Consider the following 72,089-nt stretch of genomic DNA (forward strand, 5'->3'; position numbering starts at 1 on the left):
TTTGATAAGGTCCCCCATGGTCGGCTTATGATGAAAGTGAGGAGGTGTGGGATAGAGGGAAAGTTGGCCGATTGGATAGGTAACTGGCTGTCTGACCGAAGACAGAGGGTGGTGGTCGATGGAAAATTTTCGGATTGGAGGCAGGTTGCTAGCGGTGTGCCGCAGGGATCAGTGCTTGGTCCTCTGCTCTTTGTGATTTTTATTAATGACTTAGAGGAGGGGGCTGAAGGGTGGATCAGTAAATTTGCTGATGACACCAAGATTGGTGGAGTAGTGGATGAGGTGGAGGGCTGTTGTAGGCTGCAAAGAGACATAGATAGGATGCAAAGCTGGGCTGAAAAATGGCAAATGGAGTTTAACCCTGATAAATGTCAGGTGATTCATTTTGGTAGGACAAATTTAAATGTGGATTACAGGGTCAAAGGTAGGGTTCTGAAGACTGTGGAGGAACAGAGAGATCTTGGGGTCCATATCCACAGATCTCTAAAGGTTGCCAGTCAAGTGGATAGAGCTGTGAAGAAGGCCTATAGTGTGTTAGCTTTTATTAACAGGGGGTTGGAGTTTAAGAGCCATGGGGTTATGCTGCAACTGTACAGGACCTTGGTGAGACCACATTTGGAATATTGTGTGCAGTTCTGGTCACCTCACTATAAGAAGGATGTGGAAGCGCTGGAAAGAGTGCAGAGGAGATTTACCAGGATGCTGCCTGGTTTGGAGGGTAGGTCATATGAGGAAAGGTTGAGGGAGCTAGGGCTGTTCTCTCTGGAGCGGAGGAGGCTGAGGGGAGACTTAATAGAGGTGTATAAAATGATGAAGGGGATAGATCGAGTGAACGTTCAAAGACTATTTCCTCGGGTGGATGGAGCTATTACAAGGGGGCATAACTATAGGGTTCGTGGTGGGAGATACAGGACGGATATCAGAGGTAGGTTCTTTACGCAGAGAGTGGTTGGGGTGTGGAATGGACTGCCTGCAGTGATAGTGGAGTCAGACACTTTAGAAACATTTAAGCGGTTATTGGATAGGCACATGGAGCACACCAGGATGATAGGGAGTGGGATAGCTTGATCTTGGTTTCAGATAAAGCTCGGCACAACATCGTGGGCCGAAGGGCCTGTTCTGTGCTGTACTGTTCTATGTTCTATGTTCTAGAACTTGCAAACTCCACACAGTCGCCCGAGGCCGGAATTGAATCCAGGTCCCTGGCGCTGAGGCAGCAGTGCTAACCACTGTGCCACCCATTTTATATGTAACCTTTCATTTTAAAGTGCCCGAGAAAGTGAGACACAACTTTATTTATGTACTGTTAACAAAACTCAGATTAATTAATATTGTCACCCATCATTCTTGCCCAGTATATTCCCAGAGGATGATCCTGATTGCACCACTGTTACTGTGGGGTCGAAGAAGAAAGTTTTGGTATGAAATATACACTGGATGCATTTCCATTTTCTGCTACTCTGCCAGGTAAACTGATCTCAGTCCCATCATCCCTGAGCTTCCACAGCAGACTCCTTTGATTTGAGCGGCATTACCCATCGTGAGAAAAATTGGGATTTAAGGGATTAAATGCTGCGCAAAATTGAAGGAAATACAACTGTGGCAGCCAATTCATCATTGGAGCTTCATCATTGAATCTTTTGGCATTCATTTATTTTAAATACAAATTGCTAGCAATCAAAATCCGACACAATATTCTCTGGAAGGCAGTAAAGTGCTTATTTTTACATAAGTTACCTGCATCATTATAACTTTAAATTCAGCTCTGTATTTTTCTGATTTCCTGTCTTCTTTAACATTCCACTGTCCATTTATCTTGCAGAGGACTGCTTTTTCTTATTCAAATCCTGTCAAGAGTATCAAGCGTGTAATTTACAGAAGTATTTGCACTACCTGAGTTTGTTTATAGTAAAGCTCTTTGGAAGGTTTTATGCTACATTGTGTGATAGCCAACGGAAATTTGGATTCCATTGTTTGCATGGGTATTACAGGCTCGCTAGAGTTTCTATGGGATTGGAAGCTTTCCTCTAAAGTTCTTACAAAGATGGTGAGGATGTCTGTTACTTCCATAAGTATCACAGGCTGTCGTCCATAGTTACCAAGGATAACACATTTGGGGCTGTAGGCTGTCCTCAGTAACACCCAAACACAATGCAGGCTGTTTATAATTAGCGTGAACCCTACAAGCTCCAATAGTTTCATTGAAGACACTTTTCACGGAAAATCCAAAGAATACAAATAGCATCTTGCAGTAGTAATTGGTCGCTTCTTGAGTTTTTGAACTAACTTGTCAAACTGTTCATACAATTGTTATGCTACAGAGTGCGTGTAATTGTGTTTTGAGATACAAGTAGAAGTTGTAATCTGTAGCTAATGCATCAAGCTTTGGTACAATGGCTTATTCTGTGTTTTACAAGCCATGATATAATCACAAATAAAGTTTTCACATTAACTCCTATTTTTATTTGTGCAGAATGCCAGTTTCCAATTTGTAATATTTAAGAATTTCCACATATGGCTATCTACTTCTTGCCTTGTAGATAATTAGACAACCTTTCTCCTCTTTAAGCCAACTAGGTCTTCTAACGATCATCATTACTTTCAGAGTCTGCTTGGGTGAAATGCCATGACTCAGGTCATTGTTTATGTAACTACACTGATTGCAGGGATTAGCTGCAACATACTGAAAAAGAACTCTGCTTTGTTTTTCTTAAAATGGAAGAAAGAGTTTGTGTCGAAGACTAATTCTGCTAAGCAGCACAAAGTGGTGTCATTTTGATAAAGCCAAGAATACTTTTATCTGAAATTGTGAAGAAACAAAACAAACAGCAAATGTCCTTTAATAAAGTGTCTCAGAGCTAAGCTCTATACCTCTTTCACTTCATAAACACAGTTTCATAAATGTACAGGATGGACCATATAAAACCCAAGTTCAGTTATCCTTTCACCCAAATCGCCGGCTGACGCTTCCATCTGGAGAATGGTAACATTGCAGAGATGCACCCTTCAAAGATTCAATGCAGTTTTATTTTTCAAAATCAGCTGATGTCTCGAATCAGTTCAGGGCCGAAATCCATTGAGACTACCAAAATCAAGCATGCTGAGGTAGATGCTTCCAACTTGTCTCAGAGGAGGCCAACATCAAGGTTGTTGAGTTGTGATGTGAAATTCCTGTCCTTCCAATACTTTACTGTCACCTTAATGATAATTCCAGAGACTCTGAGTGAAGTGGTTTCCATGAAGTCTCTACAGTAGGTGACACATTGCCATTTTGCAGTTTCCAAACAAGTTCATCTTTCTCCTGACAAAGTCTTTCTTTGACCATAGTTTCTTTCTCCAAAGTCTGTTGCAGGACCTCATGATCCATAGATAATTGCCTGGAATAGAATGATTTACAATAAGATTAGCACTGATACATAGTTTTAAATATTTAATGCGTCTACTTTTTTCCATCCACAAATAAAACACATTATTATTCTCTTTTTCTTTAGTGTCTCCTCTCCTTATCTTTCCTGAATACAATTCCATTAGTGCCAGCAGTTCTCCAGTACCTCAAATAACCGTTCTTTACATTTGATCCTGGACAATAACTACTGACAAGACATCAATCGAGAAGGGAGAGAAATTACAAGGAAATCCCATCCTATTCTCATTGGATGTCTACACATTAATGCACACAGTTCGAACTCACTCAAAACCCATTCATTTAAAATCGGGCCCAATATTCACTTTGCAACTGGAGTCAATGGAATGCAATAAAGGGATAGGAATTATTTTCCCATGGGGACATTGATTCTGAGAATAATGTCTGTTCTGCAACACCATTTGTGACTAGTTAACTTAAGCATTTGGCTCCATTGCCAATAGCAGCATCCTACAGTGTAGAGTTTGCACATTCTCCCCGTGTCTGCGTGAGTTTCCTCTGGGTGGTCCGGTTTCCTACCACAGTCCAAAGATGTGCAGGTTAGGTGGATTGGTCATGCTAAATTGCCCCTTAGTGTCCCAAGGTGTGCAGGTTATGTGGATTAGCCGTGGTAAATGTGTGGGAATAGGGTGGAGAGGAGGGTCTGGGTGAGCTGCTTTTTCAGGGAGTTGGTACAGACTTGATGGGCCGAATGGCCTCTTTCTTCACTTTGGGGATTCTATGGTATTTCCACCCGCTCCTCCATTACCAGCAGAATCTCAAACCATCTCCGAGTGCCTAAGCTCCTGATGTACAGTGAGCTCCCAGCAGGATTCCCAACAGCAAGAATTAGTTCACCAGAGTCTAGTCAAGAAATCCCAGATGCTGCAGCACTTACAAGAAGTGGTTAGACAGTGATGGCTAAATTCATAGAATTACATAGAACTCTAAACTACAGAAAGAGACCATTCGGCCCAGGAGATCTGTGCTGTGCTTTAGGCTCTACAGGAACACAAGGAGCATACAAAATAGGAGCAGATGTAGGCCCCTGGAGCCTGCTCCGCCATTCATTAAGATCATGGCTGAGCTGTTTGTGTTTCCATCCACATTCCTATCTTCCCTGATAACCTTTTATTACCTTGCCTAACAAGAATCTATCGAACTTTGTCAATGTGTTCAATGACCCTGCCTCCAACGCCTATTGAAACAGCGATCCAAAGTCGCACAACCCAAAAAAAAATTGTCCTCATTTCTGTCCCTAAAGGGTGACTCCTAGTTCTTGACTCACCCACAAGAGAAAACATTCATTCCACGTCCACCTTGTCAAGACCTTCAGGATTTTATATACTGCAATCAAGTCACACCTCACTCTTCTAACTTCTTGATGGCCTAACTACCCCACGAACCAACTCCCCTTCTGACCCCCTGACTATCCCACTGAACCCCCAACAACTCATCCCAAGGATCCGACTACCTGATTGACCACCTGACTACATCTCTGACATACCAACCACTCACCTAACTCAACCACGCTACCCCCACAAGCACCCAACTACCCCCTTGATCCAACCTGACTAACCCTGCCCTGATTACTCCTCCTCACCTGACACAAGTCCCTGACCCAACTGCCACCTCACTCAAGTACCACCCTATCCACCTACTATCTTACCAACCTGCCACTCTGCTTACCTACCACCTCACCCACCTACCTCCTCAACCATTTGTCATTTTACCCATCTGCCTCCTCACCAACCCTACCATCCTTCTGATTCACTCACTCACCAACTCATCCGTTCACTGACATTTACACTGGACCTTCAAACTTATTGTATGGCTGCCAGTGCCATAAAAATGGGCATGTCCTGTCTTCCTCCGACTCTCCACTGCTGCGATAGGGTTCTTTGTGTCATGCTGTGCTCTACATTTCTGGGAAATCCAGGCTCGGAAGAAATGCAGAGCTACATCAATCAGGGGAAAGTTCCAACTGGAACGACAATCCAAGGATGACTGCCACTCTTCGGAATAGTCTGGTCGTTATATTTAACACAGTGGTTAGCTCTGCTGCCTCACAGCGCCAGGGACCCAGGTTTGATTCCGGTCTCGGGTCACTGTCTGTGTGGAGTTGCATGTTCTCCTCTTATTTGCATGGGTTTCCTCCGGGTGCTCTGGTTTCCTCCCATTCTCCAAAGATGAGCAGGTTAGGTTGATTGGCCATGTTAAACTGCCCCTTTGTGTCAGGAGGATTAGTAGGGTAAATACGTGGGGTTACGGCAACAGGGCCTAGGTGGGATTGCTGTCAGTGCAAGCTCGATGGGCCAAAGGGTCACCTTTTGCACAGTAGGGATTCTATGAATATTGAGGGTAAACTGATGGGTGGATTAGATTTATGCTTTTTTTTTGGACAGGAGATACCCAGACAATTTTCAACATTGTGGGGTAGATGCCAGTGTTCTAGCTGCTTCCTAGTTTCCAAACAGAATCAAATATCAATGCAAACATATTCTTTGCCAGTGAAATTTTATCAATATTCTTAATTATGTTAACTGCATCAATGTACCCATTCCTGGGCATCATCTGAGAGTTCACACGCCATCTACAACTGGTACAATTAAACACAATTTGATTTATGAAAATACCTTGCAAAGGCCTGTTGATTTGACAGACGAACCTTCAAGTCCTCATTTTCTTGTTGAAGAAGTTTAACTTTCTCCTTGAGTAAGTTATTTATTTCAATCTGATGACAATAAAATGTTTGTGTTAGTCGGAAAATCAAACCACAGCGACTGCAAAAATCACTTCTTATCTCAAACGGGAGCTCTTTCTGTACTCCCACACAAATCAATGTACCAGATTCTTCATCTGTAACACTTCCTTGTCCAGCTGATGGATTCGTTCATTCTTCATCTCCACCACAAAATGTAAACTCTCCAGTTCCTGTTCCCAGAATAAGTTCGGTGGACGTGAGTCCTGTAGTTTAAAGTACAGAGTTCTGAAGAGTTAGGCTGTCATTTTGCAGTTTTAAGGAAACAGAATGAATTTTTAAACTAATCAGAGGAAAGTACAAAGCAGAATTGTTTCTCGGATGCCTATGTTTTTAATGAGGTGTGAAAGATCTTAACTGCTCCTATCCACCTAGATCCGACTATGCCTTCAGCATTGAGCCTCTGAGTATTTGTCCATAGGAGCAAATTCACCAGGATCATTGCATACTTATCACCAAAACTGTACTCCCTTCGAATGGGACACCTAAACAAACTAACTAATGCATTTGCAACAGTGATAGGATCATAATGATACAGGAATGGCAAAATTGAAAAGGAACAAAATCCATCTGGTTCTCCTTCTATCACCCTGATAGTCACATAATACAATGATAATGACTAACCATGGCTATTGGACTCTGATCAATTAGTCCACAATGGATCCAGACAAGAAGCAGAGAGAACCAGTGGTCCGAGATATTTTTGGACTATAGTTATCGGTTTCTCCCAAAGCAGGCTATATTTAGCACTTGCCACGTTCCCAATTACTGATATACGGGCCGGAATTTTACCACCCCGCCCACCATGAGAATTGGAGCGGGCGAGGGGCGGACAACGGAAAGGTCCGTTGACCTCGGGCAGGATTTTACAGTTTTGCAACAAGCGAGGTCGTAAAATCCCGCCCACTGCATCGGAGTGAAAATCTATCGAGTTTGTATTTGAATGAATCAATAACAATTGTCACTATTTTCTAAGGAACATACAAACAAGGAACAGGAGTAGACCTTTCAGTCCCTCGAGCATGCTTCACCATTTAGTACAATCATGACTGATCTGATAGTAACCTCAAATCTGCAGCCACCCCCAGGCCTTTAGTTCTACTGTTCAGGGAAATAAATTGTAATGGTCAACATTAGTCCCTTTGGAATTCTAAGAACCGTGATCAATCTTCTCTTTTCCATTGAGAACATGCTTAGGAGTGATTCTCAAAGTGTCATACAATTAAAATAAACCGATTAATGCCTGGCAAAATTACTACACAATTGGGCCAGATTCTCCGTCCTTGCCCGCCGCTGGCATTCTCCAGTCCCACTGCAGTGAACCGAGATTTGGCTGAGCGTCAAATTTTCCATTCTCACTTGCAGGGGTGTCAGGGCGTGAACAGCCGGAAAATTCTGAACATTATGTTCGATTTGTTGATCTGAGTTTTACCCTGTAATATAGTTTATTTATTAGTGCCACAAGTAGACTTTCATTAACACTGCAATGAAGTAACTGTGAAAATCCCCTAGTTGCCACACTCCGGCGCCTGTTCGGGTACACAGAGGGAGAATTTAGCATGGCCAATGTACCTAACCAGCACGTCTTTCGAATTGTATGACTGGATCTGGTTGGGTTTGTTAATTCACATGGCTAAAACCCAAATTACCTGATTGTCTTTGCTGAGATCTCTTCTTAATATTGCGTCCTCAATTTTCTTTGTCTTCTTTTGAAATGAGGTGATTTGGGCAGTGAGTTCTTTGATTCTTTCCTTTATTGGAACAGGAATAGTCAACTGGATCACAATTATGTCATTATTGAGACCAAACAATTAGCATAAGAATATTTAAGATGTTCGGACTCGAATGAATAGAATACTTTGTGTATTCTTTTCTGATTTTAAATAAATCAGACGTATTTTCCAATCTGCCTGCTTGCTTTTTCTCTTCCAATAGGAACCAAATTGAGACCCCCCCCCGCACCTCCCCCCCACCGTACCCCTCCCAACAGTTGAACAAATTTCTACAGTGAATAAATGAACCATATAAATTTGCAAGGTCCCTACGTTGATCCTCTTTTGTTCCAAGTAACTGACTTCATCTGGTCAGTGCCAGTGGTGTAACAATTGGCCTTAATATCCTTACATTGAGGAGGGAATATCATCCAGGGTTTTCACGTTTGATCGCTGTGTGCGTGCGTATACATGACGAGTGAGGGCAGGGTCATCCTTGATTCTGATTCCTGCATGACGTTGGCCTAAATTTAACATTCCCCTGTCAGCATGCTTGCAGGCAGGGGGTGAGTGTAAAACTTCTCAGGTGGGCTTCTTATTGGGTTCCTGCCCACACCGACTTCTTTACAATCTTACGCTTGCGTGGATGAGGCCTCAGCCAACCCGCCCACACTTGCCCCAATTGAGGCTCTTAAGTGGCCAATTATTGACCATCTAAGGGCTGTTTCCCTCTCAGCCTCAATTTTTAGGCTGGCAAAAGGAGTTCCCGGGTATGGGGAAAGCCTGAAAATACTCAGGTTCAGGTCTCAAGCACATGTGGCACCTCCATCAGCAGCCCCCTTTAACTTGGGCACCGCCTTCCCCCTTACGATCTGGTAACCTCAACCCCCACTGGTCACACTCTGCTGATCTCCCCTAGCCTCCCTGCCATAATCAAAGCTCTTTCTGGAATCCCAGGACTTAGACTCTCGGGACTGCATGCAATACCAATCCCATCCACTGTGGCTTCTGGTGCTGAAGGGACCTCAGAGCTCCCAAGTGGGGGCGGGGTAGAAGTCTCGCCTGGAGCCAATTAACACTTGTCAGATTGTGAAATCACTGCAGGGCAGATAGTACCGTCAGAAAGTCTTCAGGTGGCAGGAAGGCAAATGCTGCCATCTTACAATCCTGGCCATTATCTTACGGCACTTGTTATGTATGCTTACATGCGAATCATGGGAACCTGGCCAAGGTACATGAAGGCATCCTGGAATCATGGAATGGTAAGCTGGCAAGAAATCAGCTTCTCCAGGAAAGGAGGGCAAGGCAGAAAACGGTGTGAAAGTAGATACATTTAGAAAAACTAACCTGAAGGCACTCGTTAGTTTTTGTAAAGGATTCAGTCAATGCTTTCTGCTCCTGTTGATGTAGTTTGATGATCCCTAGTAAAAGCAAGGATAGTCTCTCATATTATAGGACAGTTGCATGGCTAATAAAATATTGAATTTTAAACATAATGATTCAATCTATTAATTTATTGACTCATATCAACATAACACTTTTGATCAAGTTCTGAATCAAACAATTTGTAGACAAGACTACAAGTTATAATGCCAGATTTATTGTTCAATCCCCACCCAAACAAGGGAATGCCAACTAGTTCCCCTTTCTATTCTGTACAGTTTAAAATGGAACACACAAGTTCCAGACCTACAGGTCAGTGTTGAGTTCATTTTATTTTCCAATCTCCAAAAGAGGATTTAAACATTGTCTCATTTAGGTTCAATAGGTTCATATTCAGAGATGGCAGTTAGAAATCATAGAATCATAGAAACCCTACAGTGCAGAAACAGGCCATTCGGCCCATCGAGTCTGCACCGACCACGATCCCACCCAGGCCCTATCCCCATATGCCTACATATTTACCCGCTAATCCCTCTAACCTACGCATCCCGGGACACTAAGGGGCAATTTAGCTTGGCCAATTAACCTAACCCGCACATCTTTGGACTGTGGGAGGAAACCGGAGCACCCGGAGGAAATCCACGCAGACACAGGAAGAATGTGCAAACTCCACACAAACAGTGACCTAAGCCAGGAATCGAACCCTGGAGCTGTGAAGCAGCAGTGCTAACCACTGTGCCACCGTGCCGCCCAAGTGATACGGAAGACAATGCACTGCCTAAGTCCTGTTACAGGGAAGGGATGTTCATCACTTCCATTTGGAATTATTTAGCATCATGTACAAAATTTAGATAGAAAATTGAGAATCAGTTCTTTTGAATCTTATCCATATCACCCTGCAGAAGGTTTTGTCAAACATCAGGTTGGCATCTTTAGATTGGCACAAGTGTTTAGTGGCACACCAGGCTCTTGCTGAGGAGGGAATTCAGTAACTCCATCAGATGTTAGGGGGCAGAGGCCATTGTGTTGCCAAGGTACTCTAATCAATCAGAAGGCGCTGTCTGTAATACTTGAATTTTCATCTGTTGAGTGCAACTCTGCGTTCAGGATTCAAATGATCCTTAGCTGCCTACTTTCACTTATTTGGGAGAGGAATAAGCCACCGAACTGTAAATCTGGCGTAACAGAAACTGCCTTATTTTCCCTTCCATTATTGGGCAGTGTGTATGGCAAGTGGCCAAGATCAGATAAAGCTTACAAAAGACAGTGTAAGGTCACAGAAGCATGTTGTTGTCAATAGATGCAAATTGGGAAAATATTTCCTCCTGGGGGATTATAGTGTATTAATGTGGGATGGGGGAGGGGAAAGATAAGGATAGGGTTGGGATGTCAGTACAATATGCTGGCTCTTTATCACTTTAGGGTGCAGTCAATCACCAAAATAGCATGATTTATTTCTTCACACGACTTTTTCTGAAGTATTGGAACCAGTAATCCTAAAGTAAAGTACTGCTTTTGGTTCTGTTCAAATGAAGTCGAATAAATCATAGATTCTGGACTCAAACCTTTTCTGTTATGAAGACATACTTGGAAAGCAAATTCTATTTATGTTAAAGAAAAGGCTAACGGGGAAGATTAATGATAGTAGGATCACAAAGAAGGGTGGTAATGTTGAGAGCTAGATTCCTTTGCTAGAAACATGAAAGAGTGCCAGAATACTTAAACGCGACACAGGGCCAAGGCCTTCTTTGTAACTTCGCCATGGAAGGGGACAGAATCCAAGTCTGTGGCAAGGGTGTAAGACCATGAGCAAAGGACTGGCAGTGAGTACAATTTGTGCAGGCAATTGAGGCAATAAATATGAATGTTCCAAATTAGTCCAGGGCATTAAGCTTTCTTAAAGAAAAATCGTGTAGGGGTGTGACCTGTTTCAGGTAAGTGTCGGGTAAACTCATTGTGGACCAACAGATTACTATTGCTATGGAAACTGTTGCTAAGCAGCTTTTATTAGTCAGGATTACATAAATAGGCTTTTCTCTTTCCAAAGCTAGTTTACAGATTACTTTTTGGGTTATTTCACAAGCAACATGAATTTTGTTCTTTTTTTAAAAAGAGATTAGGTATATTTTTCTTGTCTTTTGTGGGGTTTTCTTTAAATTTGAATTAACTGCAATGGAAAGTGTAAATACTTACTTTGGGTTTCAGTGTGTTCTTTTTGAATAAATGGAAAGCAACAAAGAGTATCATTTGCATGGAAAATAAACCTCACTTTACTCTCATTCAGAGAAGCATAAATACACTCCTGATTAGAACCATTACCTGCTATTGCAGCCTCACACTCCTCCTTGAGGACCTTGACGTATTCAGAATGACTGGCCTCCAGTTCCACAATTCTGGAGTCTGACTGTGCTGCTGCTTTCTGAAGAATTCACAAAACAACTTGGTAATCATTTACTTTTAAACAAATACTGTCCTGTTGCCAAGATACAAATATGACATAAGTGCTATCCAAATGACCGTTTGACAGACCAGAACTTGGACAGCTCAAAAGAGATGAGTTTTGGACCATTGTTGCTTAAATCCTTGAATGGCGGAGGCCCAACTTGAAAGAGTGATGGTTTTCTCCCCAAGAATTAACAAGCCCTTCCGAAGCAAAGTTCGGCTGAAAGATTTACAGCCAAAGAGCTTTTTGATGGCTCTGTGCACTTCCAACATTTCCTATTTCAATTTCCTGCTGTGGAGTTTTCTTTTCATTCGTTCATGCAATGCGGGCATTGCTGCTGAGGCTAGTATTTGTTGCCCATCCTTAACTCATAGAATCATAGAATCCCCACAGTGCAGAAGGAGGCCATTATAAGTTCAGAATTAGGCCATTTGGCCCATCGAATCTGCTCTGCCTTTCGATCATGGCTGATATGCTCCTCTCCCCATAACCCTTCAACACATTACCAATTAAACATCTGTCTAACTCCTTCTTAAATTTACTCACTGTCCCAGCACCCACCACACTTTAGGGTCGTGAATTCCACAGATTCACAACCCTTTAGGAGAAGTAGTTTCTCCTCAACTCTGTTTTAAATTTGCTACCCCTTATCCTAAGGCTATGACCTCTTGTCCTACAATGCCCCATCAGCAGAAGCATCTGCTCCACGTCTACTTTATCAGACCTTTTATCATCTTGTATACCTCAATTTGATCTCCCCTCATTCTTCTAAATTCCAGAGAGTATCGGCCTAAACTGTTCAATCTCTCTTCATACGACAAACCCCTCACCTCTGGAATCAATCTAGTGAACCTCCTCTGAACTGCCTCCAATGCCACCATATCATTCAGCCCATCAGGCCTGCACCGACCACAATCCCACCCAGTTCCTTTCCCGTAACCCCACATATTTACCCTACTAATCCCCCTGACACTAGGGTCAATTTAGCATGGCCAATCAACCTAACTCTCACATCTTTAGACTCTGGGAGGAAACGGGAGCACCTGGAGGAAATCCCATCAGATACAGGGAAAACATGCAAACTCCACACAGACATTGACCCGAGGCTGGAATTGAACCTGGGTCCCTGGCGCTGTGAGGCAGCAGTGCTAGCCACTGTACCACCATGCTGCCCCAATTGTCCTCGAGAAGATAGTGATTAGTCCAACAAATCAGCAAGGCTGATCAGCATGGAGCTGCACTGAGAATTCATATAGTTGCTGATGGAACACATGGGCTCATGATAAGTATTAGCATAACTGTGACCATAGCACGTTACTCTTCCTTGGTATCCCTCAAATGCATTTAAAACTATACCATTCTCCTCCAATGCCTTTATTCCATTGTCCAGATAACTGCAATATTGTCCTCTCTTTCTTCCTCCCTGAGCTATCTGATCATTGCCAATGGCATCTCCAAATCCAAGTCCCCATTGGATCTGAACCACTGATCTGATTTACTGCAATGTTAAACAGTGAACCTGTGCACCTTCTCAGTTGGACGCGAAAGATCCCATGGCTTTATTTTGCTGAATCAGGGGAGAGGACTCTGGTGTCCTGTCCAACATTTACCTCGGAGGTTGTCTTGAGTTTGTGATAGGCTCTATATAAATGCAAGTTTTATTTTTGCCTGGTGGTAAAGCATGTATCCTGTTGACACACAGCTCTACCCCTAAACTTCCACTCTCTATCTCTGCATCACTTGCCTGACATCCAGTTTTGGATAAGTCACAAGTTCTTCCAGCTAAATATTTGGGAAAACGGAGTATATAAGCCAACAAGCTCAATTTACATGCACCCGATTTTCTTCTTATTATAAAACAATAGCAATGACTTGTATTTATACAGTGCTTTTCAATGTAACCAAATGTCCAAACGTGCTTCACAGGATCAATATATACAAAATATGATACCGAGCCACATGAGACTTTAGATCAGAACGAGCAAAAGCTTGCTCAAAGTGGAAGATTTAAGGATTGTCTTAAAGGGCACAGTCCAAGATGTGCGGGTTAGGTGGATTGGCCATGATAAATTGACCCTCATGTCAGGGGGATAAGCAGGGTAAGTATGTGGGGTTACGGGGATAGGGCCTGGGTGGGATTGTGGTCGGTGCAGATTCGATGGACCAAATGGCCTCCTTCTGCACTGTAGGGATTCTATGATTCTGTGGCTCAAGGCATTTTTTGTGGGCAGCATGGTGGCACAGCGATTAGCACTGCTGCCTCACAGCGCCAGGGAACCAGGTTCGATTCCCGACTTGGGTGATTGTTTGTGTGGAGTTTGCTCATTCTCCCCGTGTCTGTGTGGGTTTCCTCCGGTTGTTCCGGTTTCCTCCCACAGTCCAAAGATGTGCAGGTTAGGTGGATTGGATAAATTGCCCCTTAGTGTCAGGGGCACTAGCTAGGGTAACTGTGTGGGGTCATGGGGATAGGGCCTGTGTGGGATTGTGGTTGGTGCAGATTCGATGGGCCGAATAGCCTCCTTCTGCACTGTAGGATTCTATGATTCTAAGAAAGTGAGGTGGAGGGAGGATAAGCCAGAGCTTGGGCCTAGGCAACTGAAGGTACAGCCACTAAGGATGGATCAATTCAAATTGGGGACACACAAGAGGCCAAAATTAGAGGAGCATAGATAAATTAATTCAAATTTACCTCTTAAAAGTTGTACATTTAGAGGCTACAAACTTGCATGTCCCCCAGATGCCATTTGTATGTCATCCATAATCTACTAGTAGAATAAACTGAAACTATTCACCAGTGTTTTCGCTTTTATTTATGACTCAAACCTTTTGCAGTTCCTGTTTCAGTTTTTCGATGTCCTCTGCATGTATCTGCTGAAGTTGTTTTTTCTCTGCACTATGCGTTGAGCTTAGATCCTCCCTCAGTCGGGTAACTTCTCTCTCGTGCTCCTCTTTGATCCCTTGTAGCTCTTTCTCGTGTCTCCCGAGAAAGGCAGCTTCTGTCTTCTGTAGCGGATCAGGAACATTCCTGAGTAAATCTGAGGAGGGAGAAAAATAAAACAGGGTGATTATTGAATGTTCAAAACTATTGGAGAAGAGATTTTAGTGGATGACAAATCTGGCCTGTGCGTGTGTCATTTCACAATATGCACTTCAAGCGTAAAATTTCCCCTTGCACCGCAAGCGATAAGCGTAAGACTGCAGACCTTCCTGTTGGACATGAGGAGATAGAAAATGCATCAGTAACAATAATTAATTGCTAAACATTCAGCAAGGTTAACCTGGTACAACAGCCAGACCTAAACGGTTGAGGTTATCTGGATTATAGAATCCTACAGTGCAGAAGGAGACCATTCGGCCCTTCGAGTCTGCACCGACCACAATCCAACCCAGGCCCTATCCCCATAGCCCCATGCATTCACCCTAGCCAGTCCCCCTGACACTAAGGGGCAATTTAGCATGGCCATTCCACCTAACCCACACATCTTTGGGCTGTGGGAGGAAACCGGAGCACCCGGAGGAAACCCATGCAGACATGGGGAGAATGTGCAAACTCCACAGACAGTGACCAATCTGGGAATCGAACCTGGGTCCCTGGTGCTGTGAGGCAGCAGTGCTAACCACTGTGCCACCGTGCTGCCCCAATCACTGTGTGATCATTTCATTTGTTACTGTGAGAAAATTCTTAATGCTGGTGACTTCTTTCTGTGGGATTAGTAAGGGATGACTTGAATCAAGTTTACATGAGGAACTGACAGGATTGGAGGCAGAGCTGGTTTTACACATCGTCTGTTTTTATTCTCCATTGAAGTCAATGGGGATCAAGAGGACGGATTCCATTGAAAGGAACCTGGTTAATATGGTCCTGATATAGTCAGTTACTGATAAGCAGTAATTGCTCCAATTTAGATCAGGCTTCCTGCTTTCCATTCGGCCACCTTCTCTGTTCAGAATGAAATGGCTAATACTGTCCCTCGGATTGGAACATAGAATCATGAATACAAATGAGAAATCTGAGCCTCCACACCAGATGACAATATTCCAGCACTGATTTAGTTGTGTTCAATGCAGCAGAGTTTCACTGTAAAATAAAGAACAAAGAACAAAGAACAGTACAGCACAGGAAACAGGCCCTTCGGCCCTCCAAGCCTGTGCCGCTCCTTGGTCCAACTAGACCAATCGTTTGTATCCCTCCATTCCCAAATCAGAGGGAGATTCCGATATCTTGTACACTTATGCCTTTACTAGGAAGATTGTTAATTATTTATAGTCTTATTGTGGTTTAACATCATTTTAATTAGATGGTTACACACCATTCAGCATGGGGCCCCACAGTGGTTAGCACTGTTGCCTCACAGCGCCAGGGACCTGGGTTCAATTCCGGCCTTGGGTCACTGTCTCTGTGGAGTTTGCACATTCTCTCCATGTCTACATGGGTCTCCTCCGGGTGCTCTGGTTTCCACCCACACTCCAAATGTGTGCAGGTTAGGTTGATTTGCCATGTTAAATTGCCCCTTAGTGTCAGGGGATTAGTAGGGTAGATTTATGGGGATGGTTGTTGGAGCAGGCTGTTCGATGGGCTGAATGGCCTCCTTCTGCACTGTTGGGATTCTATGAAACCATGTTGTTTTAGCCTTTTGTAATAATTCCTGTTCATCAGTTAGGTAAATAACTGCGATGTTTATTTATTTCTAACTAATATACAGAGGCTTGCAGCCTCATGGCTACCAGTCAGCCCCTGAGGAAGTTCAAAACCCAAGCTCACCAAGCTGATCCTCTACCCTGCTCCCCAGTTGGTCCCCTGGGTCACATGACCCTTACCCTGCAGCTTGAATCTTAAAGGAACAATCACCTCACCCTTCAAAACATGTCAATAATCGACACAGAGAACAGGAGTTCAGAAGCTGATTGATGATGATCTGGGTTTCTCAGTAAGAGGAACAAGCTTGAAGCATGTTGATTGGTGTGTTTGTAATAATTAAAAATGGCAGCAGTCATGTGCCAATGTGTTGAAGATCGATTGTTGCTCTCGACTCAAACATTTCTATCAAAGGCCGTGCTCACAGTCAACATTGACATTACAAAGGATGCTTTGCTGCGGAAAATGCACGTGTAGGTTCTCAAATCTCCAGATGTCCCCACTTTTCAACTCCCAAACTATGGTTATATTTTTAGCCCATTCATGTTGGTTCTTGCTGCACTGCTCCACAGAGCACTGCGTTCTGTAAGCGCTGTCCCCACTGTTGTTAACAGTCCCTATCAATGTGGCCATAGGCCGACTAAATGTGCAAGGCACATAAAGAGAATTCAGTCTCCAGTTGTTGTGATTACGCCAGTCGAAATGTAAACATGCGTCAGCTGGCCCAGAAAGCCCGCTGCACACGACCTCTGTACACATTTTCAGCCTTTTGGCATTCTTCCAATTTTAGTGCTTTTCAAAACTTCACAAGTAATCTAAAAATGGAATATAGTGCAGAATAGAAGTAACTTGTGCAAAGTGGGCATATCGACTATTCTCAAGGGCAGGATGTTGTGGGAGCAATAGGATCTCGGCTGCCAATGGCCAAGACGCCAGAGTTGCCCCATTTCAGGAAGGCCTGCCACATCTTCTGCCACTCAGACAGGACAGGCCAACTGCAGGTATTGTCCTGCGACCAAGGACCTGGAGGTAAAAAGACCTGCCCATCAAGAGGTGCCAACAAATCCGAGGCAGGCAGATTTTCTGTAGCAGTGCCACTGCGAAGGCAATGAACGGTTGCTGTCAGTATTACACTAACCCAAGGCCTCAGATTGAAGGGGGACCCAGGCCCGGGTGAGTGATGGGGGGAGGGCGTTCAAGGGGTGGGTCACAGCCAGGGTAACCAAACATCCCGGACCTTCGTGTAATTTGGCCTTTCATCATCTACTTTGGGTGAGGCCTCCCCAAAATGTGTTATGTCCTGGATTCCTGTTGCCCAACAGGCATTTGTTTCTGCTCATGTGTTGGACATTCATTGGATGTAGGTGTTGCTGACTGGGCTGGGCATTTAAGAGTCAACCTCTTTGCGGTGTGTCTGGAGTCCACAAGTAGGCCCGACCAGGTAAGAACTAGATGGGTTTTTATGACCCATGGTCATCAATAGACTTTTAATTTCAGATTTTTATTGAGTTCAGATTTCACCATCTACCATGGCGGGATTTGAACTCAGGTTCTCAGAAAATTGCCCTAGGTCTCTAGATTACTAGTCCACTGACAATACCAGTGTGCCACTGCTTGCCCTTGTGCTTGGCAATACCCCATGGGTGTCTTGGGGGTTGATCTGGCAGGGGACTGCACCAAAACTGCAGAATCCGGGTAAGTTGTGCAAGCTGTGCACACTACCCCTCCACTCCCGCACCCCCATCCCCACCCCCCAACCGCTCTCTCAGAATTTCTGCTGCATCCCTAATCTCACAGGCTTGCCGGTAACTACCTCCCCCCTCCCATCGCTCTTAAAGCCTGACAAAGGCAAAGGGTCCCCATTTCTTTTGGCCAGTGTTGGTCACTTTGGTCACAGGGTAGGTAGTGTGAGAAAGAGGGTGGCCCTCAGTTGCACATCCCATTCTTGATACTGGATTTTTTGTTCAGGCTCAGAGTGCCTTTGAACAAGGAACCCACACCATTGAGGAGCCAGCAAACAAACCCTACAGGGCTGGCTTGTCCTGCTCCTTGTTTGGCAAATCCACCCACACACCCCATTTCTGACACAGAGTTAACCCTAGCAGGGGTGGGATGATGGGATGAGTGCCTCGATTGGTGGTGGGGTGAGAACGCCATCCTCGGACCTTCCCGCCACTGGCCTAACCATCAACAAGATGGTGGAATTCCTACCCACCTCTCTCCTGTCCAGTTAAATGCCCCCGGCCACCAAAATTCCCACAGGAGAGGGCATTGAATGCCCCTCTCAATCTGACAGCAGTAGGGGTGAAGTGAGAGACTAGAGCAGAAAGCTGAGGACATGAAGGCAAGCTTTCAGGGAGTGAAGGAAGAAGAAACAGAGAAGGGGTAATAAGGAAAGTACTAGAATACCAACAAGTGAATAAATTGTGAAAGGAAAATTGAATAAAATAGGAACTTGAAGCAGCAAGAAAAGTAAACTTTGCTCCGAAATTGAGTAAATCTGCTGATGCAACTGTATCAGAATAATAAAGGAACTGTATGTTACAAGCGCAATCATTAAAACTTCAGTTATTTGATACTTTTTTTGAACTATCTATGCTAAAACAGAAGTTTGACTTACAGCGCTTTTACTTTATTGACTGACCTTGTTCTGGAATTTCAGGATTCCAATCAACCACATTGTCTGCTCATGCATTTAATACAGAACTACAGAATCTAAAAACTTACTTTACATAATGGGGTAAGCACTCACATGTTTCAAGTAAGAACCGCAGCTTGGTCAGGAGAGGTCTTGTGGCACAGTGGTAGTGTCCCTACCTCCAGACCGGAAATTCTGGGTTCAAGTCCCACATGGTGACAATGAAAAGTATGTTTATAACATGGACAAACAGGTTGATTATTAGAATCATAGAATCCCTACAGTGAAAAAGGAGGCCGTTCGGTCCATCGAACCTGCACCGTAAACAATCCCACCCCTGCCCTATCCCAATAACTGTATGTATTCACTCTGCTAGTTCCCCTGACATGAAAGAGCAATTTAGCATGGCCAATTCACCTAACCTGCACATCTTTCGAGTGTGGGAGGAAACCAGAGCACCCGGAGGAAACCCACAGAGTCTTGGAGAGAACGTGAAAACTTCACACAGACAGTCGCTCGAGGCCGGATTTGAACCCGGGCCCACTGTGCCACCCTTCCACCCAAATTAGTCTGCAGACCCTTCCAATACACCCGAAGGAAGGCAATAAGAGTGTTTCCTGATCCAGAAGGCTACAGCAAACCACTGCAGCACTTCACTTGGACGAACCCAATGGAAGTCCAGTTAAGGCATGGTACCCGAGGAAGCTGAGCCAAAACTTAAGCTAATCCCTTTTTGAACCAGTAAACAATTTTACTCAGACTGATGCAGAAGGAGACAAAAATCAGGATGGTAGATAGCAAAAAGAATAAGCTGAGGCAAGCTGATAATTAAAGGAGTAATCTATGCACCCAACAGATAGTGAGAACTAACATTGAAAACTGCAGCTAACCTTTGTGACTAATCAAGCTAATTTAATAAACAGTTTTTCCAGCAATATTGTAACATGCTATTGCTTGCGTATATTTGCATCGATGTGAACAATTCAAATCAAACAGTGAGAATGAAGAATGTCTGAAGTGTTAATAGTGAATAAAGTCAGCTTTAGTTCAAATTTACTTGTTTATATACTTTATTGGTGCAAAGATTGTAAGAAATACCTACTGAAGGCACGTGAGGGCAACTGGGAGCACACACGTTGAATACGACATTTCGGAAGCGCCACTTCCCTTTTCACTGTCACGAGGAATCTCCCAATGATCACTACACACATTTCACCATTAAACCTTTCAGATTAACCAGGTCAATGAGTGACTCACCGACATTCTCACCTGCTCTGTTTATCTCTTAATAATTATTCCATTGAAATAAAAACTGATGGGTTTTTTTCAATGCCATCATTTTATTTATTATTTTGTGAATAGCTAATCCGTCTTCACAAAGTGGTTAATGTACAGCTCCTGCATTGGCCCCCTGTACTATAACAATAGTTGGCCAGATCGCTTCGACTGTAAGATGGAATAGCCAGAACCCCTGTTACTACAACCCAGGAATACCCAGTGCTTCTCTCTTTTTCATTCTTTCATAAGATGGGAGTTTTTCTGGCACAGTTGTCCATCCCGGATTGCATTCGAGAAGGTGGTGGTGTGAGGCTTTCCTGAACCACTGAAGTCCATCTGGTGTAGGAATACTCAAAAGTACAGAAGGGAGTTGGGAAGGGAGTTCCAGGTTTTTGATCCAGCAGCAGTGAAGGAACAGTAATATAGTTCTCAGTCAGGACGGTGTGCGAGTTCGATAGAATTTACAGGTGCTGGTGTTCCCAAGTGTTTGCTGCCCTTGCTCTTCTAGATGGCAGAGGTTGTAAGTTTGGAAGACGCAGTTAATGGAATATTGGTGAGTTGCTGCAGTACATCTTCTACATGGTACACACTGCTACCACTAGGTGCTGGCAGTGGAGCAAGTGAATGTTTAAGTTGGTGGTTGGGGTACCAATCAAATGGGTTGCTTCTTCCTGGATGATATCAAGCTTCGTGAGTGTCGTTGGAGCTGCACTCATCCAGGCAAGTGGAGTGTATTCAAATCACACTCCTGACTTGTGATTTACCGGGATGGAGGGCATTAGCTACGAGGCGAGGTTGGAGAAACTTGGTTTGTTCTCACTGGAGCGACGGAGGTTGAGGGGAGACCTGATAGAAGTCTACAAGATTATGAGACGCAAGGACAGAGTGAATAGTCAGAAGCTTTTTCCCCAGGGTGGAAGAGTCAATTACTAGGGGGCACAGGTTTAAGGTGCGAGGGGCAAGGTTTAAAAGAGATGTACAAGGCAGATTTTTTACACAGAGAGTGGTGGGTGCCTGGAACTCATTGCCGGGGGAGGTAGTGGAAGCGGATACGGTAGTGACTTATGGGGCGTTTTGACAAGTACATGAATGAGATGGGAATAGGGGACTGTGGTCCCCAGAAGGGTAGGGGGTTTTAGTTAGGTCGGGCAACATGGTCGGTGCAGGCTTGGAGGGCCGAGGGGCCTGTTCCTGTGCTGTAATTTTCTTTGTTCTTTGTATGTTACATGCCACAGAATTTCCAGTCTCTGACATGCTCTTGGAGCCAAAGTATTCATACAAATGGTCCAGTTCAGTTTCTGGTCAATGGCAACGCACAGGACGTTAATGGTGAGGGATTCAGTGATGCTTATGCCATTGAATGTCAAAGGAAGATGGTTAGATTCTCTCTTGTTGGAAATGCTCATTGCCTGGCATTTGCGTGACGCAAGTGTCCTGCAGCCACGCAATCCAAAATTACAGCAAAACCATTTGTAGTGCAAGACTATGAGTGGATGCACAGAGACACAAGTGGATGAAGAATGTAGGATAAAAGGTGGCCATCTTTGTATCATCCATGAGTTTGGCATGTTATGTAATGCAACATAATTTGGAGGAGGCCAAATCCAGAATGATACAATATATCATTGTTGAATCGTAACCAGCAGTATTGGGATGAGCAAATGGAATGCAACAATTGAAGCCAGTTCCAGCCAATGCTGACCAGTCCTACTCCAACTCAGTGGGCAATATTTTATAATATACATCACAATCTATTGGAAATATCATAATCAAATCAATTTTAAGCAGAAATCAGAAGGTAGAACAAATAACAAGGTTATTATCAAAAGGGCATTTGAAAGAATCTCAGCAAATTATCAAATCTATTTAAATTACTGGTGGTGCCTTATCAATAAATTTTAAAACATAAGGTTTTTCATGATAAGAGGAAGGCCACTTGGCCCATCGATTATATTCAATCATACTCAGGACATAGGCTGTTAGATTTCTGTGTACTAAGGGAATTACGGGGCATGCAAATAGTGCAGGATGGCAAAGTCGAGGTAAAAAATCTGCCATGATCTTGTTGAATGGCAGAACAGAAGAGACTTGAAGGGCCAAATGGCCTACTCCTGCTCCCATTTCTTATGCTCTTAAGTTTAAACCTATCCCTCCATGTTAACAATATAGCCCCAAGTTAAATTACCAGCAGTTTCTTACCACCATCTCCGTGAAGTGCTGCTAATTCTTGAGAAAATTCCTTGTGTTGTTTTGATGGAGTTTCTTTCTGTTTAAATCAAAAATGAGTTATTGACTCATTCCGTCTACTTTGCAATCTATAAGCAGAATATTGACTCCATTCCGAATCATTGGGAACGGGCTGCAAGATTCAGCAATGAACAACAATCAAATATGATCATCTGTCTCTGAAATTACTAACTTCCTATTCCAACTTGCCTTTGTCATGCATGCCTCACGCTCATTGTCTTTTAATATGCACCATCCTCCTAGCTATCTGCCTTCCTGGGCAGAATTCAGGAGCAGTACACAAGTGTCACGGAGGCTTTAGCAATGTGGGTACAATCCTCCATAGGCTTTGTCAAAAAACCTAACCCTACTAAGGCATTTGACAAAGTCCCACATGGCAGGTTGGTTAAGAAGGTTAAGGCTCATGGGATACAAGGAGAAGTGGCTAGATGGGTGGAGAACTGGCTTGGCCATAGGAGACAGAGGATAGTGGTCGAAGGGTCTTTTTCCGGCTGGAGGTCTGTGACCAGTGGTGTTCCGCAGGGCTCTGTACTGGGACCTCTGCTTTTTGTGATATATATAAATGATTTGGAAGAAGGTGTAACTGGTGTAATCAGCAAGTTTGCGGATGACGCGAAGATGGCTGGACTTGCGGATAGCGAAGAGCATTGTCGGGCAATACAGCAGGATATAAATAGGCTGGAAAATTGGGCGGAGAGGTGGCAGATGGAGTTTAATCCGGATAAATGCGAAGTGATGCATTTTGGAAGAAATAATGTAGGGAGGAGTTATACAATAAATGGCAGAGTCATCAGGAGTATAGAAACACAGAGGGACCTAGGTGTGCAAGTCCACAAATCCTTGAAGGTGGCAACACAGGTGGAGAAGGTGGTGAAGAAGGCATATGGTATGCTTGCCTTTATAGGACGGGGTATAAAGTATAAAAGCTGGAGTCTGATGATGCAGCTGTATAGAACGCTGGTTAGGCCACATTTGGAGTACTGCGTCCAGTTCTGGTCGCCGCACTACCAGAAGGACATGGAGGCGTTAGAGAGAGTGCAGAGAAGGTTTACCAGGATGTTGCCTGGTATGGAGGGTCTTAGCTATGAGGAGAGATTGGGTAGACTGGGGTTGTTCTCCTTGGAAAGACGGAGAATGAGGGGAGATCGAATAGAGGTGTACAAGATTATGAAGGGTATAGATAGGGTGAACAGTGGGAAGCTTTTTCCCAGGTCGGAGGTGACGATCACGAGGGGTCACGGGCTCAAGCTGAGAGGGGCGAAGTATAACTCAGATATCAGAGGGACGTTTTTTACACAGAGGGTGGTGGGGGCCTGGAATGCGCTGCCAAGTAGGCTGGTGGAGGCAGGCACGCTGACATCGTTTAAGACTTACCTGGATAGTCACATGAGCAGCCTGGGAATGGAGGGATACAAACGATTGGTCTAGTTGGACCAAGGAGCGGCACAGGCTTGGAGGGCCGAAGGGCCTGTTTCCTGTGCTGTACTGTTCTTTGTTCTTTGTTACTGACAGAAGATACAGCATGACAGCTAAAATACACATCAACCATCATACTCAACATCATCTCCTGAGTCTTTCCCATGGACTCCAATGTAGGTTGAGTTGAATGAAAACCTTTGAAACCTGAACCTTCTTGGTGTGCTGCCAAAGTACCTATGTACCATCTGACTAGAATGAGCTGACTACAGGGCGGCACCGTGGTTAGCACTGCTGCTCACAACGCCAGGGAGCCAGGTTTGATTCCAGCCTTGGGTGACAGTCTGCGTGGGGTCTGCACGTTCTCCCTGTGTCTGTGTGGGTTTCCTCCAGGTGCTCCGAGTTCCTCCTACAGTCCAAAGAGGTGTAGGTTAGGGGGATTGGCCATGCTAAATTGCTCCTTAGCATCAGGGGGATTAGCAGGGTAAATACATGGGGTTATGGGATTGGGTCTGGGATTGCTGTCAGTGCAGGCTCAATAGGCCGAACGGTCTCCTTCTGCACTGTAGGGATTCTATGATTTATCTAACTCAACCATGATAACTGCGAAACCCAGGGTAGCTGACTTCAGATATGGATACTGGAATCAAGGCTAATACTGCCATGACTGGCAGTCTGTCCCCGTAGTCATTCACAAACCCAGCCACTCAGTAAAAACCACTCACTACTATCTTGTAACAAATAAATTCACTATTAATGCATTGTGTTCAACTTTAACCCCCACCAGCCCAGCAAGAGCCATGGAGTGAAATAATTTAAAATGAGCAAGTTTCTTGCCAATTTGGGACTTAATCCTTTCCCATCTTTCCAATATTCATCAGCCGGGTATTCCAGGTGGACGAGGCACCACCTACAGTCGCCTGGATAAAAATAGATTCATCCACCTCAGTGTCTTACTCCATCAACAATGGCATTTTCAGCGTGAGCTAAGGAACATCGGGCTGAAAGCTGGTAGACAGTTTGAAGCGGTTCTCCATGAAAGTCAGACCAGGGCGACTTGCTCCTTGGCAATGACCTGGTGGGATCAAAGCAGGTGACAGTCCCAGTGATAGGGGAGAAGCCAAGAGAGGTCGGTGAAGCAGAGCAGCTACAGGAGAAAGCCCCTGACATTTTTCCTGACTGCATGCACAGTTACCCAATGTGTTTCCCAACAAATCCCATCAGAGGAGGCCAAACCGGCACTGCAGATGGAATTCCCCACCCACTCATACAAAGAAAGGACATCTGGTTGTCCAAGATCTTTTTCAAAAGTTTAGAAGACCCCAAGAACGTGATGAATTTGTCCCCCTTGATTGCAACTCTGCAAACTGACCAGGTGCTAAAAAAGATAGCAGTGACTGCCCAAAACTAAGCTGAAGTAGAGTGTGTCGCAGAGTGCTATTATTTTGAAGATAAGGCACTGACCAGGAAGTGGAGATCTCCTCACAGACCTGTAGATAGGAAGTGGACAGTGATTCACCAGCTAGTGTTGTTGCTGAGGTTGCTGCTACTTGTCGTATGAGAAACGGTTGAGGAGTCTGGGTCTGTACTCGTTGGAGTTTAGAAGAATGGGGGGTGTGACCTTATTGAAACTTACAAGATACTGCGAGACCTGGATAGAGTAGACGTGGAGAGGATGTTTCCACTAAGAAAACTAGAACCAGAGGGCACAACCTCAGGCTAAAGGGATGATCCTTTAAAACAGAGATGAGGAGGAACTTCTTCAGCCAGAGAGTGGTGACTCTGTGGAACGCTTTGCCGCAGAAGGCTGTGGAGGTCAGGTCATTGAGTGTCTTTAAGACAGAGATAGGTAGGTTCTTGATTAATAAGGGGATCAGAGGTTATGTGGAAAAGGCAAGAGAATGGGGATGAGAAAAATATCAGCCATGATTGAATGGCGGAGCAGACTCAATGGGCCGGGTGGCCTAATTCTGATCCCATGTCTTAGGGTCTTCTCAGGAGAAGTTCGAGGCTGGCCCACAAAGTCCCAATGGCTGGTCATGTTAGTATATGAAAAATCCAAGCCAGATTTTTACAGGCCTCAACTCCACAAAGATGTGGTGAGGTTCTGCCATTCAGATAGTGGGACAACTGCAGCCTGCAATTAAACCTGCCCCTATGATTCCCAATGCCCCATTCAGCAAGGAGCTGGTGAATTGTGGGACGACTGTTGAACATAAAAGGGTATATTCTTACTATAATGGACATGGCTGCCCAAGTCCTGGGGCCATTCCCCTGAGAACTATCTCTGCCAAGGTAATAATGGAGGGATTAACTCAATTCATTACCCGATTAGGGACTGTCCACAGAGATGCAGTTGGATCAGGGCTCAAGTTGCATGTCCAGAATATTCCAGGAAGTCATGGATGTAACCCAGCTAAAGTCCTCAGCATACCACCCATGTTGAAAAGGAGCTTCAGAACAGTACCACCAGACCCCGCTAATCTCCCGATGCTAGGGTCAATTTAGCATGGCCAATCAACCTAACCTGCACATCTTTGGACTGTGGGAGGGAACCGGAGCACCTGAAGGAAACCCACGCAGACACAGGGAGAATGTGCAAACTCCACACAGACAGTGACTCGAGACCAGAGTTGAACCCATTTGCAGATGATAAAAAGATGAGTTGGAAATTAAGTTGTGAAGAGGACATAAGGAGGCTACAAATTGATATAGATAGATTAAATGAGTGGGAAAAGATCTGACAAATGTAGTATATTGTGGAAAAATGTGAACTTGTCCATTTTGGCAGGAAGAATAAAAATGTAGATTAACTAAATGATGATAGAGTGCAGAGCTCAGATTGAGAGGGATCTGGGTGCCTTAGTGCATGAATCACAAAGGCTTAGTATGCAGGTACAATGGAAAGCTAAAAGAAAGTCATCATTTATTTTGAGGGAAGTTGAATATAGAAGTACAGATATTATGCTTCATTTTTATAGGTCAGGATGTGGAGATGCCGACGTTGGACTGGGATAGAAACAGTAAGAAGTCTCACAACACCAGGTTAAAGTCCAACAGCTTTATTTGGAATCGCGAGCTTTTGGAGCTTGTGATTTCAAATAAACCTGTTGGACTTTAACCTGGTGTTGTGAGACTTCTGACTGTGCTCATTTAGAGTTTTAACAATACCAGGTTAAAGTCCAACAGGTTTATTTGGTAGCAAATACCATTAGCTTTCGGAGCGCTGCTCCTTCGTCAGATGTACATTTGTACATTTCCACTCCATCTGACGAAGGAGCAGTGCTCCGAAAGCTAATGGTATTTGCTACCAAATAAACCTGTTGGACTTTAACCTGGTGTTGTTAAAACTCTTACTGTGTTCACCCCAGTCCAACGCCGGCATCTCCACATCATGTGCTCATTTATACAGGGCAGTGGTGAGACCACATCTGGAGTGCTGTGTACAATATTGGTCTTCATATTTAAAGATATAAATGTGTTAGAAGCATTTCAGAGAATATTCACTAGACTAATACCAGGAATGGGAGGGTTGTCTTATAAGGAAAAGTTGGACAGGCTAGGCTTGTGGGAGAATCTAGAACTGTTTAAAAACAACGGGTCATCCATTTAAAAGAAAGATGAGGAGAATTTTGATCTCTCAGAGGGTGGTGAGTCTTTGGAACTCTCTTCCCAAAAGGCGGTGGGAAAGAGTCTTTGAATCTTTTTAATGCAGAGGTAGAAATTTGAATATGTATTAGGAATAGGTGGAAACGTGAAATTGAGGTTATCAGATCAGCCATGATCTCACTGAATGGCAGAGTAGGCTCAAGGATCCTGCTCCTGTTTCTAATTCATGTGTTCATATCTATGGACTGAGAGTGAACCTCATTTCATTCTGCATGGTGCAGAAGCTTTCCAAGGATGTGCTTTTCTCTAAAAAAGATACAATTTCTAACTTTTCATCTTCTGGCTGAATTTGAAAAATAAACTCATTTAGCTAACAGTTGTAACTGCACATAAAGTTCAGTCAATTTTGGAACAGCAAGGAAGAAATAAGTGTGTCACCTAAAATATGGGGGCATTTGGACCAGTGCTAAATTGTATTGTAAACTTGCCCTTTGCCTGATAACAGTTAGTAGCGACCCAGATGCCACTTTAACATTGCTCCTTCCCCTCCTTTACTGTATCCTACAAACTCCACGTGCATCAAACTTTCTGTCATAGAAAATGCTGCACCACAGAATAAACAGCAAATAGCCCAGGGTGAATAAAATAGACTGCTTGCTTCCGCCATGCAACAACAGCTGCATGCACAGGTGCAACCTACTTTAGTGTCCAGATAATATATCCATGGTTTATTTGTGTACAGCATCTACCTTGTGCAAGGAGTTAGAAGTTTTTAGTACTTTAACCCTCTATTATGGAGGCTTATTTGGATGTTTGATGATCAGGAAGAGTCCAGCAGAAAAGCTCAGTTGAATCTGGAGCATTTGAAGACCAAATACCCCTGCAACTCAATTCAGCAATTTATCAGTGTCGCCTTGTCCCAGCCATCCTTCATTGGCAGTGACGCACAAATGTTCAAAGTGGAAGGCAGACAAAAGATGCTCAGTCTTGTAATTTTATGGTTCTGGAAGATATTAGCCTTGGTTTTCCGATTCCTAGCAACATCTGTGTTTTAAGTGACATGTCGCCAGTCCAGTTGTTGTGGGTCAGCGAACCAGTTCACAGTGCTTGCGGCTGATTGCTGCACAATTCTAGCTGACTGGGTTGTTTGACTCCACAGAATACTACAGTGCAGAAGAGGCCCTTCAGCCCACCAAGTCTGCACCGATGCACGAAAGGTCATGACCTCCCCATTTAATCCCACTTGCCGGCACTTGGCCCATAGCCTTGAATGTTATGGTGTGCCAGGTACTTTTAAAGACTCGCTTGTTTAAGCTTCTGATGCAGCCTTTGTCTTTGTGCCAGCTGTCATTTCACTGGGGCAGGCAAATGCCGGAAGCAGCTTGAATATTGAAGGGGTATGGCTGCGTATATGCGGACAGATATTAAGGTCAATCTCGAACCACACGATTAAGGTTAATATTAGGCCGTTTATCCCAGTTTCTGGCACCAAGCTAGCCAATGGCTAAAAGTGTGCAATTTTACCTGCTCATTAGAATAATCATTCGAAGCTGGCCGCATACCTTTGCAGGGAGCTAGCTTAACAGGACATGTTAAAAAAAAATCTGACCTATAGTTTTAATTTAAAGGGGTGTGCACACGTAAAGGTAAGTGGCAATATATGGGGTCAAATATTAAACCATAAGACCAAAAGATATATATTGCCAACATTGTTAAATGTTTCAGCCCTCTCAAAGATGTGTGCCAAACTTTACCAACACAAAGATTAGCCTCAAAACACAAATACAGATTCACCAATTGAAATGGAGGTGAAGCCATACAATCAAAAAGAAAAAGAAAACGGGGCGGCACGATAGCACAGTGGTTAGCGCTGCTGCTTCACAGCTCCAGGGACCTGGGTTCGATTCCCGGCTTGGGTCACTGTCTGTGTGGAGTTTGCACATTCTCCTTGTGTCTGCGTGGGTTTCCTCCGGGTGCTCCGGTTTCCTCCCACAGTCTAAAGATGTGCGGGTTAGATGGATTGGCCATGCTAAAATTGCCCCTTAGTGTCCTGAGATGCATAGGTTAGAGGGATTAGCAGGTAAATGTTTAGGGATAAGGGGGTAGGGCCTGGGTGGGATTGTGGTCGGTGCAGACTCGATGGGCCAGCTGGCCCCTTTCTGCACTGTAGGGTTTCTCTGATTCTCTGAAAAGCTCTCCTACCAATCAAAACTGAGGGGACACTGTTCACTTTTAACAAGCCTAGTCCTGCAGACCAGAATATCCACACACTAAGTTTCAAATGCAATCCGAGTTTTGCTGAGATGGTGTGAGAAAGCTACAAGATCCACAAAAAGGATCACCATATTAAATCTGCAGATATATAGCGGGATTTTACAGCCACGCTCGTCCCGAAACCGTAAAATCTCATCCGAGGTCAACGGACCATCCCGTGCTCCGCCCCTCACCCGCTCCGATTCCCATGGCGGGCATGGTGGTAAAATCCTGGCAATAAAGTGAGCATCTGTTTTTACATTTGGTTACTAGACTCCAAAATCCAGGCGTCTCCATCATGAAACGTGGCATGTTGTAAGCTTCTGACTATTTTCCTGCCCTAGGTTTGGCCTGATGTGTACCCTGTAACTATCCCCAGAATGTCCATAGATTTTGTAAACCGTCCAATAGGGCACAAGGGCAGCCACAGCCTCACAGTGTGAGTAGCGTCTCGGCCAGCTGCAACAATAGTGGAATGAGGAGATCAGGTGACACAAATAAATATAGAAACAAGGGCTGGTGGGCAGAAACAGGCAAGATAGCCACAATGTCGTTTTAACCACTTTCAGCAAATGGCCATAGGTATATTGCGTGTACACCCGCTGGAAACATACACCAGTGGCATCAAAAGGCAAAATCAATTTGTTGCTAGTCTTATTAAAGAAACAGATAGTGGGAAACAGCTGGGAGACCAGATTATATAGGGAGGGAATGAATGGTGTCGGGCTATCTTGAGGCTTCCAGGTCAATGGCCTTAGCCCAAAGATAGAAAGAGATGCTGACATCAATTACATACTTCCACATTTTACCATGGACATAGTTTCACACATGTACAAGATGATATATGTAGGGCCATTACATGCCTTGCATGCTATGTGTGGTCGAGTGTTGTATAGAAGTTATGAGAGTGCGCTATATTTTATGCCCACCCCAGTGCAGTGTTGGCAGTCCATTGGCACTATGCAACCGACTCATCAGCTCCTGCTGTAAATTTATCAGCAGTGGAGAAGACATTGGGTATGTCACCCACCCATAGGCCAGGCCAATTGAGATCCTCATGTGGCCAATTTACTTAAGGGCCTCATCCCAGCAGAACTGGGATTTAACTCATGGCAGGAGAAGCCCACCTCAAGTATCCAGCCCTGAAGCTTTCACTATGCGGGCTGGTGTTGGACAAAGCCTTCTTAATGGTCCCCAAACCGCCCTCCCTCCCCAACCCCGGCATGTTTATGCCAGCCCTCCATCCACTTGTTGGGACCCGCCAATATACCCTGCATTGAGCTTTTGCCGCAGTGTCTCCAGGTTGGGAACTGGATGCAATCCCAACAGTGGCCACACTCCCAGTGCTGCTGCTGCGACCAGAGAACTGCCAACCTCTGATTGGCTGGCAGCTGTCTGAGGTGGGACTTCCTCCCAGATGGGGGCAGAAATCTCACTTCAACGTAATTCATGCCCCTCTGAGGGTGAGCCACCGGAGCCAAGGTGAGGCTGCCCCTGACCTTTTCAGCAGCAGGGAGGGACTGAGAACCTTGCCACCTCCAGCTCCTTATTTGTACGAGTTTACAAAGTTGTTACTTGGGTGTACAAGATGCTATATGCATGTTTGTGAGGACATACACGGCACTGTGCATGTGGTAGCATAAGTGTATATGAGGGTAGATTTAGCATTCTGGGAAAGATTAGACTACATAGGGCCTTGCTGTAGATGCAGTCGCAATGATAGCAATGAGGAGGAGACAAGGAGATGGTGAATTTTGCTCTCTCGAAGCCTCCCCTTTGTCTGCCTAGGTTGCCAGATATTCAGCTCTGCTGGTGGAAGATGCTGGAAGATATTCCTAAATTTGTTGAAGCTAAACTGACTGACTCCTGGACCCCAAAATCCTGAACCAAAACAAAAGTTCTTCAAAATCTCGTTCAGTTTTTGATCTGTTAGCAGCAGCTAGCTGACCAATTGAAAGCAGCCGACACTGAAATTATCCATAGTGACCCTTGGGCATGAACAATTCTCCCCCCACCCCGTCCGTGCTCCAATCCCCTCCCCGCCCTCAGGCAAACTGGATGACCCCTTGTGGCCCAAATAAACCCCACCAGACACTGACACTGTGGGTGAGCAACACACCCCACTACTTAGAAACAATGCCCAAGTCTACCCCCAGTCACACAAAAAGGCAGCTTACTACTCCAATCTATCATTCTTATTAGATAATACACTTCAGCTGCCATGTGTATCAAGGCATTCAAGTCAAAGAGTTAAAAGTCTGCCTGAGCGAGATCTCCTTCCAGTGGGTGTCTTCTTTAAGCTGGGAATTGATGGAGAATTAGTCACTTTATGCAGGAAGGAACTGCAAATGTCCCTTGAAATGACCTGCGAGGTATGTTTGCATTGCAGATAACTGACCTTGACACCAACAGGAAGGTCTATCCCATCCTGACATGTTGTGCAGTCAGGCTACAAGAGACTGCACAGGATAAAAGCAAATTACTGCGGATGTTGGAACCTGAAAACAAAAGATAAATGCTGGAACATCTCAGCAGGTCTGGCAGCATCTGTAAGGAGAGGAAAGGCCTGACGTTTCGAGTCAAAGCTTTGACAAAGGGTCATCTGGACTTAAAACGTCAGCTCTTTTCTCTCCTTACAGATGCTGCCAGACCTGCTGAGATTTTCCCTTAAGAGACTGCGCAGTTTGTGAGATCTGTTTGCACCAATTTAATTATGGTGGCGTGGACCATACAAACTTGTCGAAAAGTTTGGCATGTGCAAGCTCCAGTGCCAGAGTTTAATGATTTATGCCCACTGTATCCGAGGCCCTGCTGGTGTAGAAGGTCCATGTCTGTCTGGTGTACGTAATTTTGTGTGCATCTTAGTAATGGTATATAAGTTGGCACGTGCTTGTCTGCATGGGATATTTGCAGTTCATTCCTACATCAAACCAATGCTCTGTTTGTAAGGAGAAAACTTCTGACTTCGAAGAAAAGAGAAACCACACACACAGGTTAGTCCGAAATGGGAACAGAAGGAGGAGGAAGTAAAACTGAGTGGTTCAAGAGGAATGTGAGGTGGGACTGCCCGAAAAGAGGAGGCTGAAGTTAAAGAGCAAATAGTGGCCCCAAGACATAAAATTGATGAGGCTCCTGCCTTTTTTGGACTCTAAAAGCCTGTTGGCCACTGTGTCCCTCTGAAAGGGACATTATTGGGCTGCATCGTTATTCCAGCCTAGATTTACATCCCTAAACTCCAACAGGGAAGGCCGTCTGCCTTACCTTCAACCACTGCCCTACACCTGGCAAATGATGGCAAGCAGATGGAGACTGCAGCCTGCATGATTTCCCTGCCTTCCATTTCTGACCCTATGGACTGACAGAATAGAGGTGGCAGTAGTCATTGAGGTAGTGATGGAAGGCTCAAGGATGCTACTTTTGGGGGTACAGTAAAGTATTGCCTGCCTTTCCCTCTGCTTAGGCCCCTCATATTAAGGCCTCAATTCAGATTTCTGATCTTTGGAGCACATCCTTCACTTTAATAGTGACATTTCTCTCCCCCAGTATCTTACAATCATTACAGTGCAGAAAGAGGCCATTGAGCCCATCCAGCCTGCACCGCCAACATCCCACCCAGACCCTACCCCGTAACTCCACGTATTTACCCTGACACTAAGGGGCAATTTAGTATGGCCCATCAACCCAACCCGCACATCTTCGGATTGTGGGAGGAAACCCACGCTGACACGGGGAGAATGTGCAAACTCCAAACAGACAGTCACCCAAGGCTGGACTTGACTGTGGGTTTCTGGTGCTGAGAGGCAGCAGCGCTAACCACTGTGCCACCATGACTTTAGCTTCAGTTTCCTCTTGGTGCTGGAGATTCTGTTGGGAGTCTCTTCTATACCCTTGACCCAGGAAAATGGACTCAGGATTCAGCAGGGTCCAGTCAGCAGACAGAAGCATGGCTCTGTCCTGTTGGAGGGAGGGAAATTCAGGCCAGTTTCATCACGGCAGTATGAAAAAGCCAATTCACAACAGTGCAAGACCATTTTCTATCTGGCACTCCAAACATAATTCCAATGCGGTGACACAATTGCACAGCAGAAATGTGCACAAACATGCTATCAGCTCAATAGAGACAATCAAAAAGTCATTGCTAGGAAACAAAATAATATTTACGTTTGTGGTTACATGGTGTTGCTTCATGTGCACTTTTAGTACAATTCTAGATGGAGGACAAATGTGGTGCACAAATTGCCAGGGGGGCAATGCTAGGGCAGTGCCGGGAGAAGTGCTGGTTTACTGTGGGAGATGAGTGTTCAGTATGGAGGGAGGGGGGGGCTTGTGTTGCGTGGGTGGGTGTTCTATGCGGGCGTGGAGTGTTCCATGGAGATGTGTTCTATTTTTAATTGTTTGTATCAGAGGCGCCCTTTCTCTTTTAAAAACTAGGCTGCTGGCAGGGCGGGACTTAAATGAGCCCTACCCACCACCGTGATGTCGTGAGACCCACCCACCATTACTGTTACAATTACTGAACCACAAGACCCCTCTCCAGTTCAGTGAAGTGATGGGGGAACATCGGCACATTGTCACATTCCTTTGCACTGCACAGGTGTCAGGCAGTGATCATCTCCAACAATGCTTGGGAACACCATCACCTGCAAGTTCCCCTCCAAACCGCACAGATCATCCTGACTTGGAAATATGTCACCGTTCGTTCACTGACACCAGACCAATATTCTGGAACCCAATCCCTAATAGCACTCTATGTGTACCTAGCTGCATCTATTTTTGATCATTAAGAGAATCAAGGGTTATGGGGAAAGGGCAGAAACATGAAGGATCAGCCATGATCCTATTGAATGGCGGACCTGGCTCGAGGGGCCAAACGGCCAACTCCTGTTCCTATTTCTTATGATCTTACGTGGAAGGCAACTATCCAAGAAGGTGGCTCACCACCACTTTCTCAAGAGCAATTAGGGATGGGCAATAAATGCTGGTCCAGCCAATGATGCCCAGGTCCCAAGAACAAGTTGGGAAAAAAGAACAGCTTTGTATCAATTTCAATTACAGTGAATATTCCAAATTAATTCTCTTGAATATGTGTGTCCATCTTTGATGGGACATCAGCTCACACAATTCTTCACAGAACAATTGCCCAGTGTGTGGCCCTTCTGCTTTTCCGGCTTTCTAAATGCGATCATGGACGAATTGAGAGAGGAGGCTGCTGACCTACATTCTTGATTAGACAACTGATTATAAATCAACCATGATCTAATTGAATGGTAGAACATTCTTGAAGGGCTGAATGGCCAACTGTTCCTATAATTGAGCAAAGTCTAGACTAACGAGTTCACATCGCCCTTTGTCACTGGGGGAATTGAAATTCAATTAATAAACCCGGAATAAAAAATGACCATGAAACTATAGGACCATTGTAAAAACCCATCTGATTCAGTAATGTTCTTCAGCAGAGGAAATATGCTGTTCTTAACTGGTCTGATTAATTTGGGACTAAAGAACCGCAATGTGGTTGACTCTTAACTGTCCTCTGGAATGGTTTACCAAGCCACTCAACTTAATCAAAGTGATAAAGAAAATAATAAGAATAAAATTGGACTGACAGCCCCAGATGGGTCCAGGCACAAAAAACAACAAAGGCACATCCTGCCCAATGGACCCCTGCAAAGACCTCATCAATAACAACGGTGGACTTGGGCCAAAATTGAGAAAGTGCCACAGACCGGCCAAGCCAGAGCCTGACATAACTCACCAAATCAAACCTCACATACTCAGCAGAGGTGCACAATGTTCACTTCCATTTGCAACTCCTTGGATGCTGAAGCAGCCTGTACCTACATGCAGCAAGATCTGGACAATATCCAGGTTGAGCCAACAAGTGGTAAGTAATATTCATGCCTCACAAGTGCCAGGTAATGGCCATTTCCAACAAGAGAGGATCTAACAATCTCCCCTTGACATTCAATGGCGTTATCATCATTGGATTCCCCACTATCAACATCCTGGGAGTTACCATTGACCAGAAACTGAACTTGACTAGCCATACAATTACAGTGGCTACAGGTGAGAGGCTGGGAACTTGGGTAACTCAGCTCCTGGCTCCTCAAAACCTGTCCACAATCTACAAGGCACAAATCAGTGTTGCGATGGAATACTTCCTACTTACCTGGATGAGTGCGGCTCCAACAACATTTAGGAAGCCCAACATCATACCATAAAGCAGCCCACTTAATTTGCATCCTATCCACTGCTTTAAACATTCCCTTTATGCACCACTGATGCAGTACCATCAGCAAGATGCACTGCAGCTCATCAAGACCCCATTAACACCTTCCAAACGTGCTGCGTCCACCACCTAGAAGGACAAAGGTAGCAGGCACGTGGGAACACCAGCACATGCAATTCCCCAAAGCCACACAACATCTTGCCTTGGAACCATATCATTGTTCCCTTGCTGTCGTCGGGTCAAAATACCAGAAATCCCTCCCTAACAGCACTGTGGTATACCTGCACCACATGGAATATAGGGCTTCAAGAAGGCAGCTCACCACCACCTTCTAAAGGGCAATTACAGGTGGGCAATGAATGTTGGCCTAGTCAGAGAAGCTTAGATCACAAAAAGAAATAAAAAGAAACCCAGCTAGCTGAGTGTCTGCTGGAGAGTTGTTAATACTAAATGGACCCATCATTCGATTACCAGTGAGTGATATTCTCTGCAAGCAAGATTGCACATCAATGGTCACAAGCCACTACTTGCAGCACAATCGCCCTCTTGAATAAGGGTGTCTTGTTTCTTACGACTACATTTAATTTTATCTCAGCTGAAGAAAGTCACATTATTCAGCTATCATCCGTGCACACAATTATGAGGAAGGGTGTAGCACCAAGTTTATCAATATCAAAACAGTTTCCATTTCGAACTGCACTCTGTTTCTTAGTCACAACCTACTTCATTATTAACAGGAAAACAGATTGCTATGAACATCGCAGAGTTACCAAGACAGCGGTTGAGGCCAATAGATGGATGTAAGAACCAGACAATGAAATGAATAGAAGGGTATATCAATAAGATGAGATGAAGTAAATAGAGTCTTGAATAAATAATCTAAAACAAAAATTATCGGAGCATTCACGTAAGAGATAAGAGTACAAAAGCAAAATACTGCAGATGCTGGAAATCTGAAATAAAAACAGGAATGCTAGAAATAGCAACAGGGCAGGTAGCATCTGACCTGATGAAGGGTCATCGACCAGAAGCAATACTCTGGTTCTCTCCATAGGTTCTTCCTGACCTCCTGAGCATTTCCAGCATTTTCCATTCTTATTTAAGGAGATGTTCAGACAGGTGACTAAAGGCTAGTTTATTTAAAAAAAAGATGGAGAGAGCAGTAGAATAGCAGACAGGTTTAGGGAGGAAATTCTAGAGCTTAGCCCCTCAGCAATTGAAGGCATGGCTGCCAATGGTGGAGCAAAGAAAATCAGGGATTTGCAAATAGATAGAATTGGAAGAACACAGAGATCTTGGAGGACACAGGTGGAGGAGATTAGAGATGGGAGCTGAAATTGGGGTCTGCATCACCCATTCTCTGGGCCCAATGAGGCCTCCATGTTACATGTGTGTATCACAGGAAAGAGGTCCACTGGATATCACATTTACAAAGGGTTATGCATGTGTACCTAACCTGTAGAGCAGCCAGATCACGTCCTCAGTTAGTATGTAATATTGATTTAAAGGCTACACGTCCAGTTTGAAATTCTATGGCCTTGATTAATTCCACACAGCTGAACACAGTTCAACGGTATGAAAGACACCACACCAGGACTATTTAAAGGGATCATCAATTACTTACTTACATGTTTGTTACCAAATTTCAGCTATTGCCACAATCCTCAGAAATTTGGGCATATTTGCGCATTTGTTTAACGTTTCAATAAGTGACAAAAAGTGGTCTGGTTGCCACTGAAGTACTTTTTAGTGACTTCAAAGAATATGTACAAACCAGTTGCTTCTAAAAATAAGTGCTGAGTAAGACTTTCTCTTGGTATTGAACATGATTGGACAGGATGAGCATAGACCACACAGAGCAAGACAAGCAGTTAGAAGAGGGAGGAGGAGGAGCAATAGAAGGGTTCTCAAGAATGCTCCTTCCCAAAATGACCAGCACTATCTCTCCCATAGGGGTTAATTTCTTCTGTCTGCAGGGTACATCATCTTGTCCTGCAAGCAAGAGGGAGGTAGGTGAGTGAGTATTGTTCAATATGTTTGAGCGATGTGGCTGCCAGTGGTAACAAGCTTTGAAATGTGAATGCAAGGCTTGCAACAGTGCTGAATGTGCAAGGGTGAAATATAACATATGAGTGTTAGTTGCGAGTCCTGATTGTTAGTAGTTGTTGTGTGGGGGGGCGGGGGGGAGGGGGGGTGGGGGGGTGGGTGTGCAGTGGATGAGGCTAGTGGTGCAGTTGGTAGGATAAGCCATTTAAAATACAATCCCAGCCTTGATAACTCGTGTGAGATCATTACATTTATTGCACTGAACGTGTCAGATCCTTCTTGCAGATAAAGGAATTCTCTCTTTACCATCTCTCCCTCCAATGGTCAAGCATTGTCGGTTCTTCCAAAGCACATCTCAGATTCTGAAACATCTCAGCCACAGCAGCAGCCACAAAGTACCTCCTCTCCAAAAGATGCAGGTGGGATTTAAGTAGTGCGGGGCACTATATGACATCGGACCTCCAAACAACAGTGCAGGAAGCACTGAATGCACCAAAAAAAGCATGGAAGTGAACAGGCAGCATGATTTTGGCATCCTATCTGCAGTACTATCAATGGGCATGGGTTCACTGCTGATCACCATCTGACTGCCCATATTCAGAAATGATCCAATTTAACCTCCAGGGTGGAGCAAGGCCATGACGGATGAGAGTACAAAGAGGTGAATTGTAAATTCAGGAGTGGCCTTTCCTGACAGCAAAGCAAGTCAGTGAGCTCAGGGGTGATGAGTGAACTGTACTTTATGCAAGTTAGGATATGGGGTAGCAGAATTTAGGATGGAGCTCAAGCTTATGGAGAATGCAAGGGGCAGGGCAGCCAAGAGTGTATTCTTTGACCCTGTGCTTTTCTCTCCCTGCAGATGCTGTGGCCTGTCGAACGCTCCCAGCATTTTATATTTAAACAGTTGCATATCTTTGGAGTGGGCCTGACAGGGAAGGAGTAAGTATCATTATCAGCTGCCTAATCTGTACTGCAGTATTGACCATAGTGTAAGGGTCACCTTTAGGTGCTCCATGGTCTGGGAGTCCACGAGGACGACATACTAAATACCTTGGCCAGAAATAATTTCATCAACAATTTAAGTTTTTCAGAGCCAGTTAGTTACAAGGAAATGCTGCATTTTTATTTGAAAACAAATGTTAATGTAGAATTTATTACAAGAAAACACTTGTTCCAAACTTTGTACTATAAATCTAGAATTCTTGCTCCAGCTCTACTCATTTTCCTGCAAATGCTAAATACATCTCTAACTCTTTATTGCTACCTAATTGATTTTCATTTAGCACCCCTCTTCCTCCATTTTTAAGTAAGTCCCCTACAGTACAGGAGGCCGCCATTCGGCCCATCAAGCCTGCATCGATAACAGTTGTACCCTATCCCCGTAACCACACATATTTACCCTGCTAATCCCCCTGACACTAAGGGTCAATTTAGCGTGGCCAATCCACCTAGCCCACACATCATTGGACTGTGGGAGGAAACCGGAGCACCCGGAGGAAACCCACGCAGACACGGGGAAAATGTGCAAACTCCACACAGACAGTGAGCCAAGCCAGAAATCGAACCTGGGTCCCTGGCGCTGTGAGGCAGCAATGCTAACCACTGTGCCACCATGCCGCCACCTGCTTCCTCCCTCCTTGTCAGCTAGCTTAGTTTCCTCGTTTGATGAAGTTGCCTCTTCCTGCCATCGTCATTTGCTAACTGGTTTCTAACCCCCCCACCAATTCCATGTGCTTCTTGCCAGTATCTGTTTGATTGAACTAATTGGCTCCATTTAGAGCCCTCTGTTTATCTGTATTCATCGAGGCTCAGTTTGCCAACTGACCTCTTTAACCTACATACAAACAGGAAACTTCACAACCAATGTTGGATCCAGGTTAAATCTCTTAAAAATGTCAGTACCCATCGCTAAAACAGAGAATGGTGATTGTTACTTTAAAACATTACAGCATTATTTCCTTAGTATAAATGAAAATCACTTATTGGAAATACTATCTATTGATGCACCTTGTGGTGTGCGACTTGCTCGCTATCAAAAAAAGCTCGTGAAATAATGTGGCCAGTATGTTCCTATTGTACACAACTCTCAAAAGTACAGCAGGGGGTCTAGACACTTGGGCAGAGAGATAACAGCCAGACAGATCCGTGAACATTTAAGACAACACTTGTCATAGACTCTCTGCTCGTTGGTAACTGAAATTGGAGAAGTGTAACGAGATGCATTCATTTGACCAACAGCTCGCCCCGCTTCCTCAATTGAAAAGAAAGTTCCCGGGATGAAGGAATCTGAGGCTTACCTTCTTTCTAGATTTACAGCAGCACAACTTGCTGCTGCCACTGCCCATTCTCCAGAGTTCCTGCCAGATATCTGCCTGTGAAAAGCCTGCTGTCTGTAACACTGGCGGTGAAACATTAAACCTTCAGCACTTAGTAACCCAATTGGTTTGAACTGAGCCCGGGTCTGCTGTTTGAACTTGTGGTTAGCAGTTAGAGTTACCGTACTCCCCATAGTGAACACGCCTTCAGAAAGCTATCAAACTACTGAAGTCCCATCTCTCCAGCCTTTAACAGCATTAAGCAAAACAAAATGAGAGACATGGAAGTGAAATGTTATTTTCATCCTTTTTGGGGGCAGAAATCTTTTTGAATAAATGTTAAAAGTGTGGTTTATTTATTATGACACGCCCAATTACAGGAAATGATTGTGGGAGGTGCCCCTCAGACCTCAGGAGGCATCTGTTGCTGAAGATTAAGTCTAATGAATAACACTAAGGGGACTGTGCTTCACTTTTGCTGTTCAGAGTGCGTGGCCAATACCAATTCATACGGATCCAAGGGCTTAGCAAGGATTAGGAATTTATGGGTTAATATCAGATCAACAATGATGTAACACTGAGAATAATGTAAACTGTCCTCTCTCTGACAAAAGTACATAATCTGACAGTGGCCATGGAAAGGTTAAAGATCAAATGATCTGGAGTAAGATTTAGCAGAGAATCCAAGCAGGGAAAGGTTGCTGCTGATTGGTTAAGAGAGTAGGGAGAATGGTAGAAAGGTTTCAGGTCAGTGAAAGCTGTTGGAATTGGACTCCAGTGAAGGTGCATGGGGCAGTGGCCGATGAGGGGGTTAGTAGAGGGAGTGATGGTGAGGCATTGAGTGGCAAGGAGATCAAATGAGGATAGTGAGAAGAAAACAGCAACTTGTAATGAGATCTCTGGGAACAACTACCACAGCAAGAACAAAGGGAGCGACTCTGAAAGGGAAGTTACAGGTGCAAGAAATTCACAGGCAGTGAGAGCAGAAGAGAGACTTCCTGTGGTAGGAAGTCAGTATCTGGGTTGGGTTGCTAAACAGGTAGTTGCCAGCAGCAACATCTTAGAAAGTGAAGGAATTTAAAAACAAGTTCAAAAATAACTAAAGAAAGTTGAGAGCAGCACGTGGAGCAGTGGTGAGAGCTGCTGCCTCACAGCTCCAGGAACCCAGTTTCAATTCCGGCCGAGGGCATCAGTCTGTGTGAGGTTGCACGTTCTCCCCATGCCTGCGTGGTGTTATGTCAGGTGCTCTGGTTCCTGCCACAATTCAAAAATGTGTAGGTTAGGTAGATTGACCATGCTTAATTCCCCCATAGTTTGGCTGTGTGAGTGTGGGCCCTGTGATAGACTGGTGTTCTGTCCTAAGTGTATTCTGTCTCACACCCATTGTCTGCCAGGGTAAGCTCCTGAAATAACTCTTCAGAGGTTGGTACCCCTTCGCCAGATTCCCTTTATTTACAAATTCTATTTAATTCATTGAGTGCTTCTGGTCCAGCATTAGAATCCAGAGTGCCAGAAGACCTGACACTCCCAGTTTTATATACACATGAGACTCCCTGATTGGGAAGGCAATTATGACCTCAATCAGGGAGCTCATATTCCAAGGGGCCAACCCAGTGCCTCACTGAAGTCATTACAGCTTCGACTCCCCACCACCCTGAATTGGAATAAGTGGTTAAGTGAAAGCGAAGTAAATAAAGTTGAAACCATGTAAAATATGAGCTATTAGTAAGGAAAGGGATCCAAGCATTCACCTACTCAGGCCACTAGAGTGGCAGGTGACTATAAGCAATGATTCCATGGTATCGTTGGATTTCTGGAGTGGGGGTAATAAACTCATTCTAAATGAAAATGCACAGGCACATTTCTTCCCTGCATTACAAAAGATGCCATTATTTCAATAAGCAGTGAGTTAAAAGTGTCGAATATGAACTCCAGCATGTGACTGCAATTTTGCATTTCTGTGATCCACAGATGATTGGTTTTATGAAAGCTCTTTTGACTGAAGAGACTCCGTGAATAAACCACTTCTTTGGGAGGCAATAGCTTCATCTGAGGAAGTGCAAGAATAAAAAGGCACATTCAGCAAAGTGAAAAACATTCTGAAGAAAAGTTCCATGATTTTGATCACTCGGATGATGACCTCCTTCATCCGCCTCAATAGTCGTACAAAATATTTATACGGCGCGATCTTACCGGCCATTCACGCCATGCTCCCGCTGCAGTGAGGTCAGAGAATTTGGTGCCCAGCCAAATCTCCATCCATTGCAGCGGGATGGGAAAATCCCTCAGCCTTAAATGGTGATAACATTCCAGCCATAGCGTTTATAGTACTCAGGAGGAGACACTGGCGTAGTGGTATTGTCTTTGGACTAGCAATCCAGAGACCCATGTTAAAATCCCACCACAGCAGATGGTGAAATTTGAATTCAACAGAAACCTGGAATTAAAAGTCTAATGATGACCATGAAACCATTGTTGATTGTTGTTAAAAAGCCTTCACTAATGTTCTCTAGGGAAGGAAATCTGCCATCCTTGTCCAGTCTGGCCTACATGTGACTCCAGATCCTCCAGACTCCGGGGGCGGAATTCTTCGGCCACACTCACCTCAAAACCGGAGAATCCCGCCCGAGCTCAACGGACCTTTGCATTGTCCGCGCTCCCCCCCACCCCCCCCACCCCCATGCCACCCCCCCCCCCACCCCCCCGCCCCGCCTGCTACAATTCCCGTGATGGGTGGGATGGGAGAATTCCAGCCCAGATCTTAAATGCTCTCAGGGAAATAGATGTGGGCAATAAATGCTGGCCCAGCCAGCGACACCCACATTTCATTAATGAATAAAGTACTCTATAATGTTATCTCCTCAAAAACCATACAGATATCGTGAAGGAGAAAATATTTTTATAGTGTGGAATCTAGGTTCACAGTGTAGAACTTTAGGCAAATCAGGAGGTGATGTTGAAGTGTTACCAAACTTGGTTTTAAAGAGGAAAGTTTGCGAGCAATTGAAGTTCTGCACTTTGGAACAATGACCAATAAGTTTTGCTTTCGATACAATAAGGATTTTGGGATAAAGAAAAGCATTCCCAAAATTTTCAGCTACTCCATTTTCAGATATCCCTATGCTTCATCATGACATCAGTATCACCGCCTTCTCAAGGGCATTTTGGGATGGACAATAAATGTTGGCCTAGCCAGCGAAACCAAATTGCCCTGGAATGAGTTAAAAAAAAGAGTGGGTTGTCTTTTTTTTATTCATTCGTGGGACATGGGCGTCGCTAACTGGCCAGCATTTATTACCCATCCCTAGTTGCCCTTGCAGTTGAGAGTCAACCACATTGCTGTGGCTCTGGATTCACATGTAGGCCAGACCAGGTAAGAATGGCAGATTTCCTTCCCTAAAGGACATTAGTGAACCAGATGTGTTTTTTCGACAATCAACAATGGTTTCATGGTCATCAGTAGATTCTTAATTCCAGATCTTTACTGAATTCAAATTCCACCATCTGCAATGACGGGATTCGAACCCCGATCCCCAGAACATCAGCTGAATTTCTGGACTAATAGTGTAGCAATAATACCACTAGGCCATCGCTGGTGATTCCACAGTATTCTGCTCTAATCCCAATTTCTCCAGTCATGAAACACCCCATGTCAGCTCGCCAACATCCCTACTTGTGATGCAAAGCAATAGACATCATTTGAACCATATAAGTACCAGGCAATGACTATATCCAACAAGAAAAGACCCAACCACCTTCCTCTGGCCTTCAACAACAACACTTTTGCTGTGTAGCTGCCATCAACATCTTTGCGAAAGAGAGGTGGTGGCATGGAGACTGAATGGGATTATTGTTGACTGGAAGGGTTAGCCAGCTATGTCAACAACAAATCTAAGTGATCAGGGAAGAGACATAAGTGACTCACCTCCTGATCCCTCAAAGTCTTTCCATCATCTCCGAAAATCAGATTAGGGTTACAAATGAGACAAGTAGAGAGAGCACTCAGTGGAATGCGTTACCTCTGCCATGTTGTGTTAATGATGTGGAGATGACAGCGTTGGACTCAGGTGGGAACAGTAAGAAGTCTCACAACACCAGGTTAAAGTCCAGCAGGTGCCACTCATCTGATGAAGGAGTAGTGCTCCGAAAGCTCGTGATACCAAATAAACCTGTTGGAGTTGAACTAGTGTTGTGAGACTTCTAACTTTGTTGTGTGAACTCAATGTTATCACAATTATGTAGCTCTTCCTTGATCTTTTATCTGCCTGGTTGATGCTCTGTAACTATAAATCTGAAAAAAAAATTCTTTTATTAAAAGCTTCCAATTCAATGAGAAGCTTTCACCAATCCATACCCAACAACCTGCTTTGAAAACTCTGCTCATCTTTTGACAAGAAGTTGTGACAAATGGACGGCACGGTGGCACAGTGGTTCTGCCTCACAGCACCGGGTTCAATTCCAGCCTCAGGTCACTGTCCGTGTCGAGTTTGCACATTCTCCCCATGGATTAAGGAGAATCCTAAGGCATTCTATTCATACGTTAGGAACAAAAGAGTTGTCAGGGAGAAAATTGGACCTCTCAGGGACAAAGGAGGGGAATTATGCTTAGAACCCAAGGGAATAGGGGAGATCCTAAATGAATACTTTGCATCGGTATTCACGAAGGAGAGGGGCGTGTTAACCGGGAGTGGCTCGGAGGGAGGTGTTGACCCGTTAGAGAAAATCTCCATTACAAGAGAGGAAGTGTTAGGTTTTTTAGGGAACATTAAAACTGACAAAGCCCCAGGGCCTGATGGCATCTATCCTAGACTGCTCAGGGAGACGAGAGATGAAATTGCTGGGCCTCTGACGGAAATCTTTGTCGCTTCTTTGGACACGGGTGAGGTCCCTGAGGATTGGAGGATAGCGAATGTGGTCCCGTTGTTTAAGAAGGGTAGCAGGGATAACCCAGGAAATTATAGGCCGGTGAGCTTGACGTCCGTGGTAGGGAAGTTGTTGGAGAGGATTCTTAGAGACAGGATGTATGTGCATTTAGAACGAAACAATCTCATTAGTGACAGACAGCATGGTTTTGTAAGAGGGAGGTCGTGCCTTACAAATTTGGTGGAGTTTTTTGAGGAAGTGACAAAAACGGTTGATGAAGGAAGGGCCGTGGATGTCGTCTATATGGATTTCAGTAAGGCATTTGACAAAGTCCCACATGGCAGGTTGGTTAAGAAGGTTAAGGCTCATGGGATACAAGAAGAAGTGGCTAGATGGGTGGAGAACTGGCTTGGCCATAGGAGACAGAGGGTAGTGGTCGAAGGGTCTTTTTCCGGCTGGAGGTCTGTGACCAGTGGTGTTCCGCAGGGCTCTGTACTGGGACCTCTGCTATTTGTGATATATATAAATGATTTGGAAGAAGGTGTAACTGGTGTAATCAGCAAGTTTGCGGATGACACGAAGATGGCTGGAATTGCGGATAGCGAAGAGCATTGTCGGGCAATACAGCAGGATATAAATAGGCTGGAAAATTGGGCGGAGAGGTGGCAGATGGAGTTTAATCCGGATAAATGCGAAGTGATGCATTTTGGAAGAAATAATGTAGGGAGGAGTTATACAATAAATGGCAGAGTCATCAGGAGTATAGAAACACAGAGGGACCTAGGTGTGCAAGTCCACAAATCCTTGAAGGTGGCAACACAGGTGGAGAAGGTGGTGAAGAAGGCATATGGTATGCTTGCCTTTATAGGATGGGGTATAGAGTATAAAAGCTGGAGTCTGATGATGCAGCTGTATAGAAGGCTGGTTAGGCCACATTTGGAGTACTGCGTCCAGTTCTGGTCGCCACACTACCAGAAGGACGTGGAGGCATTGGAGAGAGTGCAGAGGAGGTTTACCAGGATGTTGCCTGGTATGGAGGGTCTTAGCTATGAGGAGAGATTGGGTAGACTGGGGTTGTTCTCCTTGGAAAGACGGAGAATGAGGGGAGATCTAATAGAGGTATACAAGATTATGAAGGGTATAGATAGGGTGAACAGTGGGAAGCTTTTTCCCAGGTCGGAGGTGACGATCACGAGGGGTCACGGGCTCAAGCTGAGAGGGGCGAAGTATAACTCAGACATCAGAGGGACGTTTTTTACACAGAGGGTGGTGGGGGCCTGGAATGCGCTGCCAAGTAGGGTGGTGGAGGCAGGCACGCTGACATCGTTTAAGACTTACCTGGATAGTCACATGAGCAGCCTGGGAATGGAGGGATACAAACGATTGGTCTAGTTGGACCAAGGAGCGGCACAGGCTTGGAGGGCTGAAGGGCCTGTTTCCTGTGCTGTACTGTTCTTTGTTCTTTGTTTCTTTGTATGCATGAGTTTCCTCCGGGTGCTCCGGTTTCCTCCCATATTCCAAAGATGTGTGGGTTAGGTTGATTGGCCATGCTAAATTGCCCTTCCGTGTCGGGGGGATTAGCAGGATAAATTTGTGGGGCTACGGGAATAGGGCCTGGGTGGGACTGTGGTCAGCGCAGACTTGGTGGGCTGAATGGCCTCCTTCTGCACTGTAGGGATTCTAGGAGAATCACAGCAGCTGAGATAATGCACAACATTCTAAAAAAAAAACAATAACATTCTAAATAAAACAACCCACAACATTCTAAGAAAAAAATCAATTAGCCCTTTCTCCCAATGTTAATGGATCCTTAATAATTTCCAGAATCCCAACATAGATTTGCACCTTGGCCAAAGCCGAAAGGTGAAAAATTTAGACCAAGATATATCTTCTGTGATCTTTGCCCCTTTAACCCACTGCATACAGTGCGAAAGATGGAGCATGTATCAGCTCTGCCAATCCATCATGTGCAGTTGGGTTGTGCTGAATATTTCAATATCTTTCCCTGTTATAGGTGGAGGAACACCACACTGATTGACTATGTATTTCATATTTTAGGTCTTACATTGTTTGTTGCCAAAAATAAATTTGAATAGAAACCAAAGCAATTAGCAGATAATGGATGAAAATTCTGGGTTTTTTTCTTAATTCATTTCCAGGTGATAAAAGTAACAAAGTTTTAGAATTATATTACCTTTCTATGATTCTCATGGGACTGAATTTCGTGGAGCAGGGAGGTGTATTTCTCACCATAAAAAAACTATCCTTCCGATGGGCTGAGATTGGGGCTTCCAAGCCTCAGTGGGAGGAAGTCACACCCTCCAGAACTGTCAGCCAATCAAATTGGTCAGCAGCTCCAGCAGTCCCACCATTGCCAAAGCTAATCAGTGGGCACTGCTGGGACTACACGCGTCTCCACAAAGAAGAGAAGATGGATGCCAGCACCAGGTATATCAGGCCTTTTTGAAGGGGGAGGGGATTGGGAAACTGAGGGAAGCTGTGAGGAGTGTGAAGGAGGCGTGCTTTGTAGAGGGGTGGGGGGTGGGAGGGTAAATCTTGTGGGAGGGGTGTGGGTCTTCATGCACAATGGTCAATGCCGAATCATGTGCTCCCTCCACATCCCGCCTCTGCGAAAACCTTTTTTCCAAAGTAGGCTCCTCACTCCCACCTACACTTCAAGCATTTTCTGGTGTGAGCAATGTGAAATATTGGTCAGTTGGCTTGGTAACAAGCTCAATTACCCATTAATAATATGTTTAAAAAGGATGGGCAGCCTGCTGATTTCAGCACTTGCCCACCCACTGTGATATGGAGACCAGGTTGGGAGTGGGTGAGAAGGCGGTGGGCTTGCCACCCCTCTTAGTTTACATGCCATCCTTCCCCCTACCCTCCGTCCAACTGAAAACACAGCAGGTGGGCAGCATAGGGAGGGGCAAAAAAATCCAGACCCCAGTGCGTATTAACTCCACTGGGTATTCAACACCACCAAATAAAAAGCAGAAGAATATTCTGTGCCTGCCTAGGTTATTTGCCTTTCCTTTCTGTGCTATCCAAGCTGACATAATGGAAGATAATATTAATCAAAACTGCCTAACCTTGAATGATTTCCTGCTGCAACAGATGAGAGGCAAAAGGAACTTGCAGATCTCAGTAACTCCAACAAAACAAAGTTCCTCGCCAAACAACACTTGATGTCATTGGTTCAGATGCCAGACAGTTTTTGTCACTGTTCTCCCTTCTTCATTCAGAAAACAATTTCTTCTCTTTATTAAAAACATACTAATTAGCTGACATGCGGCATGATTTTAAATCTTAATGCCCCAGCCTGAATTAAAACAATATGAGCAGAGAAAGCACAACAGTATTTTATGATCTGACTCAAGGCAGAGTCTTCTGTCTGCCACAGCCAAAAGTTTCCATAAAAACATCAGCTGATCGATGTGGATGACATCTGTACTTTCCAAAGAGGATCCATCTGGAGGAGAGAGCACAATCTTTATTTCCCGTTTTCCGTGCCTGTGTGTTGAGCTTATCAGAGTCTGCCGCCAACAGACACACAGAGAATTCTGCCCTACAGCTCCAACTCATGGAGTATCTCACATCAACACAGTCCGCAAACCCTCCCCTGAAATCACTGGGAAGGCAATTAGTAAATAAGCATATGTCTTAGTAACAGCAGTAACAAGGATTTAGCAAGGCATGTGAGGATGCGATCTGCCCAGCAACTGGTAAAAATCTGCCTGGCGACAGAAGTAGCCCGCATTCAAAAGGCAGGAGGATATGTGACTTTCCCAGTAATGAGGTGAGCAGGCACCTAGAGAGAACCAGGTGTAAATCACCCGGTTAGTAAGGATCAGTTTACCTAGATGACTGAGAGACCAATGAAGCGATATGCATGCTAATTTCTAGAGTCAAGGAATTTGAGAGATGCAGGCAGCCAATACACAGAATGAAGAATCAAGGAGGAAAAAATGTATGATTGCCAGCACCCTCAGAAGCGGGGGTAGAGGGGGGGGGGGGCAGTTTGTATTATTTTTTTTTATTCGTTTGTGGGACATGGGCATCACTGGCTGGCCAGCATTTATTGCCCATCCCTAGTTGCCCTTGAACTGATTGGCCTACTAGGCCATTTCAGAGGGCAGTTGAGAGTCAGCCACATTGCTGTGGCTCTGGAGTCACGTGCAGGCCAGACCGGGTAAGGACGGCATATTTCCTTCCCTAAAGGACATTAGTGAACCAGATGGGTTTTTCCCGATAATCGACGATGGTTTCATGGTAATCAGTAGATTCGTAATTCCAGATTTTTAAATAATTGAATTCAACTTCCACCATCTGCCGTGGTGGGATTTGAACCCAGGTGCCTGGAACTTTATCTGAATTTCTAGATTAATAGTCTAGCAATAGTACCAGTAGGCCATCACCTCCCCTAGCAACTAAGAGGCCAATTCACATCTAACCAGTGTTTCAAGTTGGGACACCCTTGCAGGTAACATCAGCACGGTTAGTGACACATGAGATTATAATTTGATAACATGCTCTGTTCAAATGGGACTGGTCTCCTCAGTATGTTCAAAATTCTGAGGTGTCCGGACAAAGTAGATAAGGAGAAACTGTTCCCATTGGTGGAAGGATCAAGAAGCAGGTGTTAATGATTTAAGATGAATGGCAAAAGAGTTAAAGCAGCAGTGTGAGGAAAAGGTTTTTCATGCAGCGTATGTCCAGCATCTGGAAAGCACTGTTTGAGATTTGATGGAAGTAACTCCAGTTGGGGCTTTCAAAAGCGAATTGGATAATTTTCTGAAGATAAAAGAATTGTACGGCTATGGGAAAATGGTAGGGGTGTGGGGCTAGCTGAGTTGTTCTTGCAGAGAGATAGAACAAACACAATGGACCAAATGGCCTACTTCTGCACTGCAACCATTCTATGATTCTAAGCATGCTCTTCATTAGATTGCACTCTTTGCACACATATTGATCCATGTAAGATTGGTATCCCTGCTTCACATCATTGCCTGGTGCTCTGCACCCTTTGTAAAAACAAACCATTTATCACTCATTCTCAACTAACAACCTGTATCTTTAATTTGAGGATCACCACCTTCAGTGAATTGAGAATGCTCATGATGTTTAAAGTTTATTTATTAGTGTCACAAGTAGGCTTACATTAACACTGCAGTGACGTTACTGTGAAAATCCTCTAGTCGCCACACTCCAGTGCCTGTTCAGGTACACGGAGGGAGAATTTAGCATGGCCAATGCACCTAACCAGCTCGTCTTTCGGACTGTGGGAGGAAACCGGAGCACCCGGAGGAAACACATGTAGACACTGGGAGAACGAGAACGTGCTGATTCTGCAGAGACAGTGACCCAAGCTGGGAATTGAGCCCAGGTCCCTGGTGCTGTGAGGCAGCAGTGCTAACCACTGTGCCACCCACAGTAATGATGGTAAAGATGGTGCTGACTGTCCAGATGTACATGTTACTTGTACAGACTCCATTGACATGACGTTTTACAGTGCCTTGCAACCCTGGGACTATTAGGATCAGTAACTTTGGATGGCACGGTGGCACAGTGGTTCAGGGACCCAGGTTCAATTCCAGCCTAGGGTCTCTGTCTGTGCGGAGTCTGCATGTTCTTCCCGTGTCTGTGTGGGTTTCCTCCGGGTGCTCCGGTTTCCTCCCACAGTCCAAAGGTGTGTGGGTTAGGTTGATTGGCCATGCTAAATTGACCCTAGTTTCAGGGGGATTAGCAGGGCAAATGAGGGCTACAGAATAGGATGGGAATGTGGTTAGTACAGACCCGATGGGCTGAATGGCCTCCTTCTGTACAGTCAGGATTCTATGATTCTATGAACTTAAATCTCTGTGAAGAAAAGACATGAAGATTTGTGCGCTATAAAAGCCCAAACTGTTTACTATTCACTATTTGCATTAATGATCTGAAGGAAGGAACAGAATGTAAGGTTTCCAGATTTGCCGATGATACAAAAATAGGTGGAAGGGCATGTTGTGATGAGGATATTGTGTAACAGGATATAGATAGATTGGGTGACCTCCGTCCTAAATGGTGTATCCTGGATCCTCAGACTGTGGCCCCTGATTCTGGACTCCCCCACCATCGGGAACATCCTCCCTGCCTCTACCCTGTCTAGTCCTGTTAGCATTTTATCAGTCTCTATGAGATCCCTCCTCATTCGTCTGAACTCCAGCGAAAACAATCCTAACCTAGGTGAGGCCTCACCTAGCATATTATGTACAGTTTTGGTCCCCTTACCTAAAAAAGTAACATTGGAGGCAATCCAAAGGAGATTCACCAGGCTAATTCCTGGGTTGAGTGGGTTGTCCTATCAAGAGAGATTAAATTGTCTGGGTCTGTATTCCTTGGCATTTAGAAGAATGAGGGGTGATCTTATTCAAACACATAAGATCCTGAGGGGGATTGACAAGGTGAATAGTGAGATGTTTTCACCAGTGCGATTGTCTCGAACAAGGGGATGTAGCTACAAGATAAAAGGCCAGTCATTTAAAACAGTGGTGTGTGGAAATTTCTTCCCGCAGAGGTAAAGTAAAAAGTAATGTTTATTTATTAGTCACAAGTAGGCTTACATTCACACTGCAATGAAGTTACTGTGAATCCCCTCGTCGCCACACTCCGGCGCCTGTTCGGGTACACTGAGGGAGAACTTAGCATGACCAATCCACCTAACCAGTACATTTTTCGGACTGTGGGAGAAACCGGAGCACCTGGAGGAAACCCACACAGACACAGGGAGAATGTGCAAACTCCACACAGGCAATGACCCAAGCTGGGAATTGAACCCAGGTCCCTGGCATTGTGAGGCTGCAGTGTTAACCACCGTGCCACCCCAGAGGGTGATGAATCTCTGGAATTCTCTACCCCAAAGGGTAGTAGTAGCTGGATCATTAGAAGTATTTAAAGTGGAGGTGAACAAATATTTGATATTTATTCACGGCATGGTGGCACAGTGGTTAGCACTGCTGCTTCACAGCTCCAGGGACCTGGGTTTGAATCCTGGCTCGGGTCGCTGTCTGTGTGGAGTTTGTACATTCTCCCTGCGTCTGCATGGGTTTCCTCCGGGTGCTCCGGTTTCCTCCCACAGTCCAAAGATGTGCGGGCTAGGTTGATTGGCCATGCTAAATTGCCCCTTAGTGTCCCGGGATGCATAGGTTAGAGGGGTTAGTGGGTAAATATGTAGGCATATGGGGATAGGGCCTGGGTGGGATTGTGGTTGGTGCAGACTAGATGGGCCGAATGGCCTCTTTCTGCACTGTAGGATTCTATGATAGATTGAGGATTAGAGGGTGATGTGGAATGGCACAGAAAAGGAGTTGAGGCCGGCATACATCAGCCATGATCATATTGAATGGCGGGCCAGGCTTCAAGGGCCTGGTAGCCTATTCCTGTTTCTGCTTTTTGTTCTTCTTGTACACTGCCACATTACAATGGAAGTCACTGCTTCCACAAAAAAAACACAAACCATTCAATTTGTTTTCCATTTTGTTTCTCCTTTCTGTCCTTCTGTCATAAAGGTATTGACTATTTCTGTTTCCTCAAATACTAACATTCTCGCAGCTCTTGTTCATCGTTATTAATAGAATCCAAGCCAGTTGGTGAAGTCAAAACCAAGACACAGAGCTTTTCTTTGCGGAGAGAGTTTATTGACTTTGTGCCATCGCTCTCCTCACTCCCAGTGTCCCTGTATTTTTCTCACTCTCTTGCATCTAAAGTGCTCAAAGAAATTAATTAAACAAAGCCCTTCACCTGTGAATCTTAACAATATGATTAAATACAATTAACAACAGGAACATAGAAAGATATGAACGTGGGAACATAGGACTTGAATCAGGAGTGGGCCATTCGGCCCTTCAAGCCTGCTCTGTCATTTGACAAGATCTTGGCTGATCTGATTCATGGGTAGCACGGTGGCACAGTGGTTATCACGGCTGCCTTGCAGAGCCAAGGACCTGGGTTTGATTCCCAGCTTGGATCACTGTCTATGTGGAGTTTGCACATTCTCCCTGTGTCTGCGTGGGTTTCCTCCGGGTGCTCCGGTTTCCTCCCACAGTCAAAAGACGTGCTGATTAGGTGCATTGACCTGAACAGGCACCAGAGTGTGGCAACTAGGGGATTTTCACAGTAACTTCATTGCAGTGTTAATGTAAGCCTGCTTGTGACTAATAAATAAACTCTACTTTTGATTCTAGTCTCAACTCCATTTTCCTGTTAAAACTCCCCACCCTCCACCCATAAGCCTTAACTACCCCATCTACCAAAAAGCTATCTACTCAGCCTTGAATAGATTAAATGGCCCAGCCTCCACTGCTTTCCAGGGAACAGAATTCCACAGACACAGAGAGAACAAAAATTCTCACCTCCAGCTTAAAAGGGAGATCTCTTATTTTTAAACTGTGTTTCTTCGTTCTCCCCCACAAGATGAAACATTCTCCTAACATCAACCTCATCAAGTCCCCTCAGGATCTTTGACACAGGGTCGTCTGGACTCGAAATGTCAGCTCTTTTCTCTCCTTATAGATGCTGCCAGACCTGCTGAGATTTTCCAGCATTTTCTCTTTTGGTTTCAGATTCCAGCATCCGCAGTAATTTGCTTTTATCCCCTCAGGATCTTATATGTTTCAATAAAATCACCTCTCATTCTTCTAAACTTCTAAACCAAAGGGTATAAGCCCAACACGATCAATCTTACACATAGGATAAGCTCTTTGTCCTAGGAATGAGTCAAAGAACAAAGAACAATACAGCACAGGAACAGGCCCTTTGGCCCTCCAAGCCCGCGCCGCTCCCTGGTCCAAACTAGTCAAGTGAGCTTCCTTTGTACTGCTTCTTACGCAACATTTCTTCAAATAAGGAGACCAAAATTGTACATAGCACTCCAGATTTGGTCTCATCAATGCCCTGCAGCTGGGATAAAACTTCCCTACTTTTATATTCCGTTCCCCATGCAAGAAACACCAACTTTCCATTTGCCTTCCTAATCACTTGCTTTACCTTCATTCCAATGTTTCATCATCCATGTACCAAAACATCCAAATCCCTCTGTACAACCAAATTCCACAATCTCTCTCCGTTTAAATAGGATATTGCTTTTCTCTCCTTCCTGTTAAAGTGGGAAAGTTCATATTTTCCCACATTATACCATCTGTCAAATTTATGCCCACTCGCTTAACCTGTCTACATTTGTTTGTAGACTCGTTACTTCCACTTGACAACTTTTTTATTTATTCATTTACCGAATGTGGGCATGGGTGGCTGGGCCTGCATTTGTGGCCCATCCATATCCCTCCATTTCAGAGGAGGGCATTTCAGAGTCAACCACATTGCTGGAGTCATATGTAGGCCGGACCAGGTAAGGATAGCAGATTTCCTTCCCGAAAGGACGTTAACCAACCAGATGAGTTTTTCTTTGACAATCGACTATGGTTTCATGGTCATCAATTCCAGATTTTTTATTGAATTCTGATTTCACCATCTGCCGTGGTGGGATTCGAACCCAGGTCCCCAGATCGTGCCGTGGGTCTCTGGGTTACTAATCTAGTGACAATACCACTTATTTACCTACCTATCTTGGCGTCATCATCAAACTTAGCAACCCATTTGCTATTTGGTTCTTTTAAAAAATGTGTTCATGGATGTGGGCACCGTTGGCTGATCCAGCATTTATTTCCCATCCCTGAGGCCATTTAAGAGTCAACCACATTGCTATGGATAGGGGGGTCACATGTAGTTCAGACCATGTAAAGACGACAGATTTCCTTCCCTAACGGACATTAATCTAAGTCATTGACATAGATTGTAAATGGTTGAAGGCCCAGCAGTAATTCCTATAGCGCTCCAATAATTACAGATTGTCTACCTGAAAAAAATCCACTTCTCCCTACTCTCTGCTTTCTGTTAGTTTATCAATCCTTTAGAACATAAGAACATAAGAAATAGGAGCAGGAGTAGGCCATCTAGCCCCTCGAGCCTGCCCCGCCATTCAACAAGATCATGGCTGATCTGAAGCTAATCAGTTCCACTTACCCGCCTGCTCCCCATATCCCTTAATTCCCTTAGCGATCAGAAATCTATCTACCTGTGATTTAAACATATTCAACGAGGTAGCCTCCACCACTTCAATGGGCAGAGAATTCCAGAGATTCACTACCCTCTGAGAGAAGAAATTCCCCCTCAACTCTGTTCTGAACCGGCCCCCACTTATTTTGAGGCTGTGCCCTCTAGTTCTGGTTTCCCTTCTAAGTGGAAAGAATCTCTCTACCTCTACCTTATCCAGCCCCTTCGTTATCTTATATGTCTCTATAAGATCATATGTATAAGATCTATAAGCGAATATGTTACCACCAATATCATGAGCTCTCATCTTTTGGAGTAATATTTGATGTGACATTTTATCAAATGCCTTTTGAAAATGCAAATACACTGGGGGAGATTCTCTGGCCTCCCTGCGGCATCTTTCTCGTGATCAAAGATGGCACGCCATTGGTCCGTGGCGTGATCTTCTGGTCCTGCCACTGTCAATGGGGATTTCCATTGACACCACCCCGTACCTCCAAGAAACCCATGGCGGGGGTGCACCGTTGATGGGTCCAGAAGATCCTGCTGGCGTGAACAGCCAGAACAGACGGAAAGTTCCGGCCCACAACTACTGGTTCACTTTCATCCACCTTGCTTGTTACTGCATCAAAGAAATCTAATAAATTAGCTGAACATGATTTCCATCACATTTTGATTATGATTTCCTAATTATAACTTCCTCAGTAATGGATTTTAGCAACTTCCTCATGATGGATGTTAGGCTAACTGGCCTAACGTCCGTCTTTCAATCCCCCTCCTTTCTTGAATGAAAATGTTACATTTTGTTATTTTTCAATCTGTTTGAATCCTTCCGGAATCTAAGGAATTTTAGATGATTATAACGAATGTGTCTGCTTATTTTAAGCAGCTTCTTTTAAGCCTCAAGAATGTAGGCCTGAGAACTTGTCGACCTTTAGGTCTACTTATTCCCCCAATACCTTTTCCCTGGTGATAGTGATTGTCTTAAGTTCCTCCCTCCCTTTCACCTCTTGATTCTTAAGTAGCTTTGTGAAATTTTCTAAGTCATTGACTGTGAAGATAGATACAAAATACCTGTTCAATTCCTCAGACACGCACTCTTGAGGACCACCACAAGCTTTAGTTATTCTTTTCCTTTGTAAATCCTTGTAGAAACTCTTACTGTTTTGATATTTCTAGCTAGTTTTCTCTCATACTCTACTTTCGCCCTCTTTATCACTTTTTAGTCATTCTTTTCTGGTTCTTCAAGTCTTCTAAACTACCATTAACGTTTGAAAAATTGTACAATGTTCCTTTCAATTTGACACTGTCCTTAACTTTCTTATTTAGCCATGGATGATTCAGCCTTCTCAAACATTCTTTATTTCTTACTAGGTTAAATCTTTGCTGAGAATTATCAATCATCTCTTTCAAAAAAATACTACATCTCTACTATTGCCTGTTAACCAAGTTTCCCAGTTCACTTTAGCCAACTCTGCCACCACTCCCTCATAATTATAAATATCTCGGTATAAAACAGCAATTTTAGACCTACACCTTTCAACTGAATGTCAAATTCTATCATGTTATGACCACTGTCACCTTGAGGCTCCTTTATTACGAGGTCACTAAGCATGTAGGTGCAACAGGTGGTAAAGAAGGCAAATGGTAAGTTGGCATTCATAGCGAGTAGATTTGAGTGCAGGAGAAGGGATGACTTGTTACAATTACATAGGGTGAGGCCACACCTGGAATATTGTGTGCAGTTTTGGTCTCCTTAACTGAAGAAGGCTGTTCTTGTTGTCGAGGGAATGCAAAGAGTTCACCAGACTGATTCTTGGGTTAGTGGGGCTAACGTAAGAAGAGAGATTGTGTCAGTTAGGATTATATCCACTGGAGTTCAGAAGAATGAGGGGGGAATCTCATAGAAACCTATAAAATTCTAACAGGACTAGACAGGGTACATGCAGGAAGGATGTTCCCAATGATGGGAGTCTGCAGAACGAAGGGGTCATAGTCTAAGGGTACGGAGTAAACCTTTTAAAGTTTAAAGTTTATTTATTCGTCTCAAAAGGAGGCTTACATTGACACTGCAATGAAGTTACTGTGAAAATCCCCTAGTCGCCACACGCCAGCGCTTGTTTGGGTACACTGAGGGAGAATTTAGCATGGCCACTGCATCTAACCAGCACGTCTTTCAGACTGTGGGAGGAAACCGGAGCACCCAGAGAAAACCCACACAGACACGGGGAGAACATGCAGACTCTGCACAGACAGTGACCAAGCTGGGAATTGAATCCAGGTCCCTGGCGCTGTGAGGCAGCAATGCGTGCCACTGTGTCACCCCGACTGAGATGAGGACTAAGATAAGGAGATTTTGATTTGATTTGATTTGATTTGATTTATTATTGTCACATGTATTAACATACAGTGAAAAGTATGATTGAAATGTGAGCCTTTACAGCTAATCAAGTCTTAAAGGTACAGACAATGTGAGTGGAGGGAGCATTAAGCACAGGTTAAAGAGATGTGTATTATCTCCAGACAAGACTCACATTGTCTCCACTCACATTGTCTGTACCTTTAAGACTTGATTAGCTGTAAAGGCTCACATTTCAATCATTATTCATGTAAATTGAGTTTGTGTCTTTGTGCCTTGTTTGTAACCAGAACTCCCACCCACCTGACGAAGGGACAGCCTGTTCCGAAAGCTAGTGGCTTTTGCTACCAAATAAACCTGTTGGACTTTAATCTGGTGTTGTTAGACTTCTTACTGTGTTTACCCCAGTCCAACGCCGGCATCTCCACATCATCGTTGCACATTACCAGGTCTAGAATAGCTGACCACTGATTGACACTAGAATATACTGCTTTAAGAAATTGCCCTAAATACACTCTATGAACTCATTTTCAATGCTGCCTTTGCCAATTTGATTCACCCAATATACATGTAGCATGGCTTTGTCAGCGGGAGGTCATGCCTAACAAATTTAGTTGAATTTTCTGAGGAGGTGATTGGGTGCATAGGTGAGGGTGCTGCAATTGCTGTCGTTTATTTGGATTTCAGCAAAGCGTTTGACAAGGTCCTACATGAGAGACCAATAAAGAAAGTAAAAACACAAGGGACCCAGGGGAACTTGGCAAGTTGGATCCAAAACTGACTTAGTGGTAGGAGACAGAGGGTGGTTGTAGAAGGCTGTTTGTGTGACTGGAGGTCGGTGTCTAGTGGCGTACCACAGGGATCATTGCTCGGTCCCTTGTGGGCAGCACGGTGGCAGAGTGGGCAGCACAGTGGCACAGTGGTTAACACTGCTGCCTCACAGTGCCAGGGACGTGGGCTCGACTCCCGGCTTGGATCATTGTCTGTGTGGTGTTTGTATGTTCTCCCCGTGTCTGCGTGGGTTTCCTCCGGGTGCTCCAGTTTCCTCCCACAGTCTGAAAGACATGCTAGTTAGGTGCATTGACCTGAACAGGCGCCGGAATGTGGTGACTACGGGAATTTCACAGTAACTTCATTGCAGTGTTAATGTAAGCCTTACTTGTGACAAATAAATAAACTTTACTTTTATTGTTCATGATATATATAAATGATATAGTTGAGAAGGGAGAGGGGTGGTGTGATGGTAAATAAGTTTGCGGATGACAAAGTTTGGGAGGATGGTTCATAGTGAGGAAGAAGGTCTTAGGTTACACGAAGATATAGAAGGGTTGATCAGATGGGCAGATTACTGGCAGGTGGAATTTTACCCTTAAAAGTGCAAAGTGATGCACTTTGGAAGGAGCAACAAGACAGGGAATTATTCAATGAATGGCAGGACACTAGGAAGTTTAGAGGAACAGAAGAATCTTGGAGCGCTTGTCTACAGATCCCTGAAGGCAGCAGGACAGGTTAATAGGATAGTTAAGAAGATATATGTGACACTTGCCTTTTTCAGTTGTTGCATAGATTATAAGGGAGGTTATGTTGGAACTGTACAAAACTTTTGCTTGACCACAGTTGGAATAATATGCGAAGTTCTGGTTTCCTCACTATAGGAATGATGTGATTTGATTTGATCTGATTTATTATTGTCACATGTATTAGTATACAGTGAAAAGTATTGTTTCTTGCATGCTGTACAGACAAAGCATACCGTTCATAGAGAAAAGGAGAAGGTGCAGAATGTATTGTTACAGTCATAGCTAGGGTGCAGAGAAAGATCAGCTTAATACAAGGTAGGTCCATTCAAAAGTCTGATGGCAGCAGGGAAGAAGCTGTTCTTGAGTCGTGTCCTCAGACTTCTGTATCTTTTTCCCGACAGAAGAAGTTGGAAGAGAGTATGTCCGGGGTGCGCGGGGTCCTTGATTATGCTAGCTGCTTTTCCAAGGCAGTGGGAAGTGTAGAGTTAGTGGGTGGGAGGCTGGTTTGCGTGATGTACTAGGCTTCGTTCATGACCCTTTGTATTGTTTTGCGGTCTTGGGCAGAGCAGGAGCCACATCAAGCTGTGAAACAACCGGAAAGAATGCTTTCTATGGTGCATCTGTTAACGTTGGTGAGAGTCAAAGTGGACATGCCAAATTTCCTTAGCCTCCTGAGAAAGTAGAGGCGTTGGTGGGCTTTCTGAATGTGATTGTGCTGGAGAGGGTGCAGAGGGGATTCACCAGGATGTTGCCTCGGATGAAGCATTTGAGCTATGAAGAGAGGCTGAATCGGCTTGAGTAGTTTTTCTTTTGGGTGAAGAAGGCTGAGGGGGGACCTGATTGAGGTGTATAAGATTGAGAGGTATGGACAGGATGAATAGGAAGTAGCTGTTCCCCTGAGCTGAAGGGTCAAGAACCAGGGGGCATAACTTTGATGTGAGGGGCGGGAGATTTAGAGGGGATTTGAGGTAATATTTTCCCCCAGAGGGTGGTAGGAGTCTGGAATGCACTGTCTGGGACTGTGATAGAGGCGGGAAACAGCGCAACCTTTAAAAAGTAGGTTGATGAGCACTTGAAACATACTAACATTCAAATTATGAGCCGTGTGCTGGAAAGTGGGATGAATGTAGATTTAGTGTAGTTGGGTCAGTGTAGATTCGATGGGAAAAAGGGCCTCTTCTGTGTTGTATGACTCTTGCTGAAATCTTGCTGCTATTCACTGGATCTTACAGTCCTGCCAATGTTGCACCCCCGCTGCTGGTTTCCCATTGGCGAGGAGCACATTCAGCAGGGCAACAGTGGGACCATAAGACCATGAGCGAACGTGTGGTGCCTCCTGCCTCCGCAAAACACGCCACAGAAAGGGAGGAAAATCCTGCCCTTTATTCAAATCATCCATGATTTTTATGGTACCTTTCTTACATACCTCATTCATTTTTCCTGTGTTCTTGGTCGTATGATGTAACTAATGTTTGGGAACCCTATAAACTATTCCCAAAGTGACCTCTTTCTTTTCCGATTTCTCTTCTCTTACCCAAACCGATTCACCAGTTCGCTGTTTGGCGCTATCTCTCACTATTATACCAGTGTGGTATCTTTTCACTCACCTGATGAAGGAGCAGCGCTCTGAAAGCTCATGATACCAAATAAACCTGTTAGACTTAAACCTGGTGTTGTGAGACTTCTTCCTCTGCCCACCTCAGTCCAATGCTAGCATCACCACATCATTGCTACCATTAACACTGCAAACCTCCGGCTCAAAGTGAGACTCAGCCGATGAAGGAGCAGCGCTCAGAAAGCTCATAATTCCAAATAAACCTGTTGGACTTTAACCTGGTGTTGTGAGACTTCTTACTGTGCCCACCCCAGTCCAACGCCGGCATCTCCATGTCATACTATACTAATGACATCCTTAAATAACAGAGCTACCTCACCAACTTTTCTTATCTTTCTGCCTTTCCAAAATGACATACCCCCCTCTATATTCAGATTCCAACTTTAGTCACCATGGAATCATGGCGACCAGGTCATACATATTTATTTATTTCTCTTAGTGCTGACAATTCAGTCCAAAGGTGTACGGGTTAGGTTGATGGCCATGCTAAATTGACCCTTAGTGTCAGGGAGATTAGCAGGAGGGTGGCACGGTAGCACAGTGGTTAGCACTGCTGCTTCACAGCTCCAGGGTCCCGGGTTCGATTCCCGGCTCGGGTCACTGTCTGTGTGGAGTTTGCACATTCTCCTCGTGTCTGCGTGGGTTTCCTCCGGGTGCTCCGGTTTCCTCCCACAGTCCAAAGATGTGCGGGTTAGGTTGATTGGCCAGGTTAAAAATTGCCCCTTAGAGTCCTGAGATGCATAGGTTAGAGGGATTAGCTGGTAAATATGTGGGGGTAGGGCCTGGGTGGGATTGTGGTCGGTGCAGACTCGATGGGCCGAATGGCCTCCTTCTGCACTGTAGGGTTTCTATGATTTCTATGATAAATGTGTGGGGTTATAGGAATAGGGCCTGGGTGGGACTATGGTCAGTACAGACTTGATGGGCCAAATGGCCTCTTTCTGTACTGTAGGGATTCTATGATATGAATTCATTCACTTCGTTATGAGTGCTGTGCATATTCAGATCCAGCATCTTCAACTCTGTCTTTTCACCATTTTAACAACCTCTGGCCTTCTCTGCTGGTGTACTCTGTTATGGCACAGCTGATGGTAAATGCCAAGCTATCTAAATCCCAGTGATTAGGTCAGCACACATCAGGGTTAAACCTGTAGCTTTCCTGTTATATACTGTTCAGTTCCCCATTTCCTCAACAAGCAACTGTGGAATGTTAGGAAGTATTTAATGTTTTTTTTTATAAAGGATGAATATCAGGAATCTGTGTTATCCTTCCACTCGCAGAATTCCAGGGAGCGATGATCTCTACCACAACTCTCACTGAGGTATTCCGTTTTCTTGTGCCCCTGGTATCCGATGAAGTAAGCTCTCTTTTTTTCAATTTTTCACATCATTGAATGTCCTGCATCTATCCTTTCAACCCTGGACATAGTACGCAATCTCCTTTCAAAGTTCAATGACCAAGAAAATTGCAAACGCTGGCAATTGTAAATAATAAAAAAATTGCTGGAAATACAAAGCAGTCAGTGTCTGTGAAGGAAAAGTAAGAATCTTATCATCCTGACTTGCTAATCTGCTTTTGTGATATTGGCTGAGGGATCATCTTTGACCAGAATGCTGCACTAGTTCAAAACACTGACATGGAATCTTTTACATCGACTTGCAAGGTTCAACATCGCAACTGAAAGATGGCACCTCTGACTGTGCGGCACTCTCCCGGTATGGCATCTGAGTGCCGGCCATCAATGTGTGCTCATGTGCCTGCAATAGTGCAACTGGATTCCTGTAGCAGAGGCAGTAATGTTAATACTGAGCCATGGCTGCCGCTGTGAAAAAGAAAGACAGATGCTGGTATTTTGCCCAAGAACCCTTTGATGTTACTGATCAGAAGAGATACACACTGGCTAAAAGCAAACTTACGGACAGGTTTGGCTCCATCCAGAATCACCACAGATGGGCTGAACCCCAGGATAGGGCTGTGGTGAGGGATAACAGCTTCCATTTTAATATTAAATAAATGTAGGACAAAAGGTTCTCTAGTTGCGATAAGCATCAATCTTGCTTTATTTCGGCAGCCAGCATAATTGCAATGGATTTAATCTACCTTCTATGACAAGTGAAACATTCAGGCTTGTATCTCATGATGAAGTCTAATTGTCAGCTGGATTTTGAAGAGTCAACCCCTTTAACCCTATTTTTGCTGGAATCTCTTAGCTGTGTATATCTATGTTTCTTTTCTACAAGATTTAAGATCACAGAATTAAGAGTTAAATATCACATCCACTGTTTGCTGGCTGCAGTATTATGGAGAATATGGGAGTTAGCAATGCATCCTTATTGATAACAGGGTGTAGTGCCAGTACGCTCCGAACTTCAGTTTGTCTTAGTTACCAGGCCTCAAAGATAGTTTGTATTACAGAAATTAAGGTTTTGCGAATCATATTACAACCTGGCAAAGTTGAGTAACTCCATGTGCAGGAGACTATACGAAACAAGTTTATTTGACCTTTGCTGTTACAGAGTGATGACAAAGATAATTACCATTAAGAGGCTGGCATTACTAGAAATACAGTTTGTAGCTCCCTCGATGAACACAAAAACAAAAGAGATAGGAACAGGAGCAGGAGCATTCAGCCTCTCGAAGCTGTTCAAGAATTCAATAAGATCATTATTCAGTAAGTTCATGTGAATGTTACAGCAATATGGAATCATAGAATCATACAGTGCAGAAGAGACACTTGAGCCCATCGAGTCTGCACTGACACATTCGAAACACCTGAACTCCCACCTAATCCCATCTGCCAGTACTTGGCCCATAGCCCTGAATGTTATGACGTGCCAAGTGCTCATCCAAGTACTTTTGAAAGAATGTGAGGCAACCCGCCTCGACCACCTCCCAGGCAGCACTTTCCAGACCGTCACCACCCTCTGGGTAAACAAGTTTCTCTCACAGGCTTGATCCACGGTCAGTGATGAAATGATGTAATCTCAACCCCAGAGTGCAGCTGGAGGGCGTAATATGGCCATAAAACCATCTTTAGGGTGTTGCCACTGCATTCTGATCAAATGACTGCCCCTCTGGTGTCCTTTATTATTTTTATTAGATTTTTTGGTAGTGTTTAAGGAAATGTTTTGATGTGCAATACTAACGTGCATCATTTTTTTTGTTTGATGGTTAGAATCATTCACAGTGGTCCACACAATGATGTACAAAGAAGGTGTTGTCCACTCGGATAACGAATTTAACATTCCCATTCATGGGGCAGGATTTTCGAACCGCACTTGCCCTGAAACTGGAAAATCCCACCTGAGGTCCATCCATGGTCCGTTCCTCGCCCGCTATAATTCCTGTGGTGGGAGGAATGGGAAAATTTGCCTCATGTGGTTGTGTGATAACACGAGTGCTCAGCCATTCCATCCTGTTTGTATGATACGGGACTTCCATGCTGAAGTCAATGGAAAGGAAGGTCAGACACGGTGTGTACCACACAACTGTTCTGCTGCTGCCTATTTTACACCACTGTTAAGATTGAACTTCAGCCCCTTATGTCTTTTTAAGGCATTTCACTTCTTAATTGCGTTGAAAGGTGCTTATGAAAATCTCAGGTAACTATCCAACTAGATTGGTTTGAAAATTGGTCCCAGTTGATGAGATAAAGATCATTTGGCCTGTTTCAATTCATCCACCACTGAGACCTGGACATTCCCTCATGTGACATCCAATTAGTTTGAAAACAATTCCAGAATTTTTGCCACCATTACTATAACACTCCCAGGAGTTGGCTGTGAAGGAACAGCGCCTTATTGCACAAAATAAAGTAAAGCAAAACCACAAGCCGATGGTGAACACAAACAAGTCCCAACCAGGACAATGCAATAATGGACCCACTCAGGGGCCTGCTTTATACAGTGAGTTAATTACCTGGTGAGTTAATTACCAATCCCCAGGGAGCTCGTACTCAGGGAGTCCGACAGGGAAGCCAATCAGTGATTCCCCATTCAAGTCCTGGGAGTTACCATAATTACTACATCTGCAAGTTTGTTCCAAATTCTGATAACTGCAAGTGAACCCCTAAGAATCATAGAATCCCTACAATGCAGAAGGAGGCCATTTGGCTCATTGGCCCTGCACCGATAACAATCCCACCCATGCCCCATCCCCGTAACCCCACATAATTACCCTACTAATCTCCCTGGCACTAAAGGGCAATTTAGCATGGCCAATCCACCTAACCCACACATCTTTGGAGTGTGGGAGGAAACCGGAGCACCTAGAGAAAACCCACACAGACATGGGGAGAACGTGCGAACTCCAAACAGACAGTGACCCGAGACCTGGAATTGAACCTGGAGCCCTGGAGCTGTGAGGCAGCAGTGCTAACAACTGTGCCACTGTGCTTGCACCCTTTCTTCCTCATATCCAACAGCTATTGCACAGTGTGTGGACTTCTTTGTCACATTCTTCCCCGATGCCATTTCCTCGACTACCAAGTAACTTTGTCAAATTCTTATTAATTATATTGTTAAGATTTGTAATTGTCAATTACATTGTTAAGGGAATTGGTCGATGGGTATTTAAATACATAAAAATAGGGGATAGCTAAGACACTAGGTGTAGGTGAGGAGGCTGAACAAAGTCAATAAACTCTCTCAGAAAGAATAGGTCCTGTGTTTTAGTTTTGACTTCACCAACCTGCACGGATTCTGTTAACATTGGTAGCAGAGGATGGTTGGTGTAAAGGTGAAGATTAGAAACAAAGGGGTGGCACAGTGGTTAGCATTGCTGCCCTCATGACGCCAGGGACCTGGGTTTGATTCCCAGCTTGGGTCACTGTCTGTATGGAGTTTGCACGTTCTCCCCGCGTCTGCGTGGGTTTCCTCCAGGTGCTCCAGTTTTCTCCCACAGTCCAAAGATGTGTGGGTTAGGTTGATTGGCCATGCTAAATTTCCCCTTCGCGTCAGGGGAACTAGTTAAGGTAAATGCATGAGGTTGTGGGGATAGGGCCTGGGTTGGATTGTGGTTAGTGCAGACTTGATGGGCAGAATGACCTCCTTCTGCACTGTTGGATTCTATGACTAAAGGCTGGGATTTTTCAGCCCTGCCGTGTGATGCGCGACAATCAAGCACGTGGAACAAGGCTTCAGTATTGAAGGCTTTTATTGTCAAACAATGGAACTAACTAACACGAGTACACCAGTTCAGACTGAAGGGGTCCTGCCGGAGCAGAGGGTCTTATACCTCTCCTCCGGAGGCGGGGCCCCACCGGGATGTGCCATAATAACATTTACAACAGGTAAACACCCTAACCCAACAACATTATACAACCCCCACAGTGACAACACCCTAACCCAACAGTAACATAAGAACAACCCCCAGTGGTAACCAACGATGGTTCACCACATTCACCCCTCCTTTAAAAACAAAGGCCGGCGGGGTGCAAAAACAGGTCATATGTACAAAATTCACAAGTCCAGACGGTCTGGAGGACCGCACCGTCGCTGTGATCTCCTCAACACCGGTTGCAAAACCGGAGCAGGTGCTTGCGGTGGCGTTCTCTCCAAAACAGCGTCCGGCTGTCCCCTCAAGGACTCCCGGGCCGGTTGGCCCTGGTGAGGCGATGGTGCAGGGGATCCTGGAACCTTCGGTGGTGGCGCCGATCTCCGAGTCTCAGGCAAGCTGTACATGGGAGTATAACTGTTATGCACTGGTCCCGGTGCTGACCGCGCCACGTCTGGGGAAGAAATGAGTAGTAGGGGATTCGTGACAGGGGGTATGGGAGCGACAGGAGTTGCTACGTCCCCTGCGGGCGCCAGGTCTCGAATGGAGACAGTGTCCTCTCGCCCGTCAGGATATGCCACATAGGCATACTGAGGGTTGGCGTGGAGGAGTTGGACCGGTTCGACCAAGGGGTCGGACCTGCGAGCCCTCACATGTCGCCACAGAAGGACGGGTCCTGGGTACGTCAACCAGGCTGGTAATGAGATCCCCGAGGACGACTTCCGAGGGAATGAGAACATCCTCTCGTGGGGAGTAGCATTGGTTGCCGTACACAGGAGGGAGCGGATAGAATGGAGCGCATTTGGAAGGACCTCCTGCCAACGGGAGACTGGAAGGCCCCTGGATTTCAGTGCCAGTAGGACAGCCTTCCAGACTGTAGCATTCTCCCTTTCCACCTGTCCGTTACCCCTAGGGTTGTAGCTCGTGGTTCTACTAGAGGTAATCCCGAATGAGAGCAGGAATTGCCTCAAGTCGTTGCTCATGAACGACGAGCCCCTGTCGCTATGAATGTAGCAGGGGTACCCGAACAGGGTAAAAAGCTCACTGAATGCCTTAATGACGGTGGCAGTCGACGTGTCCGCACAGGGGACAACAAATGGGAACCGGGAGTACTCATCTATTATGTTGAGGAAATAGACGTTCCGGTCCGTTGAGGGAAGGGGGCCCTTAAAATCCACACTCAGCCTCTCAAAAGGGCGAGTGGCCTTGACCAATTGTGCCCGGTCTGGTCGATAAAAGTGCGGTTTGCATTCTGCGCAAATCCGACAGCTTCTCGTCACTGACCTGACATCCTCCACCGAGTAGGGCAGGTTGCGGGCTTTGACGAAGTGGTAGAGTCGGGTGACTCCACGATGACACAGGTCATTGTGGAGGGCCTTCAAGCGGTCCTCCTGCATGATGGCGCATGTTCCGCGCGAGAGGGCATCCGAGGGCTCATTGAGCTTCCCTGGACGATACATAATATCGTAATTATAGGTGGAGAGCTCAATTCTCCACCGCAAGATCTTATCGTTCTTGATCTTGCCCCTCTGCGTGTTACTGAACATAAACGCCACGGATCGTTGATCCGTGATCAGAGTGAACCGCTTTCCCGCCAGGTAATGGCGCCAGTGTCTGACTGCCTCCACAATGGCCTGAGCCTCCTTCTCCACCTCTGAGTGCCGAATTTCGGGGCCTTGAAGGGTGCGGGAAAAAAACGCGACGGGCCTGCCTGCCTGGTTTAGTGTGGCGGCTAGGGCGAAATCAGATGCAGCACTCTCCACCTGGAAAGGGATGGATTCATCCACCGCGTGCATCGTGGCTTTCGAAATGTCGCTTTTCAAAGCCTTGAAGGCCAATTGGGCCTCCGGCGTGAGTGGGAAGGTCGTGGACTTGATGAGCGGACGAGCTTTGTCCGCGTAGTTGGGGACCCACTGCGCATAGTACGAAAAGAACCCGAGGCATCTCCTCAGTGCTTTCGTGCTAGCGGGCAAGGGAAGTTCAGTAAGGGGGCGCATACGGTCTGGATCAGGGCCAATGACCCCGTTTTCCACCACGTATCCAAGGATGGCTAACCTGCGCGTACGGAATACGCACTTCTCCCTGTTATAGGTCAGATTCAGGCGAGATGCAGTGCGCAGAAAGTGTTGGAGATTCGTGTCATGGTCCTGCTGATCATGGCCGCAGATGGTGACGTTATCCAGGTACGGGAAGGTAGCCCGCAACCCGTTCTGGTCCACCATTCGGTCCATAGCACGCTGGAAGACCGAGACCCCATTGGTGACACCAAATGGAACCCTGAGGAAATGGTATAGACGACCATCCGCCTCAAAAGCCGTACATTGTCGGTCCTCTGGGCGGATGGGGAGTTGATGGTAGGCGGACTTAAGGTCTATGGTAGAGAACACTCGGTACTGCGCAATCTGATTGACCATATCAGAAATGCGCGGGAGAGGATACGCATCCAGCTGCGTATAACGGTTAATGGTCTGACTGTAGTCGATGACCATCCGAGGTATGTTCCCGCTTTTGACTACCACGACCTGCGCTCTCCACGGACTAGCACTGGCCTGTATGATCCCTTCCTTGAGGAGCCGCTGAACCTCAGATCTAATAAAGATCCGGTCTTCAGCGCTGTAACGCCTACTCTTAGTAGCGATGGGCTTGCAGCCTGGTACCAGATTCTTAAATAGGGATGGTGTAGTGATTTTCAGAGTGGAAAGATTGCATGCGGGGCGCTTTGGGCAATTTGGAGGCTGTGGCTGATTCCCTACTGCCAGTGAAGGGAGTGGCCCACCGTACTGTAGGATCACACTCTTCATGTGGACCATACAATTTAGTCCGAGGAGAATTGGCGCACAAAGGTGAGGTAACACAAGGAGCCTGTATTGCTCGTAAATTGTGCCCTGTACCTCTAGAGTTACCATACATCGTCCTTGGATCGGTACAGACCGGGACCGTGATGCCATGGAAATTGTCTGCTTGGCAGGTAGAACCCGGAGTCCACACCTTTTAGCAGTGTCAGGGTGTATGAAACTCTCGGTGCTCCCACTGTCAAACAGACAATTCACAGTACGACCATTTACCTTGATATCCATCATTGAATTCTCAAGCCTGTGGTGCTTAGTCTGGTCCAGGGAGATCGACGCCACCGTTGGCCCCTGGGCGTCACTGCATGCCGCTGATGTTGATGCTGAGGACCCCTGCTGGTCGCTCCTAGTCGTCGTGGACCATGATGGCCGCCCCCATGAATCGCACGTGGGCGAGGGCGCCAAACGTAGCGACTCCTGGTGGTCTTCCTCCTCCTCCGTCAGCCACGATGGCGCCGTCCTGGATTCGCACGTGGTCGGACCTCGTGGGTACTGCGACGCCGAAGGAGATTGTCTCCGCTCTGGAGGGTTACAAGCTGCACTGCCGTTTTTGGACTTCGACCTGCAAACTTTACCGTAGTGGCCTTTTTTACCGCACTGGCTGCAGATTGCCGTTCTTGCCGGACACTGTTGCCGTGGATGCTTGGCCCCACCGCAAAAATAGCATCGCTGGCCGCCTGGAGCTGCCGCCGTCGTCGGATCGATCTGGGAGCGCGAGTTTGCGGGGCGAGGAGGGATTTGAGCTTGCTCTTGCCACGTTGACTCCACGTGGTCCTCGGGGTACAGCGCCAAGCTTTTCGACGCCGCTTCCAGCACCTCAGCCATCTCCATCGCTTGGGTCAAGTCGAGGTTCCCTTTTTCCAGTAACTTAAGCCGGATGTACGAGGACCCTACCCCTGCTACGAACGCGTCTCGGGCGAAGTCGTACATGTATTGTTCGGCTGATACGTCTTTACAATCGCAACCCCTGGCAAGCTGCAGGAGCTCATTGGCGTAGTCCTCCATGGTTTCGCCCGACTGCCGACGTCGTGTAGCGAGGAGGTAACGAGCGTGTATCTCGTTGGGTGGTTTCGTGTATCGTTTCTTCAAGAGCTCGACGGCCCTCGGGTAAGTGGTAGCCGCACGAATTGCGAGATAAATCGTGTCGCTTACCCTTGCGTGGAGGACTTGGAGTTTGTCGCTGTCTGTAGTAATAGCTACAGAGGCTGCCAGGTAGTCTTCGAAACACTTCCACCAGTGGTCGAAGGTGTTAGCGGCACCGACCGCACGTGGGTCCAACGCCAGACGATCTGGTTTCAAGATCTGTTCCATACTCTTTTTTTTTTACAGCTGAGAGTTTTCTGTTTGACAATAAAATTGATGCGCGACAATCAAGCACGTGGAACAAGGCTTCAGTATTGAAGGCTTTTATTGTCAAACAATGGAACTAACTAACACGAGTACACCAGTTCAGACTGAAGGGGTCCTGCCGGAGCAGAGGGTCTTATACCTCTCCTCCGGAGGCGGGGCCCCACCGGGATGTGCCATAATAACATTTACAACAGGTAAACACCCTAACCCAACAACATTATACAACCCCCACAGTGACAACACCCTAACCCAACAGTAACATAAGAACAACCCCCAGTGGTAACCAACGGTGGTTCACCACACCGTGGCAAAACCTGCCACGGGAGCATCCAAAGGTCCATTGAGTTTCAGCAGGACTGGACAATCTGGGCAGGGGGGGGGTGGCCTGGAAAATCCCACCCTCAGGCTTATTTTCAGACAGAACATTTTCAGACAGTAATCGGAATTACTTTAGTGAAGTATGGTTGAAACTTGAAGTAACAGTTAATGATTTTCCATCGTTGTTCTGCGAAGCTGAACAATATGACTGATGGAAAAACGAAGTGGATATAGAGACAGGTTTGGTCCTCACCAAAGGAAAAGCAAGGTATAGCCTTGGCACTTACACTTCCCAGGAGAAGCAGGATCAGCTGCAAAGTAGTTTTGAAGATAAAGGCTTATCATTTGGATACTGAGGAAGGATTGGATAGTTTCTTAAAATTCATGGACAGGATTGATAAGGAAGATGATCTGTTAAATGTTTATGACGTATAGAACATGGTCCGACTTTGACAAATTTAGAAGAATGGATGGTTATTCTATAAAAGAATTTATCATGGAATTTAACAGGTTGTAGAATCATAGAATCATAGCATCATACAGCGCAGAACAGGCCCTTAGGTCCATCGTGTCCGCACCGACACATTAGAAACACCTGAACTCCCACCTAACTCCCTCTGCCAGCACTTGGCCCACAGCCCTGAATTTTATGATATGCCAAGTGCTCATCCAGATACTTTTTAAAGGATCTCTGAAAGTGGAAGGGCATGTTAATAGGGTGGTGAAAAAGGCATATGGGACACTTGCCTTTATCAATCGAGGCATAGATTACAAAAGCTGGGAAGTCATGTTGCAGTTGTATAGAACTTTGGTGACGCCACAGCTAGAGTACTGTGTGCTGTTCTGGTCGCCACAACATCTCCCTTGATCTGATCGTCACCTGGAGTCCAAACAAGCTCCTCATCACTAATTCCATTCCTCTCCCTGGCCATCGTCTCAGGTTCTGTTTGACTCGAGGATGAATTTCTGATCCCAAATAGCCTCCGTCATAAAAATCTTGAACTTCTCTGACATCACCCATCTTCACCCATGCCTTATTGTACTTGTTTCTGATAACCTCAGCTTGAAGTCATAGGTAATAGAAATCACAAAGAGTGTAACTACTCGCTAACTCTGTTTTTCACTATTTACAAGTCAAAATCTATCTCAAAAGGTTGCATTTTGTAGTTGCAAAGAGCCTTGGATACTCATCGGGAGCAGTCACAATTTTTTGCTATTTTTTTAATTGAATATTTCAAAGAAAATGTTTAAAGATTTGCTATAAAATAGAGATCACAGGAAAGCTTCACAATTTGGTTCACAGTCTCACTACTGATACTGAGGAGAGGAATTCTTGCCCCATGATGTCTGTCGTACTCCTACAAACCCAGTTGTTGCTGTCAGTTTCAGCTCCTATCTCGTTCCCTCCCCATCTGCCTGACATCTGTCTGGAATCTCAGCCACCCCTATCGAGGCCTCCATCCTCTCTCCTGCATGTTTGAT

The 72,089-nt window shown here is 45.1% G+C and overlaps 1 protein-coding gene across 1 annotated transcript; it reads right to left on the reverse strand.

Annotated features, from left to right (window-relative positions):
- Nucleotides 1-2,824: 2,824 nt before the first annotated feature.
- LOC144505032 (coiled-coil domain-containing protein 69-like) lies at nt 2,825-40,703 on the reverse strand. Its single transcript, XM_078230707.1, has 9 exons — nt 40,352-40,703; nt 22,454-22,520; nt 14,526-14,737; nt 11,579-11,678; nt 9,224-9,297; nt 7,814-7,915; nt 6,251-6,370; nt 6,040-6,137; nt 2,825-3,377 (listed from the first exon to the last, which is right to left on the reverse strand). Exons 1-9 carry the CDS (start codon nt 40,397-40,399, stop codon nt 3,194-3,196), a joined length of 1,005 nt encoding a protein of 334 aa, XP_078086833.1. The 5' UTR covers nt 40,400-40,703; the 3' UTR covers nt 2,825-3,193.
- Nucleotides 40,704-72,089: the final 31,386 nt, after the last annotated feature.

The sequence above is a fragment of the Mustelus asterias genome, chromosome 16 (assembly GCF_964213995.1).
Source record: "Mustelus asterias chromosome 16, sMusAst1.hap1.1, whole genome shotgun sequence".
NCBI lineage: Eukaryota > Metazoa > Chordata > Chondrichthyes > Carcharhiniformes > Triakidae > Mustelus > Mustelus asterias.

Excerpts from the sequence above, each read along its gene's own strand:
- LOC144505032 (XM_078230707.1), bottom strand. The coding sequence starts at position 40,399 with ATGGGCAGTGGCAGCAGCAAGTTGTGCTGCTGTAAATCTAGAAAGAAG. Across the intron at positions 6,371-7,813 it reads ATCTCAGCAAAGACAATCAG|GACTCACGTCCACCGAACTT; the intron begins GTAATTTGGGTT and ends TTTAAACTACAG. Across the intron at positions 6,138-6,250 it reads TGTTACAGATGAAGAATCTG|ATTGAAATAAATAACTTACT; the intron begins GTACATTGATTT and ends TATTGTCATCAG.